Source organism: Podarcis melisellensis (genome assembly GCF_964234715.1).
Source record: "Podarcis melisellensis genome assembly, chromosome: 1".
NCBI classification, from domain to species: Eukaryota; Metazoa; Chordata; class Lepidosauria; order Squamata; family Lacertidae; genus Podarcis; species Podarcis melisellensis.
The window spans coordinates 14,404,133-14,476,221 of record NC_138528.1 but is presented as its reverse complement, the minus strand read 5'-3'; the positions used below and the strand labels follow the sequence as shown (position 1 = coordinate 14,476,221).

General features: G+C 45.7%; 1 protein-coding gene across 1 annotated transcript; it reads left to right on the top strand.

The window, feature by feature from the left end:
* The first annotated feature begins 15,622 nt into the window (after positions 1–15,622).
* Positions 15,623–41,559, top strand: TNFAIP2 (TNF alpha induced protein 2). The gene is made up of 12 exons (XM_081911431.1): positions 15,623–15,748; positions 21,044–21,416; positions 23,679–24,318; positions 27,026–27,140; positions 28,947–29,069; positions 29,874–29,974; positions 30,539–30,637; positions 32,302–32,422; positions 34,088–34,210; positions 35,627–35,782; positions 38,285–38,406; positions 40,927–41,559. The coding sequence occupies exons 2-12, from the start codon at positions 21,053–21,055 to the stop codon at positions 41,063–41,065; spliced, it is 2,103 nt and encodes a 700-aa protein (XP_081767557.1). The 5' UTR covers positions 15,623–15,748; positions 21,044–21,052; the 3' UTR covers positions 41,066–41,559.
* The last annotated feature ends 30,530 nt before the right edge of the window (positions 41,560–72,089 follow it).

The window sequence follows — 72,089 nt, the reverse complement described above, 5'->3', positions numbered from 1 at the left end:
GAGGGCGAAAGGAAAGTGTTTTTGGTGGGGGAGGGGGGACCCACTGGGAGAGGATGTGGGCTCCCTGAATCCAAAACCATCCTCTTCCTTCAAAATGCTTCCAAAATAGGGGACAAAGTACACTAGCCCTGCAGCAATTGTTTCCCTCCTGCCGGAATCAACATGATGGAAGGAATTCAAAAAATTCTGAACAGGAACGAAAAAAGGAAACCCGCTGTTGGAGCAAGCCAAACGTTGCATAGGTTCTTTTCCCATCCACTTTTGATTTGGTTTGTTAGGTTTTCTTTCCCAGTATGTGTCTTAATTCTGTAAACTGTGGAATATGCTGATCCCATCTTGTTTCTCATCGGCCCTCACCAGCTAAGTTCACTATTGGAGGAAGCGAGAATGAGGATTGTATATTTGCACCCATAACCCTTCTTCTCCCTGAACACTCTGAGCAGCTGACACAAACTCAGGAGGACAGGAAATGGGTATTACTGACTCCTCAGGAAAATTTGATTAGCCCTGGCAGCTACAGGGGAAGCCAACCCATTGACAAAGGGGAATGGAATAAACATAATTCTCCTTCTTGGCTGGCTGTGAGGGAACAAACATACAAAACAACTAGACTCCGGTTGTCAATTATATTCAGTGCTGTAAATGTCGGCTTTAAGAATGAGTTTAACTCAATGCAATACCTTGCATAAATATGGCTGTGCTTGGGGAAATGGCATTTTGTGTAATAAACTTCATTTGTGATAAGTACTAAACTCCACGTCAAGTGTCAGAACCTAAGAAGAGATTGCATATTTTTTTGTGATGGCTTTGTCTAAAGATATAATATTTGTATGGTCCATCTTGTCCAGCGTCCTGTGGTCAAACAGAGGCCCTTGGGAAACTGGCAAGCAGGATTCTTCCCTCTTGTGGCTTCCAGCAACTGGTTTTTAGACACATTACTTCCTCTGACCATGGAAGCATGACACAGCCATCAAGGCTAGCAGCCATTGAGAGCCTTATCCTCTATGAATTTGTCCAATCTTCTGTTAAAGCCTCCCAACTTTCTGAGTCTGCCCATGAGGTAAGCCTCTAGGCCTCCCAAAGTGACTCCCTGGTCTTGTTTCAAGGGCTTCTGCCAGCTGGCCTCTATCTCTCTGTCGCTCTGCTTTCCCCACCCTGCTCTCCATCATGTCAATGCCACCATCATGTCAATGTCTTAGGCCCAGCCCTGCAGTGGACTCTGTCTCCAGAGTGGCCTTCCTGTTGACGTAGGAAGAGAGGAAGCTGCCTTATCCTGGTCCATCTAGATCTGTAATGAATATCCGCAGTCACTGTGTGCTGCTCTCCATGGTTTCAGAGCAGCAACACTCCCAGCGCTACCTGGAGATGCCAGGATTTAACCCAGGGCCTGTCAGTTTGCATTTCTTAGTACAGAAAGTATTGATCTGATGTGTAGAGATCTTTTCTATTCTACTTAATTCAAGAGGGTTCTGGAAGCTTCTCTGTGTGAAAGAAACAAGCAGAAGGTTCATGATGTTTGGGTTATTCCTTCAGAGAAGCTGAGTACAGTTGGATTAAACTGGTTCCGTTATCTCTTCTGACTATAATAATAGGCCAGAAGGAGCCTCAGTTTCACATTTTCTGTTTGTATCTCTTTTCCGTCTGGTGTGGTGTTCTGTACAGTGGAACCTTGGGTTGCTAACATGATCCGTGCGGGAGGCACGTTCACAACCCGCAGTGTCCGCAACCCACAGCGCGTGTCTGCACACACGCAGGTCACGATTTGGCGATTCTGCACATGCGCAAAGCGCAATTTAGTGTTTCTGTGCATGCGCGAACACTGAAACCAGGAAGTAACCCATTCCAGTACTTCTGGGTTTGGCACGGTGCGCAACCCGAAAACACGTAACCTGAAGCATCTGTAACCCAAGGTACCACTGTATGTAGTGTTAAGGTTTAGTCTTATTGTAAGTTATTGTAAGTTTAAGTTAAGTCTGCTGCAACTGGACTTTATTAGGGACAGTGCCAATCCTGAATGTACTGGATTTGTGACCATTATGCTCATTTGCCTTCAGTAACAGTAAAGCTCTGCTGGATGAAATATAATTACCCCTGGTCTATTTGTGTGGGGGGGATCCTGCAATATGTTTAAGTTGTTACTCTGCTAACTATACATTAGAGTTGACACCTGGGTGACACCTGGCTTGAGAGCAGTACATGTGAAAAGGATCTAGGAGTCTTGGTTGACCACAAACTTGACATGAGCCAACAGTGTGACGCGGCAGCTAAAAAAGCCAATGCAATTCTGGGCAGCATCAATAGGAGTATAGCATCTAGATCAAGGGAAGTAATAGTGCCACTGTATTCTGCTCTGGTCAGACGTCACCTGGAGTACTGTGTCCAGTTCTGGGCACCACAGTTCAAGAAGGACACTGAAACAATGCCTTATGAGGAACGGCTAAGGGAGCTGGGCATGTTTAGCCTGGAGAAGAGGAGGTTAAGGGGTGATATGATAGCCATGTTCAAATATATAAAAGGATGTCACATAGAGGAGGGAGAAAGGTTGTTTTCTGCTGCTCCAGAGAAGTGGACACGGAGCAATGGATCCAAACTACAAGAAAGAAGATTCCACCTAAACATTAGGAAGAACTTCCTGACAGTAAGAGCTGTTGGACAGTGGAATTTGCTGCCAAGGAGTGTGGTGGAGTCTCCTTCAGAGGCTTGACAACCATATGTCAGCAGTGCTCTGATGGTGTTTCCTGCTTGGCAGGGGGTTGGACTCGATGGCCCTTGTGGTCTCTTCCAACTCTAGGATTCTATGATTCTATTCTATGATTCTATGAGTTCTGCTCTGAATCAATATTGAGTAGAATTCTGATGACAGGGCCTTCTTCGTGAAAGGCCACTTCACCCGACCACTGAGTCCTTCCTCCAGTGTTATATCCAGACCCAGACCCGGTCCAATATGACTGGCGCTTCAACTCCTTTAGATGGTCTGCCGTTTCAGGACCACGGCCAGGTTCATTTTCATTTCCGCAGGGCATGTGGTTTCCCACAGCACAAATGCAACACTCTGTATAGAACGAGTCCATTTACACAGGACTCCACAAACGTATGTTATGAAGGAGCCCTCCGCCTCCTGCTCATTGCTAAGTGACTCTCTCATCTTTGCCAACCATCTTTCATCGCTCCCTCACTGTCTTTCCCCCCTCCTCCTTTTCCATTGTGATTCTCAATTCTCTAAAGGCCCAATACCTTTCTGCCAGGAATACTTTCTCGTGGATCTGGCAGGATTCCCCAGCCAAAGCTGTGTAGCCCAAACAGGATTCTGTGACCTTTTTGAATCAGCACTTGGTTTTTCTCAGCTCTAAATTTAGGTTTCCCTTACCACCACCATCCTCAGAATGCAGGCCGGGCTTTGATAGTTATATAAACAGCAGCATTTCGCCGTACATGTGTTTTGAATGTTCAAAGGCAGCAGGGGAAGTTACAGAGTGAAGTATGTCGCAATATTAAAATTAGCATTCAGTATTTAACATTCAAATTTGTCTCCGGCACAGGGGCAGGTGACTTGGGAAAGTTGAAAGTGAAATGGACTTTGCTGCATAACTATTTCCAACAGGGTTTCAGGTAACATAGTGTCCTCAGTTGGGAGGGCAAATGCTTTCTAAACGGCAGCCAGAGAGCATAATTCTTCTTAACATTTTGAAAGTGTTTTAGAACTGTCGAACTGCATAATCTCAGTGACTATTACAACAGCCCTGCCAGCATTATATGGCCCTTCTGTAAAACCTACATTAAAATTAACATAACTAAACCCCCCCCCAAAAAAAAAAACAACAACCAGGACTGGTGCTGACAACATTGTTTTTATTTTATGCATATAAGCGTTCATGCACTTGAGTGATATGGCCAGGGAGTGTTCAGCTTCTACAGATACATAGATTACTAGCTTTCTAACTAGCTAGGAGAGCTAACAAACATTGTGTATGTCTCAGAAAAAACAACTGGATGACTTGTTTATAGAAAAGTGGAGCATCTTGGTGATGTAATAAGACTCAAGAAAATGTCCTACCATACTACTAAAGAGCAGTATCTGATATAGTTACACTTAAGTCTATATTTATTTATGCTTACACTTTGTTAGGTTTTCCTGCTACAAGATGACTTTTTATGCTGTGTTTGTTCTATATCTTGCATTTCTAAATATAGAAATAAATTTTAAAATGAGGAGAGAGGTTACTTGTTCCACTTGTGTTCATTGCCCACTTAGTTTTTTATTGGATTTGTTTTCAGTGCGAAACCCAGGCTGAAAGGGCGCTCAAAGGCCTACCAAGACGCCTACTTCTTAGCAAGTGGAAGACACTTACGCAGTGGTGTTATCACAGGGGCAAGAGTCCATTGCCTCTTCTCCTCAGAGATGCCACAGTGACTAACCAACCGTTGCCAATACATTCGGCACCACATTCCCCATCAGGTTGGGCAGAAGCAAGTGGTTGTGTGCCGCATTTGGGGGCGGGGGTGGAGTGCAGCTTGAAAGGTTTCCACAAAACACTCCAGGCATGTACAAATGCCCGAAGGGTGATTAAGATCACAGAACAGTGAGAGGATGGGGAAAGGACCAGGCTAAAGGCCTTATTTAGCACAGCATCCAGATTTCTACAATGACCAAACAAATAAATGCCTGCGGGAAGCCCTCAAGCAGAACTTGCAGCTGGCAATGGCACGCTTCCACCCCTGGCATTCTCTCAGAGTCAGGCTGCCTGCAGTCCTGGAAGCAGTATTTAGCCATCCCTAATAATAATAATAATAATAATAATAATAATAATAATAATAATTTATACCCCGCCCATCTCGCTGAGTTTCCCCAGCCACTCTGGGCAGCTTCCAATCAAGTTTTAAAAAGAATACAGCATTAAATATTAAAAACTTTCCTAAACAGGGCTGCCTTCAGATGTCTTTTAAAGAGAAGATAGCTGCTTATATCCTTCACATCTGAAGGGAGGGCGTTCCACAGGGTGGGCGCCACTACCAAGAAGGCCCTCTGTCTGGTTCCCTGTAACCTCACTTCTCTCAATGAGGTAACCGCCAGAAGACCCTCAGCGCTGGATCTCAGTGTCCGGGCTGAACGATGGAGTGGAGATGCTCCTTCAGGTATACAGGATCGAGGCCGTTTACAAGCCATTGGCATCTTCATCCCAAATGGAGTTGTCTCGCCACCTCTTGAAATTGTGTAAGTTGGTGGTCATTTTGTGGAAGCAAGTGCTATCATTTGACTATGCAGCAGAGGCCAGCCTGAGGGGGCAGATGGGGTTCTGCCCCACCAACCTCAGTTTGCCCACAGTCAGCTCTCTCTCTCTCTCTACACACACACACACCCCCCCCAAAGGCATGGCATTGCTGCCAGACTCATCCACTTTCATCTCAGTGTTCCCCTTGTAGAACTCAACCAATTGGAGGATGGGGACAAAACTTGAATTTAGTTGGTCTGTGGTCTAAGCCACTGGACCTAGGGCTTGCCAATCGGAAGGTCAGGGGTTCAAATCCCCGCAACGGGGTGAGCTCCTGTTGTATCCTCCCAGCTCCTGCCCACTTAGCAGTTCGAAAGCACACCAGTGCAAGTAGATAAATAGGTACCGCTCTGGCGGGAAGGTAAACGGCGTTTCTGTGTGCTGCTCTGGTTCGCCAGGAGCGGCTTAGTCATGCTGGCCACATGACCCAGAAGCTGTCTGTGGACAATTGCTGGCTCCCTCGGCCTATAGAGCGAGATGAGCGCAGCAACCTCGGAGCCATCCACGACTGGACCTAATGGTCAGGGGTACCTTTACCTTTACCTGTCATAGGGGATGCGGGTGGCGCTGTGGGTTAAACCACAGAGCCTAGGACTTGCCGATCAGAAGGTCGGCGGTTCGAATCCCCGCAACGGGGTGAGCTCCTTTTGCTCTGTCCCAGCTCCTGCCAACCTAGGTAGCAGTTTGAAAACATGTCAAAGTGCAAGTAGATAAATAGGTACCGCTCCGGCGGAAAGGTAAACGTCGTTTCTGTGCACTGCTCTGGTTCGCCAGAAGCAGCTTAGTCATGCTGGCCACATGACCCGGAAGCTGTATGTCGGCTCCCTCGGCCAATAAATTGAGATGAGCACTGCAACCCCAGAGTTGGCCACAATTGGACCTAATGGTCAGGGGTCCCTTTTCCTTTACCTGCCATAGGCTCTGGTTCCAACTGCAGTTGGGCTCCCTGCCTTCTGCTCCACCAGCTCAAGGGGCATCACTTAGCAATGACGATACAGGCAACTCCCCATTTGTACAGGGCTTGCATTCCGGGTCATTGCACACTTGCATGAAATTATGTGAAATTGGAAACCCATTGAAAAATCCTGCAAACACCCTGTCCTGCCCTTTTAGTGATGTTTCAGTGATGTCCTTATGAGTCACTTCAGTGTTTGGCACTGTGCTTGTGTGCGCAATTGTGCACATATCGGTTGCACCTAAAATGGGAGTTGTCTGTTATGAAGAAGTACTTCCTCCAATAATCACCTTCTTTGAATGATGCCGGGTTCTAGGATTATAACAAAGGAAGAGTCCTTCTCCCTGTTCATAATTTCATTCACCTCCCTGCAGTCACCCTTTCCCTGCCTTTCCCTCCTAAACTAAAAAGCAGTATGTGGCCTCGGTTGCTACAACCACATAAAATTATCTTCAAGCAACAAAATATATCTATACACCCAAAGTTCAAAGCGGACTACCATAAATACCATGTGCCTCCTATTGTAAGAACTTCCTTGTTTTGTACTGGAAACCTTGCACACTATTTGGTGACGTTTCGTTTGGCCTAATAAAAGCATTATTGCCGTAATACGCGTTTTGGAATTTTCCTTATTTGAGGGACAAGGGAAGGCTGAGAAATGTCTACCCATTTTCCTGTGATGGGCCTTTGCTCCCTTCCGGATGAAACCGGCATCTGCGTCCCAGATCATTATCAGGCCTCCCAAGGGGGAGGAGAAAAAGCATAAATCCTTTCCTTTGTTAGCAGATATCTACACACCCAAGGTACTCAAGCGCCAGCCCGCTCCACGGCAGCCAAGAAGCTTATTGTCAGATGGAAGGTGACATTTCCAGCACTGAAAGAAATTCTTTGTGCAAGTGTTTGCCGGGGGCTCTGCTGAGAGAGCCAACGCCATTAATCCAAGGCGTTGTGTTTTCCCCCCAGGCAAAATAGGCATACTTAAGCAGTAGCACTTGGTTCTAGATTATTGACTCACAGTGACGTAACTGTCTGTATACAGCAGAGGGGGAAGGTTAAGAGGGCTACATTGGCAGGCAGCAAAGGATCACATGCCAACATTTTCCCCCATGCGTATGCACACATGCAGTACTAGACCCTCCAAGTGTCCTTATTTTCCGGGGACAGTCCCGGATTTACAAAAGCCATCCTGGTTTCTGATTTGATCCCAGAATGTCCTGTCTCTACAGTGGTACCTCTGTGAAATATACTCGGAGTCGAGAGTGGATTTCATGCTCTTTATTCAGCTCATAGTGGTGAGGAGGAATGGAAGTTCCACCAGAATGTCTGCTTTATATACATTAGTTAGACAATGGGCCCCACATGATTGGCTAATTCCGGGATTCTCCTGTAGGCCAATCAGGTTGTGGATTCACTTCCACCTGGAGCTGGATTGGGTGGCTCCTGTGGACCAGTCAGACTGCTGCATTCTGAATCCTATTGTTCTAGGACCAATCAGACTGCTGCATTCTGAATCCTATTGTTCTAGGACCAATCAGACTGCTGCATTCTGAATACTATTGTTCTAGGACCAATCAGACTGCTGCATTCTGAATCCTATTGTTCTAGGACTAATCAGACTGCTGCATTTTGGATCCTATTCAATTCAGTACATAACACTCTGGTTGCGAACGGGATCCATTCCGGAGCCCTGTTCGCAACCTGAGAGGAATGCACCCCACGTCTGCGCACGCATGGGTTGCGATTCATCACTTCTGCACATGCGTGCGACGTCATTTTGTGTATCCGCACATGCGCAAGCGGCAAAACCCGGGAGTAACCCTTTCCGGTACTTCCGAGTCGCTGCAGGACACAACCTGAAAAGACATAACCAGAAGCTAACATAACAAGAGTTATGACTGCATTTTCATCAGAGAAATGTTGCAGGGCATGCAGAACACACCCCTAAACTCATCAGACTCAGAATTTCTCTTTAAGGATATTTATGTGTGTGTAACCATTAATAATATTCAGTGACTATAGATTCCATAATTTAAGATGTTATTATATGAAGCAGCATCCTTTGATTGCCCTGAACCCGCCATAAATTTTACTGAATGAGTCTGGTTCTGTTGAAGAATAGTGTCTCTCTCTCTTTTTACTGTTAATGATTTAATAGATGCCTGTTGTGTCTGTTGTCTTGTCCTGCATAACTAAAAGGGTGGCTGGGAGGAGGGGGCGGGACTCAACTTGTTTGGGGAATGGAAACCTATAGAAAGCTACTCTGAGATCCAGTTCCAAGGGCCTTCTGGCAGTTCCCTCATTGCAAGAAGTGAGGTTACAGGGAACCAGACAGAGGGCCTTCTCGGTAGTGGCACCCGCCCTGTGGAACGCCCTCCCTTCAGATGTGAAGGAAATAAGCAGCTATCTTCTCTTTAAAAGACATCTGAAGGCAGCCCTGTTTAGGGAAGTTTTGAATATTTAATGCTGTATTGTTTTAACACTTGATTGGAAGCCGCCCAGAGTGGCTGGGAAACTCAGCCAGATGGGCGGGGTATAAATAAATTATTATTATTATTATTATTATTATTATTATTATTATTATTATTATTATTATTACTCTGATACTTGTTCTTTTATGCTTTCTTCTAATCAGTCCTATTCCAGTGTTATTTTTCTAGAAAAGGAAGTGCTGGAACTCACCATGAACATCTCTCTTATAATGGCAACAGTGGCCACCTGAGAAGTGCTGGAACTGAGTTTCATCAAGTTGTGGTTGAAGAAAAGCTCTGAACGGTGCCCTTTTCACCAAGCTATGATTTAAAATAAGATATCTATCTAATCTGTCAGACGGGGTTAGGCACAAAGGCTTCCAACACAGCTTAAATTGTTTCATAAAAATGAAACCGTTTAAACAGATTAGATAAACATATCAAAGATGATGAAGGAGCATGATAAAAACAATAAAACGATAGTAAAACCAACCGTTTAAACAGCAGGAAAAACCTCAAACAAGCCATAAAACCAAAAGCAGTAAAACCAGCTAGATGGTTTTCCTTAGCATCCTAGCAGCCTCATACATCAGTTTCGAAAGATTCAATCCAGCTTCTTGATTCAAAATGGTGTCCCACTGTATCCAAACATGGATGAAAAACCTGCTCCTTGATGTCAGGAACCGTGATACAAAATTTATTTATAACATCTTAAGAGGTGTCCCAATTGACTAAGTGTACGCGGGTGGCACTGTGGGTTAAACCACAGAGCCTAGGACTTGCCGATCAGAAGGTTGGCGGTTCGAATCCCCGCGATGGGGTGAGCTCCCGTTGCTCCTGCCAACCTAGCAGTTCCAAAGCACGTCAAAGTGCAAGTAGATAATTAGGTACCGCTCTGGCAGGAAGGTTAACGGCGTTTCCATGCGCTGCTCTGGTTCACCAGAACTGGCTTAGTCATGCTGGTCACATGACCCAGAAGCTGTACGCTGCCGGCTCCCTCAGCCAATAAAGCGAGATGAGCGCCGCAACCCCAGAGTCGGCCATGATTGGACCTAATGGTCAGAGGTCCCTTTTCTTTTTTTACTTTATTTACAGATGTTGCTGAACCACATTGCCATCATCCTTGGCCTCTGTGGTTCAGCAATGTCTGGGGAGCCAAAGCTTCCCCACTCTTGATTTAAACTGGCTGGCAGCAGTTCCCAATGGTTTCAAGAGGAATCTTTCCCAGCCCTGTCTAGAGATACCAAGAATGTGTTCTACCACTAAGCTATGGCCCTTCCCTTTCTGCAGTTGGCTGGATACCCTCGCCCTTAAATTTGTGTTGAAGGCGGTGCCCATGTTTGTGGTTTAATCTCGTGCCCCTCCCCTCTGCCATGAGTGTTTGTGAAATGCAAGGATGTGGTATTTGCGGGCAATGCGCAGTGAAAGTATGCTATACGGATAAGACAACCTTTTATGGAAGCTGTCGGCAGAACAACAACTTTTACACCGAGGTTCAAGATGTGCCATGATTAGTCAAGTTATTCTGGAAGTTCTTTGCAGAAGACGTTCTTTGCAGATTGTGGTTACCTTAAAAAACAAAAGATTGCTAATTTCAGTGCTAGAAACAAAAATCACATTTGTTTAGAAGAGAATCGCTGAGTTGTTCTTTTTAAGTGTTTTTTGTTGTAGTTGTCTTGCTAGCTGCCCTGAACATTTTAGGAAAAGCAGGATATAAATGTTTTAAAATCAATCAGCACACAGTGCGATGTCCCTACAGACCACTTGAAAATGGCTGAGGGTCTTGGCAGGCCACTTCATGGCTTTTTTTCTGCTCGTTGTAACAATTATAAGGCACTGTGCTAAATGCTGTATGATTTTTAATTTATTTATTTCATAAACTTTATACACGGCTTGACTGTAAAAAAAAAAAAGTTTACGAAAAGGTAGAACAAAATTACAGAACAAAATTACAATACAGTGGTACCTTGGGTTACATATGCTTCAGGTTACATACGCTTCAGGTTACAGACTCCGCTAACCCAGAACTATTACCTCGGGTTAAGAACTTTGCTTCAGGATGAGAACAGAAATCTAGCAGCGGCGGCGCAGCGGCAGCAGGAGACCCCATTAGCTAAAGTGGTGCTTCAGGTTAAGAACAGTTTCAGGTTAAGAACAGACCTCCAGAATGAATTAAGTTCTTAACCCGAGGTACCACTATTAAAAACAGATTAAAATCCATATCCGCATTTCTAAGCATCTGGGTAGGCTTGCCTAAACAAGGATGTTTTCAGCAGGCACCAAAAAGAATACAGAGAAGGTGCCTGATTGATATCAATAGGCTGCGAGTTCGAAAGTGCAGGTGCTGCCACGTTAGACAATCAAGTTCTTGAGATTCCTGCATTGCATTGGGTTGGACTAGATGACCCTTGGGGGACCCTTCCAATTCTACAGTTCTACGGTTTGATTTATTATATGTTGCATTTGATTGCATTGCGGCATGAACTCCATAGACTGCAATACAAATGCAACGCAAGAAAAAAGAAGAAGTAATAGAAATACAATTAAAAACCAATAGGAATATTTTATTTATTTATTTGCATTTATATCCTGCCTTTCTTCCCATTTCTCCATATACGGTAAATCCTCACCACAACCCTGTGAGGTAGGCTAGGCTGAGAGTTCTTAGACTGGTCCAAAGTCACCAAGTCAGCTTCAGTTCCTGCCTTCTCGTAATAATGTTCCAGCAACTGCATCACTCTGGCTCTCACTATATACCAATCCAGGTCTCATACCACACAGGATGTACCTGTTGCGTGGCGAGTTCCCGCCTCCCCCCTCGGAAATAAAGACACGAGACACAAGAATTCGCGTTAATGGGTCAAATTAGGCCACAACTTTATTGATTACAGGAATTGAGCGGTATTGGCTTAGGCATTGGTCCTAACAACTAACCGGCTTCAGCCCTGTTGCTAGGAGTCCGGTGAGGGTTAACCACCAGTAGGGGGAGTCCTGCTGAGGCACGTCAACTAGGAGCTCCCCCCGGAGTTACCGCTTGGGGGCGTGCCATGGGCCCACACCTCCATAGGCTTAGGACAAGGCCACGCCCCCCCCTCCCCGGAATCCTTTAACGGACTACCCTTATGTTTGGGGGAAGATGATGGCGCTTCCTTCCCCCTTTATCTGCATAACAATAGAACAATACCCCTACCAACACCTAACCGCCAATACCGCGAAGTTGTGATGGTTTGCTACAAGGTAGGCGAAAACCAAGTGGCTGGTGCGGTGCCAATCTGCCAGTTGGGAAAATTCCTACCATCGTTCATTGGGCAGCGTAGCGGGCAGCTGCAGCTGGCTTAGGGTGACGGCTGAACTTACCTTCAGATGTGCACATGGCTTGAATTGCTAAGAGAGGGGTGCGCTGGGCTGAGCTGATGCCGGTCCAGAATTGCGAAGGCCCTCCTGATGCCTTAGTTATACAGCTTGGGGGAAATTATTTAGCCTACCGTAAAGCCATAGACTTGCAATGGCACATGTTTCGATGAACTACTTACCTCTTACCCCGAGGACTCCCCTGGTATCGCGGGGGCTGATGCCAGCCCCCGTGAGTGTGGGGAAGGGGCGTGAAGCCCACAACCCCACCTCCTCCCTAGCTCGGAAGTGAGCCAGTGTGGTGTAGTGGTTAAGAGTGGTAGACTCGTAATCTGGGGAACCGGGTTCGCGTCTCCGCTCCTCCACATGCAGCTGCTGGGTGACCTTGGGCCAGTCACACTTCTCTGAAGTCTCTCAGCCCCACTCACCTCACAGAGTGTTTGTTGTGAGGGAGGAAGGGAAAGGAGAATGTTAGCCGCTTTGAGACTCCTTTGGGTAGTGATAAAGCGGGATATCAAATCCAAACTCTTCTTTGTGTTAAACAAAGTTCTTTGATATTCAGTGTAATATTTGTCAGTTTGAGACTGAGGTCAGATTCAGCATTCAAGACTTCAGAATGCCTTGAGCTCCTTTGGGAGGGAGGCTGGTATGTAAATAGAATGAATGAATGAATGACTTGTGCCTGCCATTCACAGCTGCTGCTCCCCCCATTCCTCACACACCTGCCATGGACCACCTGCATGAAGCTTAAGGACCACAGGCAGCCCACGGACCACAGTTTGGGAACCCAATGCAGAGTACCTATTGTATTTATAATGACTTAAGTAGCAAAAACGAACAACCTTGCTCTGCTGTTGAGCTACAAATTGACCTTGTTCCTGCAGTGAGTCAACCTGCGGATACATTCCATCAAGCTGCTGTAGAAAGCAATGTGTCTCAGCAGCAATGAGTGGGAAAAACAGGAATGCGTGGGATCTAACAGGTGAGGTGTGCATATAGAAAAACTGGAATTAAAGACCCATTTGTGATACAGGATCCCAATCTGGAAGCACGCTAGATGAATTTGTAGAGAAGTCCTAAGAAGAAGAACCGTGGTGGATCATATCGAAGCATTCTCTTCTCACAGTCGTCCTCCAGAGTCCTATGAGAAACTAACAAGCAAAGCCCAAACCCTTTCCCCTTTACAGCTTTTTTTGAGCTTTGACCTCCCTGGACAAATGTATTTTCCACTTCTGCGTTCCATTGTTGTCTCTTCACTTCTCCATATTTACAGGAGTCAACAGTTCTAAAAAGGCATCTATAGTTTTAGCAAAACCAGGATGTTTTTAACTTACTCGTGGAAAACCCCAGACGGGAAAGAATAACCCTTCTTTGGAAAGTCCGAACAGCTAAACTAGTGTTGAAAATGCAGTTAACGAAATCGGTTGAATGAACTGACACTTTGAATGAATGACAACTTGGAAGGAAGCACACCCTGTAACAATAGCACATACATTACCAGACAACCTCATTTTGCCAAACCTGCTACGGGATTTATTTAAAGGACAGTGCTAAATGAGAAAGGGAAGGTGTGCCTATTTCAATGGTGGTTTTCATCTTCTTGTTAAAAAGAAGAAGTCACTTAGACTTTAAAAAAAGAAGTTCTGGAATATTAAAATGCACTTCCCCATACAGGGCTGAACATCTTCCATGTGAAGGACCATGGAGAGAAGGACAGGCTAACGGACCCTAGGCCACAACAAAGGCATGTCTCCCCCAACCCAAAATGACAGCTATATGCATCAAGGTGACAACGTGACAAGGGAGATGGTTCCTGGGTACAGTTTCATGGGTGCAAGCTCTCTCCACCCAATTAAAAAACTGCACAATTATAGGTGTTGCCTTTCAGGTTTTGCTGGGAACACCTAGACACCAGATATGGGCAGTGGTTGAAGGCAGGACCAGCAGGTGAGGCCTCACTGCTCCCAATACACCTGCGGGGCTGGGAGGAAGACACAGGACTGTTCTTTGAACTCCACCCTTCATGCTGTGCATTTTCAAAAAAAGAAAAAGGATCTCGGGTTTTTTGTTGTTAAGATGTCCTCCAGAACTCCTAGGCTCTACCAGCTAATCATCAAACTCTGGGCATCCTGTGGCATTACTCTGAAGTACCAATCACAAGAACAGGATTGCTAACTTGAATAAAATATTGGGGGGGGAGGCAGGTGAGCCCTGCCCTGTATAATCAATGACATGGCACCCACACACCATTTGAATAGCGGGAAGGTAAATGGCTTTTCCGTGTGCTGCACTGGTGCTGGCTCGCCAGAGCAGCTTCGTCACGCTGGCCACGTGACCCGGAAGTGTCTCCGGACAGCGCTGGCCCCCGGCCTCTTAGGTGAAATGGGCACACAACCCTAGAGTCGGACACGACTGGCCCGTATGGGCAGGGGTACCTTTACCTTTAAAGGTAAAGGCACCCCTGAGAGTTAGGTCCAGTTGTGGACGACTCTGGGGTTGCGGTGCTCATCTAGCTTTATTGGCCGAGGGAGCCGGCATACAGCTTCCGGGTCATGTGGCCAGCATGACTAAGCCATTTCTTGCAAACCAGAACAGCGCACGGAAACACCGTTTACCTTCCCACTGGAATGGTACCTATTTATCTACTTGCACTGGTGTGCTTTCGAACTGCTAGGTTGGCAGGAGCAGGGACCGAGCAACAGGAGCTCACCCTGTTGCAGGGATTCAAACCGCTGATCTTCTGACCGGCAAGCCCTAGGCTCTGTGGTTCATGAGAAGAGAAGACACCCTGGAAAGACCCTGATGCTGGGAAAGATGGAGGGCACAAGGAGAAGGAGACGACAGAGGATGAGATGGTTGGACAATGTTCTCGAAGCTACCAGCATGAGTTTGACCACACTGCGGGAAGCAGTGGAAGACAGGAGTGTCTGGCGTGCTCTGGTCCACGGGGTCACGAAGAGTCAGACACGACTAAACGACTAAACAACAACAACAAAGTTCCTGGGCGTAGCCAGGATTTATGTTAGGGGGTCGCGACAAAATCGAGCTACCTGCGAAGCCATTGGTCAGAGAGTTAAGTATTTTTATTCATTTACTTGATTTAGGGGGGCAGCTGCTCTCCCACCCACCACCCACCTTGGCTACGCCTTTCTATTATCTGCCCTGACTCTCCCAGCATTCAGCTTCACTGAGCGCAACCAGAAAGGGACCAAAGCTGTTCCCTGCCCGCTCTCTCCATCCTGCCACGCATGATTTTTTTTTATATAAACTTCCGTCGTGTCTCCTCTTCCTGGCTTTTTCTCCAAACAAATCCCTCGCTCTGAAAACCATTTGGCGCAGACCTCCTGCGTTGCCTACCCCAGGCTTTTTGCTGCCATTGAGGAGAGAACAAGTCCTGGTCATTTTCTTGCTCTGCCTTGACTTCTCTCCTTGCGCTCCTTCTGGAATTTCCTTGCGCATCTGTAACCACCTAACCTGATGCAAGTTAGACGGAATTTCCAAAGTCGCCCACGCGGGAGCGGGGGAAGGTGGCGGGCGTGGTAACTTCGCCTTTCCCCTCCTCTTCCTCCTCCTCCCTGCTTTATAACCCTGGGTGCTCTCTAGAAAATTAGAAACCGCGCTGCAGCCAGCCCAGGGAGAGGGACAGAGAGCGAGGAAGAGCAACCATCTCGTCATCCCCGATCCAAAGTCAACCAGAATCCGCTGTAAGTCCTTCTTGCCCCGCTCCCCAACTCCTGATCTCAGGGCTGGGTCCTTCTCTCCCTCCACGTGGCTGATCTCAGACCGCCTTAAGGGGGTCGCCAGTCCCTCTTCCCCTCGCTGGTCGACTTCTTGATCCGCCTGCCTTGCGCTCTGCTGGGAGCCCGGGAGCTTACTGTAAACCGAGCTCTCCGCGTGGTCTTGTGCAACAACAAACTCTCCAAGTGAGTCCAGCCAAGACTTGTTATTTTTCGCCCCTCTGGCTGATGCCCCCCGATGAACTGATGCCCTTCTAACTGCAGCCTTCACAGGCTCATCCAAAATTTGCCCCTGGAGCTCCCGGAAGAGGGAAGAGGGTGGCTGGTGGAAAGAGTGTTGTGTCACTTCGTTGCAGCAACAATGTGTGAAAATTAAGTTAAGCCGGGCAGGGCTGGGTTTGGCAAGGTCTGTGGTGGTTTGCTGTGGAAGCCTAACCGTGTCTACTCAGAAGTAGAGCTCACTGAATTCAGTGGGGCTTACTCCCAGGTAAGTGAGCTTAGACTTGCAACTGTAGGCAGTGATGGTCACAGCTTTGTTGCTGTTGTTGTTTAGTTGTTTAGTCGTGTCCAACTCTTCGTGACCCCATGGACCAGAGCACGCCAGGCACTCCTGTCTTCCACTGCCTCCCGCAGTTTGGTCAAACTCATGCTGGTAGCTTCCAGAACACTGTCCAACCATATCGTCCTCTGTTGTCCCCTTCTCATTATTCCCTCCATCTTTCCCAATATCAGGGTCTTTTCCAGGGAGTCTTCTCTTCTCATGAGGTGGCCAAAGTATTGGAGCCTCAGCTTCAGGATCTGTCCTTCCAGTGAGCACTCAGGGCTGATTTCCTTCAGAATGGAGAGGTTTGATCTTCTTCCAGTCCATGGGACTCTCAAGAGTCTCCTCCAGCACAGCTAGATGCTGCTTTGTATGTGTGACTTGGGCAGCTTGGGACGGAGGAGCTGTGACCCTCTTGATGTTGAACACCCATCAGCCCCAACCAGCATGGTCAGTGGGGGATGGTGGGAGTTGCAGTCCAGTTACATCAAGCAGGACACAGGTTTCCTACCCATGGTGTAACTATTACACCCTGTAAACCAGATGTTGATGCATCTGGATCTGGCATACAGCTCCTGATTATGGGACTCTGGTGGGACCTAAACTTTGAGATCCATTGACTAGCATTTTTGGGTTAGACTGTAACTCAAGTCAGCAGAGCATGAGACTCGTGATCTCAGGGTCAAAGGTCCCTCCATTGCAGGGGGGCTTGGGCGAGATGACCCTCGTGGTCCCTTGCAGCTCTACAATTCTGTGATTCTGTGATCCAAATTGGAACTCCTGCTCAACTCAGAATTGCACAGAATAGACAAGGGCACAGAGAGGTTTCCATGCAGTCTTTGAGCTTGTCTCACACTGTTGACGCTAGTTCACACTAATGTCAAATACTGTACCTCTTTCGCATGTGACACGGACAAGCACATGTGAGACTCTCGCATGCTCTGTGTGTGGATCTTGTGACTGCAATGTTGAATGTGGAATTCTGTAGTCTCACTGATCCTAAGCATTCTTACTCACAAGCAGACCTGGCCAATGTTTTATGTTTGCATTACTTTATTTAGTGTAAGCGAAGAGCAGTTTAAGCTTATCAGGAAAATGACTCAACAACAGGGAGTTTCTGCAATTGCACAGGCTTTAAAAAACATAATCTGCCTCAGCTCTTCCAAGCAAACCCGACGAAAAGACCTTGGGAGTCGTTGTTTTGCACTTGTTGAGAAGGAAAGGTTACTAAGAAAGAAAACGTTGCACCCTTTAAATCCAGTTTGCTCACAGGAGAAGAGTGTGGGCTGGCATGCTTCTCTCAATACATGGCCAGGTCTCAGGAGCCTCTGACGCATTGCTAAAATAAATGCAAAGCACCCAAAAGAAGACGCTGTTAATAGGTTTGGGTTTACTAACCCGACAACCTAACCAAAGTAATAAGAGTCAAGCACCGTATAGTGCCTTTCCTGTTCCTAAAAAGCTCTTATGTAAATGGTGCATTCATTTCATGACTTGGAAATCAAAAGTGCTTTATCACACTCATGTCCTGCTTGTGGATTTCCTACTGTCAACTGGCTAGCCACTGTGAGAGCAGGATGAGGGACTTCTATAGAAGCAATCATATGGGGGAGGGAATCTGGATGGCTGTCTGTCTGGGATTCAGTACAGTAGTTGCAAGGTTCCTTTTCTGAGCAGGGATTCTGTGGTTGCAAGAGTCTCACACTAAGCAAGGAGTTTGTCTACATGACCCCCTAGATTTGCAGTGTCCAACTGGGTGATTGTGTGTGCTCCTACTTTTTATACTCTTTACTGCGCAATCCCATACATATTATATGCTCAGAACCCTTTGAGTTCAATGCATCTCACTCCCAAGGAACTGCGAATAAAACTGTATTGCAGCCTGGATTATCTTAAATCTGCAATTGTACAGTGGTACCCCAGGTTACATACGCTTCAGGTTACAGACTCCGCTAACCCAGAAATAGTGCTTCAGGTTAATAACTTTGCTTCAGGATAAGAACAGAAATCTTGCTCTGGCGGCGTAGTGGCAGCAGGGGGCCCCATTAGCTAAAGTGGTGCTTCAGGTTAAGAACAGTTTCAGGTTAAGAACGGACCTCTGGAACGAATTAAGTACTTAACCCGAGGTACCACTGTATAAGCAAAAGGCATTGGGGGAAATTCATGGAATATCTGGAAAATATAAGTGAAGGTCAGATAACGCTAGTTGGGTTTAAAAGAGCTCTGTGAAAAGGCTGGAATATTGTCTAAAGAGAAAAAGAAGGAAAGAGAAAATAATGTCAATATAAGCTAGGATTTGTGTGAATTTACTAAATTAGGGTATGGATGATTTGAGGGGAAGCTGAAGGAAGTCTTATAGAAAGAAATTTGTGACAACAAGGTGTAAATTGCTGTATTTTTTGTTTGTTATGATTTAAAAACAATAAAAATTATGTATGAGAAAAGGCATTTCCTTTTCAGTTTAGGAAAGTAAATGCCGCCAGCTGTTTGCCTCAGAAAAGTTCCGTCTGTAATCAAATAAGTTGTCCCTAATCCAAAACAGATGACTCGCATGAGCAAAGGTTTTGGAATGGGAGCAATGGTGGGATTGAAACATGATTTAGGGGAAAACGGAAAACGAAACTGAAAGGAACAGCACTGGAAAAAGTATACTTTATACTGTTAACATATCATAGCAGGTGCCACGCTGGGCTCCTTTGGGAGGAAGAGCAATCGACACATGAGATAATGATAATAAATAAATTTAATTGTACACTTAGCATGTACAATTTAGGAAATCTACGGTGTGCCATTGGGAAACCTGATTTTATTCTGATTCAAATCAGATGTTCCCTTCCTTTTTTATAATGATGTGTTTGCAGACTTTAAATCAGTGTGGTGTAGTGGTTAAGAGCGGTAGATTCGTAATCTGGGGAACCGGGTTCGCATCTCCGCTCCTCCACATGCAGCTGCTGGGTGACCTTGGGCTAGTCACACTTCTCTGAAGTCTCTCAGCCCCACTCACCTCACAGAGTGTTTGTTGTGGGGGAGGAAGGGAAAGGAGAATGTTAGCTGCTTTGAGACTCCTTCGGGTAGTGATAAAGCGGGATATCAAATCCAAAGTCTTCTCTTCATCAAGGCAATGCAAAGATTTTTAAACTAACTCACCCTGTACATAAACTCTACAGTCATATTATTCTGTGATTCTACCAAGTAATAATAAATATCATGTGAAACTTTTTTTAAAAAACTTTTTTTAAAAAAAGGAATTCTGGAGTGCAGTTTAACAAAGGGAGAATTGCATGGTTTCCGCTATCCTTCTTGGGCAACATAAACTTGGAAAATTATACAGCCATTGTTTCCGAAATATAATTAGTGCTGCATCAAAGATGTATCCCTCCCTAGAGATGGCTGTCTAGCTTCCGTGTCACCACTAAAATAAACAAGAGAGTTTGCCTTTTTAAAAACACATTATTCCAGAAACCATGCCATGTGACCGTTCCAGTGGCAAGGCTGCTGTAACTCACATGTCCCTGAATCATTTCTTCTTCTTCTTCAAGTAATTGAACCCTTTTTCCACTTCACTGGAAAATCTCAAAAGAGTAAAAGAAAAACAAACTCAGCTGAAGTCAGTGACAAATGTTCCATTGGGACCAATGAAATCAGTTGGTGCTCACTGTGATTTTCCCATGAATTAGTGTGGGGGGGATTAAGGGCATCATCATTGCACAGATGGACTTTCCCTTCCTCTCTCCCCCCCCATGCAGCCCCCACTCTCAAACTGTTCCAGAGCATTTTTTTTTAAGGGGTCAAGGGAACTGCAGAGAAGGGGAAACCCATTCTGATAATAATGGTGTCCATTCCACTGGCAGACCCAAAAGTATTTTGCACAAAAAACTCAAGAGGAAAGGGTAGCCTTATCTCACACTTCACAGTCCTCTCTATCTGAAGGGCTGCCTGGTCCATGTGTGGTTTAAAGATAAAGAATCGTGGGGAGGGAGAGCAGATGGGCTTTGGAGTTTGGTACCAGACTGGGGACGTACACAGCTCAGTTGGCAGCACTCTTCTTCAATATGGTAAGATGTGTTCCTATTTGCATTATAGTGATTACTTCTAAATTTACATCTATATACAGTGGTACGTCTGGTTAAGAACTTAATTCGCGGTGGGTTAAACCCCGTCGCAGGGATTCAAACCACCAACCTTCTGATCGGCAAGCCCTAGGCTCTGTGGTTTAACCCACAGCGCCACCCGCGTCCCATCTGAAAACATAACAAACCATTAAACATTAAAAAATACCGTTCAGATGTCTGCTAGAGGTTGTATAGTGACTTATCTCCTTGGCTCGGGGGTTGCATAACTCCATACCCTCCAACATCTCTCCGATGAAAATAGGGACATTTTAAGGAAAAGCAGGACATTCCAGGATCAAATCAGAAACTTTGACGGCTTCTATAAATCCGGGACTGTCCCTGGAAAATAGGGACACTTGGAGGGTATGAGAACATCACTCAGATAAGTGAAATTGTATGTGTCACAAATGACACGGTGTCCACTAAAAGTGCTATTGTGCTGCTAAATATTTAAATAAGTATCAGCTTTTTTCACTGTTTTGTTAAACACAGGAGCTGGTCACTGAACTCTTCTTCCTCTGTCTAACCTTTGACCATTGGATGGTTTTCCTTTTCGGCTTCTTGAATGCAAATCCTGCAACCTGACAACTTCTTCATTTTGATTTGCAGACTTAGAAGATGATGGGAATGAAAATGTTCACCATATTCTCTAGCGGTCCTGTAAAAGCTGGGGATTCAAAATCTAAGGTCCAAAGTGAGGCTCCCAAGCCTTCAACGTCTTCCGAATCAGAATTTGACTCCACGTCAATCGAATCCTCGACAGAAGAAGCTCCGCCGAAGGACAAGGTGGAAACTGAAAGTCAAGGGTTGCCTTCGAAAGACAATGCCACATGCCATTGTACTCCTGAGCAAAATAACAAGAAGAAAAAGAAGAAGGGACTCATTAATGGTCTGAAGTACCTTGCACTTGGGGAAAACAGAATAAAACCCTTAAGAGCAGAGAAGGACCCTCCAAATGAAAAGGAAAGCAAACCAGTTACAGGTACAGTATGACCACCCCGAAGGACCACCTGCCCCCAACATAAATTTGTCCATCAATTAAGATTCTCTTCTGACCACATTTATTGGTCTCTTAGAGCAGGGGCTTCCAACATGGTCTCATGGGCGCAACGGTGCCCTTTTACATATGTTTCCAAATGTATAAAATACCGTATTTTTTGCTCTATAAGACTCACTTTTTCCCTCCTAAAAAGTAAGGGGAAATGTGTGTGCGTCTTATGGAGCGAATGCAGGCTGCGCAGCTATCCCAGAAGCCAGAACAGCAAGCAAAAAAAAGTTTTATAAAAATGTTTTCTCATATAATAAAGAGAATGCATTCAAAAGCATGTACTTATAAAAAAAGCATGTACTTATATACATAATTAAATATAAATTTTTCTGCAATTTTTTTTAAAAAAAACCTAATATTGATGCGGAAAGAGGATAGAACAGAGTTATGAATGAACACACGTGAACTTGGCATGGGCTGATCCCTCCATCCCTGGGTATCAAGAGTATTGATCCTTCCTGTGTCACTGATCTAAAAATGCAAGAGGAGAAAGCAATAGAGCCCGTGCATGGCAAAAAGAAAGCTAGAACATTAGGGGAAATCTGCCATCTCAACCCTTTGCTTGCTTTGCTCATTTTCTACTTGCAGGGAATCATAGACTCAAGGGGAGTGAGGACTCATTAGGACCCACAGCTCCAGGTGTTGAAGCTAGAGGCAGGAAGCAGTTTAGGGGTTTATGTGAACACCCCCTCCAAGATCTTGCAGCCTGCCACATTGAGCATTTTTAAGTGCTTTACATGAATAAGCAAGGAACCACAAATGCGCTCGCTGCTGGCGAACACCACTTTTGCTCTGGGAGAACACAAAGAGAGACTCTTCCCTTCTCCCAGACCTGGAGAAGAGTGAGGGCTCTCCATGATGCCAGGCTTTCAGAAGCATAAGAGAATGGCACTACCAATTCTGCTCTGAAGGCACTTGGAAAACTGTGAGACTCCTTGCTCTCCTGCATATATACCCAGGGCACTCCCACTGCTGGTTTGTGAAGCCACAAGCCGCCTCTGTCATGTAGTTTCCTGAGAAATAGTGTGTTTTGATGCATTCCCCCTAAAATCAGCTTCTATCCCATATGAAAACTTAAGGCATATGAAGCCATCCATGCCCTCTATCTGCCCACTGGTGTGGACAACTTATAAATACATCCAGCCATGCTGAACATTATAATGATAAGCAGAAGTGATTTTAAATACTGCTGCAGCATCGACTTCACTGTGTTTTAAGCTAGTGATGTGTACACATCCTTAGTGTATACCAGGGTATACCAAACTTGGGCGTCCAGCTGTTTTTGGACTACAACTCCCATCATCCCTAGCTAGCAGGACCAGTGGTCAGGGATGATAGGAACGGTAGTCCAAAAACATCTGGAGACCCCAGTTTGGAAAACTGGTGTACGCTAAGGCAGGAACTCAAACACCCACCCCAACTCGGGCATGACAGCCCCACGTTCACTGTCTTGAGCTCATTGTAATGTCTGAAGACTCCCTTGGCAGAGGAAGAGTCCTGGCAAGATCACATTCTCTCTGGCTACCAGTTACTGGAAACAATAACATAAATTGCTGGAAACAGGGACAAGACATCTATCGTTTCTACTCTCAAATTATGAGCTGTGCATACGTCTACAGCCTCGTACCTACGGGACCCCCTCTCCCGGTATGCCCCACGGAGAGCCTCAAGGTCCATAAATAGCAACACCCTAGTGGTCCCGGGCCCTAAGGAAGTTAGATTAGCTTCAACCAGAGCCAGGGCCTTTTCAACACTGGCTCTGGCCCGGTGGAACGCTCTGCCTCATCAGACCAGGGCCCTGCAGGATCTGATTTCTTTCCGCAGGGCCTGTAAGACAGAGTTGTTCCGCCTGGCCTTTGGCTTGGAGCCAATTTGATTCCCTCCCCCTCTTCCTTTTTCTTTTCTCCTCCTGTGATGAGGCTGCATTTTAATGTTTCAATATTTTAATGTATTTTAATTTTGTTTTTAAGTTGTATTCATTCAACTTGTTTTTATTATTGCTTGTTAGCCGCCCTGAGCCCAGCCTTGGCTGAGGAGGGTGGGGTATAAATTATTATTATTATTATTATTATTATTATTATTATTATTATTATTATTATTATTATTACTGCAGGATGTGAGTTAAATGCATGGACAAATGAAATTTGAATCTCAGTGTTATTGGGTACCAAGTTGTTCTTCCTTTTGTTTTGCCAGCTGACCAAATCAGAGAGCTGATTAAAGATCAAAGATTCTTTGACGCCAGCCAACATCTCCTGGCCATGGAGAGGGAATGCAGCACTGACTCTGGCAGCAAGCGCAAAGAGGACCGTGTCGACCATCAGAGTGAAATTGAAGATCTGTTTGGACTTTTGAAGCAAGAGGTCCTCAGGATCATACGTTCGTCCGTTAGCATCGCGCAGGCTGAGCCAGAACTCCTGAGGGATGCAGTGAGGACAGTAGCAGAACAGGTGGAGGAGGACAGGAGATGCACGTTGCAAGAAAAGGCATCTGGGAAAGCTGCGCATTGCCGGCCCAGAGGATGGAAAGACGAGTGGAGGAGTACAGTCCAGGAGTCCGTAACCGACAGAATGAAAGAGCCTCCGTTTGACAGCAACGAGGGCCTCTCGACAACCGCCCACAGCTTCCTGCACATGGGGAAGGCTATGAAAGATGACCTGATCACTGTGGTGAAATACATCAAGGGCCATTACCCGGAGGACTTTCAAGTGTGCAGCACCTATGCACAGTTCTACCACAAGTGCTTCTCAGCTCAGCTCGAGATGGTTGCTCAGTTCGAACTGGGCAGGAAGGACACTTACCTCCTCCTCACCTGGGTGCAGAATATCTATCCAAAGTAAGTAGTGGTTTTGCCCTGTGTCTGGGTAACGCTGCAGGTCTGGCCAGTCGAAAAGCAGAAAACGGTTCACTGGCTGAACCGTTTCCTCTTTCCCACATCTCCACATCTACCATCCAAATTCTGCATCAAACAAACACCACAGGCAGCTGGTTCATAAAGAGTCAGACCATTAGTGCATCTAACTGTCAGTTGCTCTCAGGGTTTCAGACAGAGATATTACTCAGGTCTACCTTTTGCATAGGCACACAGGTGGCGCTGTGGGTTAAACCACAGAGCCTAGGATTGCCAATCAGAAGGTCGGCAAGTTGAATCCCCGCGACGGGGTGAGCTCCCGTTGCTCAGTCCCTGCCCCTGCCAACCTAGCAGTTCGAAAGCACGTCAAAGTGCAAGTAGATAAATAGGTACCGCTCCGGCGGGAAGGTAAACGCCGTTTCCATGCGCTGCTCTGGTTTGCCAGAAGCGGCTTAGTCCTGCTGGCCACATGACCCGGAAGCTGTACGCCGGCTCCCTTGGCCAATAAAGCGAGATGAGCGCTGCAACCCCAGAGTCGGCCACGACTGGACCTAATGGTCAGGGGTCCCTTTACCTTTACCTTTTGCATGAGAAGAGTGTGCTCTACTGCCGAGCTATTCTGGACCGTCCCCTTTACACTCTGCACTCAAAATGAGTTGTGCTGTTGACTAGGCTGTGGCTTAGAGCATCTGCTTTGCATGCAAAAGCCTCTGCTTCAACCCCCAAGTTCTCCAGGCAGGGCTGGGAATGTGCCCTGTCAGAAATCCTGGAGATGCTCTGTCAGTCAGCATAGACAGAACTGAGCCAGATGTCCCAACGGTCCGACTCAGTAAAAGGCAGCTTCCTATGTTCCTCGAACCAATAAAAGAGATGGAAAGTTGCTTGCTTGTGCTCAGTTCACATCATTTAATGCTGAAGGAACACTGCAGAAAATGGAATTGAGGAATGAGATTCGAAAACATGTTTCGCATGTTTACTAGGGCTTTTCAGGCCGCCTTTTCCGCATGGCAGGCTTTTGTCCCACACCCTTAAAAAATGCTGGTTCTGAAGGTTAAGGAACTGCAGAAGCAGAATTTCAACAATCCAGGCATCCAATGAAATGTAGGCATGTTGGGGGGGGGGGGAGTGTACAATGCAAAAGAGGCTGAGCCAGGCCAAACAGGAACTGAGCAGAACAGCTTCCTCTGCATAGTCTGATCTAGTATATGAAAAAGTCTCCTTTCTTCCGTTGATCAGAATGGGGAGACACGGCTCAATTGACTGTGGCATGTTCTGCAGCTGCATATCTGGATTCTTTTGATGGAGATGAGAAAATATATACTGTATTTTTCCTTGTATAACACGCCACCGTGTATAACATGCCCCCTATTTTTTGGGACTCCAAATAAAGAAATCCCCCATATGCACTATCCGTGTATAAGACGACCCCCCTAATTTTAAACTTGAAAAAATAGGGGGGGGGGAATATTGTCTTATACACGGGGAAAATACGGTGTGTGTGTGTGTGTGTGTGTGTGACACCCATTTTGATTCTAATGGGAATCATTAAGCAACGGTTTGCAGCAGCATGGGGGTGTGGCTAAACATTTCAGATATTTCTGGTAACCCAATTGCCACCAGGTCAGGTTCGAAATTCTTGTGTAAATTCGCAAAGCCCTATACAGTGGTACCTCGGGTTAAGTACTTAATTTGTTCTGGAGGTCCGTTCTTAACCTGAAACTGTTCTTAACCTGAAGCACCACTTTAGCTAATGGGGCCTCCCGCTGCCGCCGCGCCACTGGAGCATGATTTCTGTTCTCATCCTTAAGCAAAGTTCTTAACCCGAGGTACTATTTCTGGGTTAGTGGAAGTATGTAACCTGAAGCGTATGTAACCCGAGGTACCACTGTATAACCTGGACTCAAAGTTCCTTACAGGCTGCCTGATTCCTTGTGTTCCACCTTGATCAATGGGGTCTTTTCCTGGGGCACTTTTGGGGATCTCACATGCCACTGAGATTAGGCTTCAGGGTGACAGGCCCTGTTTCCCACAGGCATCTGGTTGGCCACTGTGAGAACAGGATGCTGGACTAGATGGTCCCTTGGCCTGATCCAGAAGGCTCTTCTTATGTCCTTATGACTACAATGGTACCTCGGGTTAAAAACCTAATTTGTTCCAGAGGTCCATTCTTAACCTGAGGTACCACATTAGCTAATGGGGCCTCCTGCTGCCTCCACTGCGCGATTTCTGTTCTCACCCTGAAGCAAAGTTCTTAACCTGAGGTACTATTTCTGGGCTAGCGGAGTCTGTAAACTGAAGCGTCTGTAACCTGAAGCGTCTGTAACCCGAGGTACCACTGTACTTCACTTGAACTCCAATTCCCTTTCAGATTTCTTGTGCGTTGAAAAGCAGTTCCATTCTTAACGAGTCCTTTAAAATCCTTTCCCCACCACTGTTTCAGTGCCTCATACAAAGTACTGTGCTTAAGTCCCCAATAAAGAATTTGCTGGATCAACTGTTTGCTCAAGGCTGTGAACAAGTCAGAAATGTAAAAACACTGGCTATGCAACGTAGACCGGCTTCACATTGGAGCCAAGTATTCTGTGGCTATGCAGTCAAGTCTGCTTTCACATCTGTTGTTCTTTGGGAATCGGAATAATCAGCTGCCATGAACTGCAAGGGATGTGAATGTGATCTTCTTTTGTCATTTCAGTGAAATCAGAAACCACCCCATTTTAGTGAAAGACTTAGACCAAGCCCATCTCGGAAGCCTTTTGCCGCTCAGGCAGATCAAACAGTTTGAAGCAGCGTATCTGACTAACGAAGTGGTAAGAGGCCTGTTTGTTTTTTATTCGTAATCTGCCCAGGCACTGTTACGAAACAGTTTTTGTAGTCCACCCAATTTGTGTTTGAGCAAATAAGAGCGCCTTTTCACTTTCTGCTATGTTTATTGTGGCCCCTATTGTGTTGTAATAGGAGATCCCAAAGTAAGAGGGTGTGTCATGCAATACAGGAGTTGGCCAGGCCTCGTGCAAGGCAGTCACAATTGTCCGCTGATGTGAGCTCGAATCCAGCCATAGCTGGTGCTCAGGGTAGGCTCAGTCACAAAATAATGTGACTGCCTAGGACCCACGTTCCTACGGGACCGCCTCTCCTGGTATGCCCCACGGAGGACCTTAAGGTCCACAAATGACAACATTTTGGAGGTCCCAGGTTGCAAGGTGGTTAGATTGGTCTCAACTAGGGCCAGAGCCTTTTCAGTGCTGGCCCCGACTTGGTGGAATGCTCTGTCACAAGAAACTAGGGCCCTGCAGGACTTGGCATATTTCCGCAGGGCCTGCAAGACAGAGCTGTTCCACCTGGCCTTTGGTTTGGACTCAGTCTGACCCTTATGGTTCCCTCCCCTTGTGGTTTTTATCTATGGGCTACTTTTAAAATGAGGCTGCATTTTAAATTGCATTTTAACCTGTATTTTAAATTGGTGTTTCTTCCCCCTATTATGTTTTTACTGTAATTTTAATGGTGTTAGCTGCCCTGAGCCTGGCTCTGGCCGGGGAGGGCGGGGTATAAATAAAATTTATTATTATTATTATCATCATCATCTTGTATGTGAAATGAAAGTATGTGTTGGGGGGGGGAGAATTGTGAGATGGACCATTTTGCAAAATGCCTTGCAAACATTCTCCCAAGCACACAGGAGCTTAATTTGAAGCAAATCTCTCTCTCTCTCTTCTTTTTCCCAACTATCCATGTTCTATTTTTGTTAGTGGTTGTGGAAACAGGGATTCTTTTTTATTCTTCTTCTTTTTCTATGCCACTTTTTGTTCCAAAGCGGCTTACAAACAAAAGATTAAAATAACATAAATCATATGGAATACTTAACAAATCATCAGTAAAACAATCCCAAATCCCAAATGTAACACTATTAACAAAGCAACTAAAAAATAAGCTAAACATCACACCAAAAATCATATTATAGGATACACAAAGTACAACAGCATTCATATCTAGAAAACAATATTAACAACATTAACAAAATAGCAACAAAACAAACAAAGTGTTGAATTTGTACATGTGCCATGACCCATAAACTTTCATTCTATTCAGTGCATCAAAATACACCTGCATACAAATGCCACCTTTCTATGTGAGAATTTGTGGTTATTGTTGGAAGATTTTTTTTAAATGGGGTTTATAATCTGCCCTTCACCATATAACCTTCACCAGGCTAGGGAAACACACAATAAAACAGGAAATAACAACACTCTAAAATCAGTATTCAGAACATTAAATGATAATTATACAATCACAAACAGCATTCCATGTGAGCAGGCAAACAAAAGACAGGTGAAACAGCTCATAGCGGCAAATCTCATTCCCTCCCAAAGGGGACAGCTGAACAGGTGAAGAGGAGGACGGGGCTCCTGGCCCTTTAATAGTTGTGTAGTAGCTACTTGTGCTGAAATGTCCCTTTCTGTGCAACTAAAGGTTGCATCTGGCCAACTTAAAGTTGAATCCTGGACCTTAAGACCCTTCAGACACTTTTGACTGGCCCTGCGATTGGTGACAGAGTAACTGAAATGTGAACACTGCTGCTAATCTGTGTTTTGGTGTTTTCTTCTTTCCTTATAAAGGATGCTGCTAAACGCTCCCTGGCTAACTGTCTGCAACTGGAAGTCAAGAAGTGGGCAGAGGGAAGCGAGCCACCAAAACTAGCTGGTCACTATCACAGTGAACTTCATATAGATGCCATCCAGGTAATAAAATGTGTGTGTGTGTGTGTGTGTGTGTGTGTGTGTGTGTGTGAGAGAGAGAGAGAGAGAGAGAGAGAGAGAGAGAGAGAGAGAGAGAGGAAATACGCACACAGAGAAATACACAGTTACACCAGCAGCTGTTTTAAATAAATGCTTTCCTTCTGCCCCAAAAGCGGGTGACCCCATGACAGGCATAGCAAGGTCAAGCACAAAATCCCCAGTTCAGGGAGGGTGGGCGGGTGATCCGGTGCACCCAGCAAAAGAGAAAGCCCAAAGCTGGGTGCCCAATATTTAAAACCTTTGAGCCCAACCCACAAATTGGTAACATTGAAATCTCCCCAGAAACCCAAGTACCCAATCACAGCCTGTGGCCATCCAAACAGATCTGCCCAGCAACAGGGGGGGGGCTGCTAGACCCACCGCAACACGTGCTCTCTGTTAAGGAGAACAAGCTGTATACAAATTTAATAAATAAAGAAATGATCATAGAATCCGATCAACTGAACACATGTTGCTTGAAACCACAGGAGGGGAGGCTGCCACTGGTCCATCCATGCCTCTGTCTGTAGAGCATGTGGCTCTCAATCTCAGGTTCATGGGTTTGAGCCCCATGTTGGGCAAAAAGATTCCTGCATTGAAGGGGGTTGATCTAGATGACCCTCAAGGTCCCTTCCAACGCTGCAAATCTGTGGAATCTTTGGAATCCAGCCCATCACTGTTCTTATGTTCTTAACTATGGATTGCCGGATATTAAAATAAGAGCTGCAGTAGTGACTCTTGGAATTTTGTGTGTGTGTGTTTTTTTAGATTATCCACAACAAACAGAAAGAAGCTGAAGGCATTTCCGCAGAGCTTGGCAAGCAAATGTCAACGCTGGTTTTGGAAGAGCTCCTGGCCTTTCTGCAAAGGTAGGATAGCAAGGTCACGAAGGAATGCGTTTCAGATCATGTCCGCGCAGGCTCTGAATCAGATGCCAGCTTTCTCGATAATAATTTTTATTAGTTTTCGATTAGGTAAAGGTAAAGGGACCCCGACCATTAGGTCCAGTAGTGGCCAACTCTGGGGTTGCGGCACTCATCTCGCTTTATTGGCCGAGGGAGCCAGCGTACAGCTTCCGGGTCATGTGGCTAGCATGACTAAGCCGCTTCTGGCGAACCAGAGCAGCACACGGAAACGCCGTTTACCTTCCCGCCGGAGCAGTACCTATTTATCTACTTGCACTTTGACGTGCTTTCGAACTGCTAGGTTGGCAGGAGCAGGGACCGAGCAACAGGAGCTCACCCTGTCGTGGGGATTCGAACCGCTGACCTTCTGATCAGCAAGTCCTAGGCTCTGTGATTTAACCCACAGCACCACCCGTGTCCCTAGTTTTCGATTACCATAACCCAATAATAGCCTCATTATATCAATGCCAAATTATATACAGATGCCAACTTTCTAACCCTTACCTCATTCCTTCGCTGCCTCTCTAGCTACAAGAAGGCACTGGACGTTTTCATGAGGGAGAAGAAGAACAACCAATACTTTGAAGCAACAGTAGTTACAAACATGAACAGTTGTTTGGGTTTTCGGTAAGTAATGAATGGCAACGCTGTCGTTTTGCAATACGCATAGTGGGAGGGTCAGGTACATGGGAGCTGTGAGAACTGGGACTGATGGGAGTTGAAGTCCAAAACATCTGGTGGGCACCAGCTTGGCAAAGGCTGTCACAGAGGGTCAGCCAGTCTTAATTTAGGCCAGAATCCCATGTTTCCCCGTGGCCGGTACTGGGTGCCTCTGCAGACATATCAATGACTAGCATCTATAAAATGATTCATAATTCAGTTGTCCAACCCAGTTCCAGAAGACAGAAGCTTTGTTTATGTAATGAATATGGTCAAACAGATGAACTTCACCAATGGCACAGGTTCAGACTACATCCCTGCAGGGCAGGTTACAGTGTTTCAGTGGGGACCCAATTATATATATTTTTTAATTACTGTTTTAAATGCAAGTCAAATATGCAGCTCCCATGTACCATCTGAAAAAAAACACAACCTTCCTTTCATAAATAGGAAGGAACACTTTCCCTAATATGGTTTTCCACACCAGGCATTTTAAGGGTGCCCCTGAGCACATGCAGAGTGATTTTATGTTGTTACATAAGTTACAGGGAACCAGGCAGAGGGCCTTCTCGGTAGTGGCTCCCACCCTGTGGAACGCCCTCCCACAAGATGTCAAAGAGCAAAACAACTACCAGACTTTTAGAAGACATCTGAAGGCAGCCCTGTTTAGGGAAGCTTTTAATGTTTGATGGACTACTGTATTTTGTTGGAAGCTGCCCAGAGTAGTTGGGCAAACCCAGCCAGATGGGTGGGATATAAATAAATCATTGTTGTTGTTATTATTATTATTATTATTATTATTATTATTATTATTATTTGATGTTGTATATTGGCTAAGAGGGAAGCTCCACCTCTGCCATAAATCCATTAATTTAGTTTGCTAGACTTACATGACAAGATAAGGGGCCCTGTGGCACTTTACAGGCAAGCAAACATAATTTGTTAATGCTGGGGGGGGGGGTTGCACCATTGCTTAGGAATTTGATGGCACTGGGTTTATCTGCATTCTACCAGGATGGCTCAAGGGACGCAGATGGCGCTGTGGGTTAAACCACAGAGCCTAGGACTTGCTGATCAGAAGGTCGGCGGTTCGAATCCCTGCGACAGAGTGAGCTCCCATTGCTCGGTCCCTGCTCCTGCCAACCTAGCAGTTTGAAAGCACATCAAAGTGCAAGTAGCTAAATAGGTACCGCTCTGGTAGGAAGGTAAACGGCAGTTCCATGTGCTGCCCTGGTTTGCCAGAAACAGCTTAGTCATGCCGGCCACATGACCCGGAAGCTGTACGCCGGCTCCCTAGGCCAGTAAAGTGAGATGAGTGCCGCAACCCCAGAGTCGGCCATGACTCGACCTAATGGTCAGGGGTCCCTTTACCTTTATCTTTACCAGGATAACTCAGTTGGTAGAGCAGGGGACTCTTCATCTCAGGGTCGTGGGTTGAGCCCCGTGTTGGGCAAAAGATTCCTGCATTGCAGGGGGTTGGACTAGATGACCCTTGGTGTCCCTTCCGACTCTACAATTCTATCATTCTATGAGTTCATCAACTGAAGCTGCAAGAGCAGAGTTAAAGGCAGCAGGTGACATCATGAAACAATAGCAGGACAAACCACAGCTTCTTTCTTTCTTCCCTTCAGGTCCCACACTGAAAAAACATCAGGACAGGACTATATCCGAGTGAAAATTGTTAATGCCCTTAGGGACATTGAGACCACTGGCTGTGATGTGCTTGTTCAATGCGTGGTTCAGGAACTGCAGGTAACCCTACAGCTGCGTGATACACCTCTGGGTTTGCCCTGTGGATAGCTCAGTCAGCAGAGCATGAGACTCTTAACCTCAAGGTTGCGAGTTCGATCCCCACGTTGGGCTAAAGATTCCTACAAGGCAGGGGGTTGGACTAGATGACCCTGGTGGTCCCTTCCGACTCTACAATTCTGCGATTCTACTACAGTATATTGGAGGTGGCAGAACTGCCGCTCCTAGGACAACACCACTCAGCCAGTTAGAGGGTGTGCATAGAAAGAGGATTAAAAGAAATAACTCACCCCTCTGGAAACTTATACGGAGGGCAGTATAAAAAAATTACAAAACAAATTTTAACGAATAAAGCGTCCAAAAAGGGCTATAAGAACTTGGTTCTTGGTTTTCTCCTCCCTTCTGCCATTCAGGCATCAGGGCCGGGGCATCAACCGTTGCCCAATATTTTTTATTGTCTGAGGCAAGGGGCACTGAAATATACTCAGAGTCGAGTGTGGATTTCATGCTCTTTGTTCAGCTCATAGTAGCGAGGAATGGAAGTTCCCCCAAAACGTCTGCTTTATATACCTTATTTACACAATGGGCCCCACGTGATTGGCTAATTCCGGGATTCTCCTGTAGGCCAATCAGCTTGCGGATTCACTTCCACCTAGAGCTGGATTGGGTGGCTCCTGTGGACCAATCAGACTGCTGCATTCTGGATCCTATTGTTCTAGGACCAATCAGACTGCTGCATTCTGAATCCTATTGTTCTAGGACCAATCAGACTGCTGCATTTTGGATCCTGTTCAACTCAGTACATAACAGGCACGATGGCACCCACTCCTTATTCCCACTGTACCAGTGGCTGAATCTTACTTCAGCCCTGGCAGCACTTCAGAATAACATCCTCCACTCTACGGACAGGCAGCTTAATCTCTGTCCTCCAACAGAGAGGAGTAGCCCCAGGGCTTAGGAGGAATAGTCGGGAGACTGCTATTGTTTCCGTCCCCCAGCACCTGCCGCCTAAGGCGGCTGCTTCACTTTGCCTAATGATGGGGCCGGCACTGCCCACAAGCCTGGAGAAGGTCAGCCTGTTCTTGCCGTTCCTCTTCGCCACTGCAGCCGGCTTGCTCTGCTGCCTCTTGATCTGGTGAGGAAATGGGATGAGCAAGGAAACAACCGTACTGGATGGAAGTGAGAAGGAGCTTCCACTGCCTGCTTGCTCATTGTCTCTGTCTGGGAAGCAAGTTGTCGCAAGGAGAGGCAGAGGAGGAGGAGCTGGCAACAACAGACTGATAGGGGAATAAGACAGAGGGTGGGCCTCCACCCCAAATCTGGAGTCAGCACCACCAGGTGAAAAAGAGGAAGGGGTTCCTGGGCCTTTAATAGCACCTGCTAAAATTCCCTCTTCTGCACAACTGTGAACAGTGCAGGAGTCCTGTCCCCTCTTTGCATCTGGCCACCCTTGTAGTGATGGACCCAGCCTGGAAGGAGAAGGGTTAGTGAGAATTGTCTGAGGTTACTGGTTGCCCTCACTGGTCACCAATCTTAGTAATGTAGCATACCATATTTTGAAAGACTTTTCAGTTCCTTTTTCCTAATGTGCAAAAGTAGCAAATTGCAAATGTAGGAAATTCTGTTCCAAAACCTGAACTTTTGCTCTTGTGTTGAACTTTCCCCCAGCCTATTTTTAGAAAGTTTACCCAGAGAAAATGGGTTTCCTGCACTGATATTATTGATGAAATCATAGCAACCGCCATACATCATGTTTCTACGCTGAGAGCTCTCAAAGACCCTCTTCGCCAGGTAAGTTTTATGTTTTTTCAAAGACTAGGATTAATCAGTTCCTGTAGCCTAAGGCTGAAAATGGGCAGTACAGTGGTACCTTGGTTTAAGAACAGCTTAGTTTATGAACAACTTGGATTAAGAACGCTGCAAACCCAGAAGTAGGTGTTTTGGTTTGTGAACTTTGCCTTGGAAGCAGAACATGTTCCGCTTCCTGTTGAGTGTGTTCCATTTGTAAATTGAGTCCTCTGCTGCTATGAGAAAGCACGCCTTGGTTTGAGAACGCTTTGGTTTAAGAGTGGACTTCTGGAATGGATTAAGTTCGTAAACAAAGGTACCACTGTAGTTTATAAGAGAGTTTAAAAATGAGAAAGGCTTTGTTTTTGATGCTGTACGCACACATTTCCCATATGTATGAGTGTATGCACCGTGTAGCGTTGGAGATATTTAAAAAGGCTTCCTAGACTGGAGGTATCTCTCCCAGAAACCCAAAAGAAAAGGATGGAGGCTCTAGGTGAAAATATATTGAAATTCAGGGGAGAAGTGAAAGGCTGGGGAAAGGGTTTAAACCACCCTTTGTTGATGTTCTGCAGGGATCCAGCATTCACAGTTCTAGACCTTCTGCTGAGCATCTTAAGTTTGGCTCAAAGAAGAGACCTCCTCTGTTTCAATTCCTTGGCCTACCAAACCAGCTGCGCTCACTTATCATTCTCTACTGCTTGTTGTCCTTGACCTTTTTTTTCAGTTTCAGAAGCTCAAGGGCTTGACCAAACCACAAGAGTCCTTTTCCTTTGAAAGCTTGCTTTTCATTCCAAAAAGCCAATGTAAACTCACAAGGGAAGGGTCATGCATTCAAATTTCCTACTTTTGTCTTCTTAAAATAACCTACCCAGCTAATGAAGTTAATTATGAGAGCCAACAGTCAACGTGCAGCAGGAACTCTTGAGGGGAGGGGAAGTTTATGGTTCCCATCTGATAGTTCTTATGCTTTCTACATCGTTCGCGGTCATAACTCACTCAATGTTTATTTTTTCTGAAGTCTTTTTGGAACAAATTGTGGCCTATTAAGAGAGCCAGTAAGCTAACACGGTTACAGTTCAATAACACCCCCCCAAAAAAAAAGTTTTCTGCATTTCAGCTATATAATTTAGAGAGGAGATGTTTTGTTGCTGCTATCATTAAACAAATGAGAACAAAAATTCTTTGCAGTCCAGTACAGATCACTCAGGAGATCTTCCAGTAAACCCCAATCTGCCTTCTAGATTCCTGCTCTAGATAATTACAAAAACCAGTTTGTTTTCAGAATAACCAGTTAGGCAAGTTTGGAAAGTCTTTCTCTTGGTATTTTTAGAATTCAAGCTATATTGATTTGTGTGTGTGTCTTCTCTCTCCTTCGTCTGATCGCAAAGGACTAACTACTTGCTTCTTTTGCCGTAGGCTGTCATTGAGAAAATCCACTTCTTTCTGGTCCAAGAGTACATTTCAAGGCTTATGAAGAAGAAGGTTAGCTTGAGGACCCCAGAACTGCAAAAGAACTTGTCTGAGCTTGTCCAACAGCACGCCTCTATTCTGTGCACGTTTTGCTTAGATAATGTAAGTCTTGTTTTTCACCATGGGCTTTTCGGTCTCAACATGCAGCCCCTGACATTTAACAAGCTACTGCTGCATGCTGTTAGGGATGAGAGAGAAATGTGATTCAGTTTGCATTTAAAGATGAAGCTACCTAATTTTCACTTTCTGAAATGAAGCATAGCCATCCTTCGAATCCTACCCTTCTCCAGATGTTGCCATGCAGTTCTCCAGCCAAGCAATGTGTACAGAAATGCATGTACCCATGTCGTGTGTGCATAAGAATACACATCTTTGTGAAAATAATGTACAAAATTGCATTGCCTTGGGGAAGACTATTTGCAAAAATTCCTGTAAGCAAAATCGCTTACAAATCTATATATTAGGAGAAATTCACACCAGAGTGTCGGTGAATTTTTGTGAGGATATTTATATCATATATATATATATATATATATATATAATCACAAACTGATGGGCAGATGTGGAGAAGTGAAGATTAGAAAAAATCTAAATTGATAGTCACACATCACTAGGTGCTATGAAGCATTTTTTGTGCATAATGCTCAGCACATATGGTTGGGAATAAGCCTTGTTTGACATCCTCATTTCCAAATAAGGGCAGGTCCAAATCATACATTTAAAGCACATCCAACACATGCCTTCTCGAAAAGAATCCTGGGAACTGTCGTTCTCTGTACTCTTAACAAACTACAATTCCCAGGATTCTTTGGGGAAACCATTTAATTTAAATGTATGGTGTGGCTCATCCGGACACATGCACAGGCTGCAGCAAGAGAGTTGACAAACAAAAATGGCAGGAAAGGGGAGGCTAGCTGGACTTGAACCTGCAGTCCAAGTTTAAGGAGTCCAAGATCAGGGCAAGGAAAAGGTCAGAACTGCATGAAAGCCACACAGTTGTCCCAACAAGTTGGCATGCCCAACCACCAAGCTTTGAAGGTGAGCTTCCTCATGAGGCTCCTGGGCCCTGCGAGACTGTTGAGTGTGCAGACTGAACTGAGGTGGGTGCATCTGTTCTTAGCGACGGACGCACCACCAGGTCCTGGGCAACCAGGCTGTGCCCCCCACTTCTGACCCTGGTTCCTCTACTTCTAATGGTGGGCTGGTGCTCTCCCTCTGTTGCTGTGCTGGACCCAGGGGCTAACCGAGAGGCGAGGTCTGAGTTCAGTCCAAGGTCGATGGCGCGGTATGGAGGCTGTCCGTCAAAGCTGTAGCTGGGTCCAAGGCGGGGAGTCGGGTGGGAACTCAGGAACTCTGGCAGAAGAGCAGGACAGGGTGCAGGCAGGAACAGGCTACCAACAGTGTTGCTCCCACAACCTGGGACTGGGGCTGACTGGCTTTTATCTGCCCCGAGGCATAGGGCAGCCCCAGTCCACAGGTGTCTCGCCTCTCCTAGCCTGGAGGCGAGCACTCCTGCAGGAACATAGTTCCCGCCGCCTCTCTGCCCTGAGCCTCTGCAGCTCTGGAGAGGCTGGAGGGTTACCGAACCCAGAGGCAACCTCAGCTTCCTCTAGCGGGGCCGAGAGTGCAGCACCTGCAGGCAATGGGTCCTCTATCACCTCAGGGACCAGAGCAGACTCAGCTGGTGCCTGCACCTGAGGATCCAGCACAGGTGAGGACCCTTCAGGCTCAGGCCCCAGCCCCAGCTCAGCTGGTTCTGGAGGCGGGGAATCCTGTGCAGGCTGGGATTCCTCAGGTTCAGCCTCTGAGTCTGAATCCCAGGCCATCACAGTTGCTGTGCTCCAGTCTCCAGGGCTGAAGAAGGGAAATGGGTTGCCTGCTTCCCCAGCCAGGGCTGCCACATTCCGTCTCTTCCAGCCTCTGTGCCTCTGGTCCCCTCCTCAGGTCATTCTCCGATTCCTCCTCCTCCATCTCAGCCTTCTGCTTCATCCTTGAGCCCAGCAATGTCTCGGCACTCACAACTCTTGGCTTCCAGTGAACAAATTTTAGCAAAACATATCTTTGGCAAGATATATACCACATCACATCTGTATATTAGGCTGTTAAAATATTATTTAAGGTGTATAATCTGGTATCATGGTTATAACGGAGCCAGGTGTCTGTCTTCATAACCACATGTCTTCGGTGTGAAATGTAGACAAGTTAAGCTGGAGTGCCGTGGTCTAGAATTTCTGTGTACTTTTATAGGGCAGAGTATGGAGATGCAAGAAACATGAGCTGAAGAGGTGGGGACATTTTGAGGGTGCCAGATAGTCGACATCTGGCAAAAGTTGAAGTGTGTGTTTTGAAATGTTCTTTAAAAGAATAAATAAATAGCAACGTAGTTTTCAACCTGTTTGCCTTCATGGGACATGTTTCCAATATGGCTTGTCTGCCAAGAATCTCTTGAGCAGATTTCTTTGAATATGGTGGAGTCTCAGGGTCTCCATAGCAGTCTAGCTCTTTCCAGCCTTGTGATTCTATATTTTGAGTTTATGGATGGCCTAATTTTTATCTGGGGATCTGCATGTTGACTGACTCAATGTGGTCTTTTTAACTTGATAGGGGTCCACTGCCAAATGGCTGGGTTATGCTCTCCCAAGCCTGGCTGAAATCATCAAACTCCAAGGTACAGATACTGTCATGGTTGAAGTCGGAATGCTTGCCAGTAAATATCCAGATATCAGGTAAGAGGAGAAGAATGCATGACCTCACTTCTCGGGTTGCCAACACAGAGCCACCCTATGTAGGTCTCCTCAGACGTAATTGGGGCCTACATAAAATTGCAGCCATTCATTCAGTTTCTTGGACAGGTTCCTCACCAGTTTGCCTTCTGTAAAATGGGTATTTTATTGTGCTTTGTGAGGTCCAGTGTGCATGTTGGGTTGGGTTTGCGCCCCACGGCAGCCATTTTGTGGTGGTGCCCAAATGTACCCATGGGCCCCAAAAGGTTGACAACTCCTGGGTTACTTGGAAACTTTGAGCCAGTGTGGCAGCTGGTTGCTGACTTTGAGCCACCGCCTCAGCATCACCCCCATGAAATAAGACACCACAGATTTGGTAAATTTGAGTAATATAATCCAGCTAGGAAGTTTTTGCAGCAGGCAGACATAACGGCTGATATAATCACATGCCTGCCATCTTCACATGGTCTAGAGCAGGCATAGGCAAACTCGGCCCTCCAGATGTTTTGAGGCTACAATTCCCATCATCCCTGACCACTGGTCCTGTTAGCTAGGGATGATGGGAGCTGTAGTCCCAAAACATCTGGAGGTCTAGAGCAGTGAAAGCATGAGATTGCTCCCTCAACAAACGCTTCTCGCTTCTCTCGCTTCTCCCAGACGTAGCCTTGTGAGGCCTAAATTAGGCCATATGCTCACTATAGCACCTTTAAAGCACAATCATACCTTTTTTGTAATGTTTTTATTTATTTTTCATGATACAGGCGATACATTTTGAGAAAGCAATTGTTACAACAGTAAACAACAAATAACTTGCCCTGATAAAATTACAGATTTTTGTCATGCTGTGTAATAAAGTTTCGTTTGATTGGTCTAAGAGATCACGCCACATTTTCCCATGAGCGTTGGGTGGATTCCTGCCGCCATCTGAACAATTTACGTATTCAATAAACATTTGCCACATGTTATAAAAGGAAAAGGGGTTGTGTCTGCCCTTTGCCACTCTGGCCCGGCTTATTCATTTCTCAGTCAATGCGCTTTACAGAGCTCCTTTGACAGTTCGGGGTGCGCTCCGCGTGCCCACTGAGTCCCACGGCCCCAGGCTTCTCCCGCCTGCGGGTTTTTTAAGGGTCCTCCACTTCGCTGCAGCGGTGGACCCGATTTCTGTGGAGCTTCTCCCTCCGGTTAGAGGGAATCCGCCATTGCCGATAGGCGCCGCCTCCGGAAGCCTCTTTTTGACCATACTCTAATTTCTGTGTCCAGCCCAATGCCAGTTTTCCAACATCTAGCAGCAGTCATGGTTTCCCCCAAAGAATTCTGGGAGTTGTAGGTGCTGAGAGTTGCTAGGCGACACCTATTACCTTCACAGAGGTACAATTCCCAGTTTAACAATCCATCCCTCTTCCCAGGGAACTCTGGGAATTGCAGCTCTGTGGAACCCATGTCTATTTAAAGTGGTATCACAGGGCTTTAGCTGCAGGTTGGGAATCTGTTCCCACTTCAATGAAACAACACTTCCACACCTGGCATTTTGGTGGCGAATTGATACTCTAATTTAGAGTGCCAATCCCTCCCATCCCATGCATTAAAAGGGTGCTTGTCATACTGATTGCGGCTAGTCCTCATGAGTACAGGAGCACAGGAGGCAGAGTTACTGGCAAGAGAACTGCAATGTTGGCTGTAAACTCCCCAGACAGGAAATACCTGTTAAACAACAAGGTCCTTCCTCTTTTAGTCACATCCCGTCACTTGCTGCCTTTCCTGCTAGGAAAAACATGTAGAAACACTATTCAATACGTGTATCTTTGAATATTCTCATCTGCAGGGCAACCAAATTGATCAAGGGAGTAGATTAACTTCCCTATGAGGAAAAGTTGCAGAGTTCTGGTTTCCCCAGCCACTCTGGGCGGCTCCCAACAGAATATTAAAAACATGATGAAACAGCAAACATTAGAAACTTCCCAAAAGAGGGCTGCCTTCAGATATCTACTCAAAGTCAGATAGTTCTTTTTCCTTGACATCTGAAGAGGGGACGCCACTACCAAGAAGGCCCTCTGCCTGGTTCCCTGCAACTGCACTTCACGCAGTGAGGGAACTGCCAGAAGGCCCTCGGAGCTGGACCTCAGTGTCCGGGCCGAATGATGGGGGTGGAGATGCTCCTTCAGGTATACTGGACCAAGGCCGTTTAGGGCTTTAAAGGTCAGCACCAACACTTTGAATTGTGTTCAGAAACATACTGGGAGCCAATATAGGTCTTTCAGGACCAGTATTATATGGTCTCGGCGGCCTACTTGCAAACTTCCCACAGGTATCTTGGTCAGCCCCTGTGAGCAAAGGATGCTGAACTAGATCACCCATTGGCCTGATTCCTGCAGGCTCTTCTTAGGTTCTTAGATAAATCAGGGACAGTAGTCGAGTTCAGAGAGTTGGGAGTCCCAGATTTGCTCTCTTTCGTTGAATATTTCTACTGCCTCTGTGTTGCTATATCCTTTCAAATTCTGACGCTCCGTGTTTCCTCTTTGACAGCAAGGAGCACCTTTCCGCCATCTTGTACATCAAAGGAAACTTGTCCCGCAATGAAACCAGAAGCATCCTGAGTGTGCTGGACATCGGCGTAACAGCTACCTTGCCCCACAAACATTTGTTTTCAACAATCAGGGTGTGATGAGCTTGCCTGTTGCCTCTTGCTTGACTTAAACAGCTGTCATTCATGGCTCCAGCCTCCTTCCAGACTCAGCCACATAGTTCAAAAACCAACCCCAGGTCCTAGTTTTGGAAAAAGTGGTTTGATCTTTACGCCGCTACCAGAATGCCAGAACAAAATGGAAGTTGGCTGGCTCATCGCCTTAGAGGTCCACCAGATTCAAGGGCCGGCAAAGTCTCCAGCATTTCCTCTGGTGCCTCGGTTTTCCCCATCTCGAAAATGGGATGGAATCTCTGTCAGGCTACCTCACCTGGGTGGTGCTGGTGTGATGCCAAAGGGAAGCCTTCGTTTCCTGTTCCTTGTTAAAGCACTTGACGGAAAAGCACAGTAGCTGTTTGCACATGTTTCTTCCTTGAAGGGGAATAGAAAGAATCCTATGTAAAATGGATGGAGGAAAATGGAAAAGTCCTCAAAATGTAAATAGCACTTGGAATGTGGTCTTGGGTTTTTTTTTATTAAAACAAAGTGAAGTAGAAACTCCCAGAAGGTGCTTCTTCTGTGAAAAGCCCTTTTGGGCTCTAGGTAGATGACTGTGAAAACCACATGTAAAATTGCAATGTTTTGCTCGATAGCATGTATTGATAATGTACTAGCATCTTGAAGACAGTCTGTGTGATATCAGGATTGCTGTTGGTGTGGCTTAGGGATTAGGTGCTACACTTGGACCTGGGTTCAAGTTTCTGCTTCGGCCACAAACGATGGTTTTCAGGCAAGACACTCTGTCCCAGCCTCTCTCTTTTTTCTTTTTCTTTTTGTATTTCATTTCTCTTTTTTTAACCTTTTTGTAAACCACTTTGATGGCGTCAGTCTGTGGAGCAGTTTGTAAACAAGACAAACAGCCAGCCTCACAGGGTTATTGTGATAAAAATCAATGAAGTATTTTCATGTACGCTGCCTTGAGCTGCTTGGAACAAGCAGGATACAATTGTTAATAATAATAATATTAATAATAATATTGTTAATGTATCTATAAAAAGAGTGTAAATATGCCACTGTACAGATGTTGCTTCAGTGTTTGCTTGTCAGTCTCCTGGTCCATAGTGATTGTTTTACTATCCAGTGGTTGTCGGTTTTTTTAGTTAAAGCATCCCATGTTGTCATTGTATACCAAGTTGTACAAAATAAAGATGCACTTATAATATTTAGTAAAGGTGTCATTGATCTCTTCCCATCCTCCAGCTTTTAGGAGCATGATTTGAAAGCCAAGGGTTAGAATTTGCCCCCTAAAGAAAGTGGAAAGCAAGAACAGATACGAGTTAATGCCCAGAAGTAAGACAGAAGAGGGAAAAAAGTCTGGAAGCTAGAATTTGAAGACAGGGCAGGCCCTACTGTTGGGTAACATGGGACCAAAATATTTGGGATGCCATTAAATCATGGATTTTTACACTTTAGGGAGACTGGAGTATTTGCTACCCACCAACATCAAGGGGATTTCTTTCTCTTTAATGCTGCCCACCAGATCACAGTTCAAGCCTGGCCCAAAACCCAGGTCAGCACCTGTCTGTGCTGAATTATTATTATTATTATTATTATTATTATTATTATGAACAGAAGAGGAGCTTTCTTGGATCCGGCCAATGGCCTTTCTAGTCCCGCATCCTGTTGTCATCATGGCCAATCAGATGCCAATGGGAACCTGCAAAAAGTACTTGAGTGCAGGAGCACTTCTCCCACCTTTGATTCCCTATAACTGGCCATCAGAGACATCCTGCTTCTGACAGGTGTGTTGTCAGGCAATAGAGAACACCTGAGAAGTTGTCTAGCAATCCTTCCTGTCCTCTGCTCTTCCTGGCCTTTTCACATCCCTCTTGCAACAACTGCCTGTTGTGGCTCCAGTGAAAGAAATGTGTCAGGCGACAGAGTTGTTATATACTAAGTTGAATAGGATCCAAAATGCAGCAGTCAGATTGGTCCTAGAACAATGCAGCAGTATGATTAGTCCGCAGGAGCCACTCAATCCAGCTCCAGGTGGAAGTGAATCTGCAATCTGATTGGCCTACAGGAGAATCCTGGAATTAGCCAATCACGTGGGGCCCATTGTGTAAATAATGTATATAAAGCAGATATTTGGGGGGAACTTCCATTCCTCACTACTATGAGCTGAATAAAGAGCATGAAATCCACACTCGACTCCGAGTATATTTAAAGAGTGAAAAGCATAACTGTAGAAGGAGAACACATACTGCTGGGCCAGATAATATTTGTGTAACCGAGCCAGAGAGCTAACAAAGGCAAAGTGCCAGGGTCTATCATAGCAGCCGGCCTTAAGTGAGAAGAGAATGGACTTCCTGTAGAACGGCTGAGCTTTCAAAAGTGCTTCTCAGATGCCGAAAGCCATTTGGTGAGAAAGGATGGGGGTGGCTACTTTCCCCAAACATGAAAATATTGCTTCTGGAGCATCTTGAGAATACCTTGGACATGGCATGCAAACCCCAAATATGTGGATAAGCTGGATCAACTATGGAAAGTCACAATCAGGGTTTTTCAGGTCCAGACAAGGGCTGTTATGTCTAGGAGGGTCCCATGGAAGAGAACACCCCACTAGCAGCATCTTCTCCCACCGCTGCTGCTCATGGTTGGTGGATGAAGGAAGAATGGAAGGAAGGAAGGAAGGAAGGAAGGAAGGAAGGAAGGAAGGAAGGAAGGAAGGAAGGAAGGAAGGAAGGAAGGAAGAATGAATGGATGGTTGGTGGATGAAGTCACATGATCCAGCTTTAGGATATAATATAAACAAGAGTGGTGTGTACCTGTTTACTTGCGTGTGTGTGTGTGTGTGTGTGTGTGTGTGTGTGTGTGTGTGTGATATCTTTTAGCTGTTTCTGTGTTTTCTATAAACTACCTTGAGTCCCTGTCTGGGGGGAAAGCAGAATATGAGGAGAGAGAGAGAGAGAGAGAGAGAATGAGTTAGAGAGTTTACAGGGCACAGTGCACGGCTAATGTGCTATATGTAGGAATGGGCAAATCAGTTGCTCTCTGTTTCTCATTTTTCATGCCTTAAGTTCTCCATGTTGGCTATTTGCAGTTTAGTTGCATTGCAGAAAGCTTGCTGGGGAGACCATGCATTACAAGGAACTCAAAAATAACTTTATCAAGGTTTTAATAACAAAAACAAAAACTCCTTTTACATTAAATATCTCAACAAGCATGACCCAACCCATTCCCCAGGGTACTGAGAGAGCTAGGTGCTGCTCTTTATATACTATACCCAATTCCTGACACAGCTTAATTAACACAACTTAGCAGCACCTGCTATACTGTTTCACAGCTGTAAAACTGGGTCTCGTTATTTGCTCTGGCCATTAAAGACATACACATCTTGTGGAACAATAACGAACCTTCAAATTTAAAGAGACCATTCAACACTCCACATTTCCACATCAGTTAGTGATTCATTTATTTCTTCAGTTCTCATGAAAGTTAATCAGCATTTTAGTGAGAATTTCTCATAACAGACACATTTCTGAATGCATTTTTTCCTAATGTATCACACAAATTTCACTTCACAACTATATATGTTTTTATCCACACTTTAATATATGCATTTATTTGTGTGGGGTTTGACTTTTGTTTTTTACACATTACTTGGCTAGAAAACTGCATTGCAAAATTCAGAGAAGTGTGACTTTTGAAGAATGGCTGTGTTCTCATTCATTCATTGTTTCGGGAAATGTGAATTAGGTCAGTTTGCCTTTGAATACAAATTGAAATCCTTCCCTTACACATTCTTAGTTGGAGCTTTTGGGGCAGTAAGGACCTGTTTGGTTGGCTCTGTGGACAATTCCTTCTTGACCTCCATCCAAGTCCATGGTCTTATCCTCTGAAGATGAGGAATCGGACCCCATGATCATAAAAGGCGCACCATGTGGAATACCACTGAGCTAAAATAAAAATGAGAAAAACTGCAAGCAGATGGCCTGGCTACTTACAAAAATAAATTAGACCGAAAGGAGAGCTGTTTGCCTACAACTGAAGCATGATCTGGCCAGTCCTAAAACAGAGAAAACACAAGTTAGTTCCACTCCAACATCGTGCCTGGGACTCGGTGGGAAGCATATCGATGTCAGCAGAAAATTGGATGGTTAATCTGGCATTTAGCATGCTAAAAAGCAGAGACATCACCTTGCCAACAAAGGTTCATATAGTTAAAGCTATGGTTTTCCCAGTAGTGATGTATGGAAGTGAGAGCTGGACCATAAAGAAGGCTGATCGCCGAAAAATTAATGCTTTTGAATTATGGTGCTGGAGGAGACTTTTGAGAGTCCCATGGACTGCAAGAAGATCAAACCTATCCATTCTGAAGGAAATCAGCCCTGAGTGCTCACTGGAAGAACAGATCCTGAAGCCGAGGCTCCAATACTTTGGCCACCTCATGAGAAGAGAAGACTCCCTGGAAAAGACCCTGATGTTGGGAAAGATGGAGGGCACAAGGAGAAGGGGATGACAGAGGATGAGATGGTTGGACAGTGTTCTCGAAGCTACCAGCATGAGTTTGACCAAACTGCGGGAGGCAGTGGAAGACAGGAGTGCCTGGCGTGCTCTGGTCCATGGGGTCACGAAGAGTAGGACACGACTAAACGACTAAACAACAAGAACAAAGTACTTGGGGAGAAGTCTTAGCTAGTGTGAACAAACAGAGGAGTTGCCCTACAGAAACAGGCCTGTGTAAGCAAATACCATATCACAGGAAGTGCTGCCTTCTTCTTGTGTTTCTTGCAGATTTTAAAACCTGTCTTTGTTCAGCTGCCTGATGGAGGCTCATTTATTCATCCACTTAAACTAAAACAGCAAATTAACAATGGGGAATGCATGAATCATGTAGCCCCATTTCCTCCCATCAGATGCTGATCTTAGATTTTACCCCCTCCCCCACTCCCCGTGTAAATTTTCCCCAGAAGCTCAGGGTGACTTTGCACAGGACATTCCACTCCTCCACCCTGGGTCACTGAATAAAGATCCATTTGTATACTGTGTTAGTTTAAGGCAAATTGACTTGGCATTTAGCAGCAGAAAGAAATTGCTGCTCTCAGCTCTCAACAGATCTGGAACTTGGGGTTCAAGGATGTTGAGACTCCAGTCCCAACACAAGCCTTGCAGACAAAACCCACGCAAGGGAGTGCCCATTTGCTTACCCAGTCCTGGGACTCTGGCTGCTTGCCACACTGGGCCCACCCCACTCTTCAAAAGGAAGGGGCAGGGGGGCATGTTGCCTGTTGGATCAACATCTTAGCTTGTGCTTTTGCCCTGTCTCTATAACTCTTTAAGTACTTGCTGCACCTTGCAACCTGTAAATATGGGACCTCCTTTGGGCTGCTATATGTGTCCTAGAATTGAGCTCTGAAAAGAAGAAGAAGAGGAGTTTGGATTTGATATCCCTCTTTATCACTACCCTAAGGAGTCTCAAAGCGGCTAACATTCTCCCTTCTCTTCCTCCCCCACAACAAACACTCTGTGAGGTGAGTGGGGCTGAGAGACTTCAGAGAAGTGTGACTAGCCCAAGGTCTGCAGCCGCATGTGGAGAAGCAGAGACGCGAACCTGGTTCACCAGTCTACCACTTTTCAAAATAAATTTGAAAAAAGAGCAGGTGAAAGGAACCCGAAGTGCAGAGTGAAGCATCTGGGCCACAGAAATTCATTTGCGAGAAGAAGGGAGCTTTTACGAGCGAAAAGGCATTCTCTAAAATGGCACGTTATTCTTGCAAACCACAACACAAAATTCTTGCAGAAGCGTGGAAATTCCAAACTCGATGAAAAAAAGCAGCAGAGATACTAAACAGGGGAAAGAACAAATTGCATTCTAAAGAGGCAAGGCCTCTTTATTTACTCTTGGCAACAGTCAGTTTGCTTTGTTTATTCAGTAAGAATCACAAACCATTCTATGTATTCATCCGGCTCAACCAGTGTCATTTGGGAATTTGGGTTTTCCCCCGTTGGGTGGGCGGGCCAGGTTGTGTAAAGTTCGCCAATGCAACTTACATTAAGGGATTTTTCTTTCCCTTTCTTTCGGAGCGACTCTTACACCGCTCAGATGCTCAGGCATGACCCCAAATCCATCAGCCGCAAATTATAGCATGTCCAAATGAGGATTTCAACATTCCATCTACTTGAGTTTCCTGGGATCAGTTTCAGTTGATGCTGCCCAGGGATACAAACAGTGCCGGATTTACGTATAAGCTAAACAAGCTATAGCTTAGGGCCCCACTCTCTTGGGGAGCCCCAAAAAAATTAAAGAAAAAAACACCTGGATGTACATTTCCAAAATATAAGATAAAAAACAAATAAAACCTACAAACAGCAACAGTGTTTTGTGTTGTATAGGCTCCTATGATATAAGTAATGGGCCCCGCCTGCTAGCCTGCTCCCTAAAATATCACTGCTTTGCTCATTTCTATATAGAGAAAGCCTACATTCTGCATGGACTGGTTGCATTGCAACATGTGCAAATGGCTTTAGATACCTATTAGGTCCATAAATCACCATATAGCATATATTCAACACACAAAAACAGTGACAATTTGTTGTTGACAAGGGGCAGCTGGACATATATAAAGGACCCCATTACCTTCAGTAGCTTAGGGCCTTATCAAACCTAAATCCAGCCCTGGACCTGGAGAAGGTGCTTCTCAGTATGCAGCTGTCTGCATGCATTCTCAACCCTCGCCCTTCTTGACTGACACAGCACATAAAGGTATATGGCTTGGGAATATTCCTAGCTCTATCCTTGTGACTGTAGGCACAGATTTCCTCAGTGGCCAAGAGAAATTTTCTCCAGCTTCATAGCTGCTCCTGGACAGGAATAGCTTGACTGGACTACTGCAATGCATTCTACATTGGGCTACCCTTGAGGTCAGTTCAGACACTGCAATTAGTGTAGGGTTGCCATATGTCTGGGAATTCCCAGATACATCCTCTTTTGGGGATCCTACAGGGATCTTTTAACAACTCTCAGCACCCTTAAGAAACTACAGTTCCCAGGATTCTTTGAGGGAAGCTTAAAAATGGGAACACATTGCTTTCAATGATGGTACTCCAGTCTTGACCTGAACTGAAGCACTGTTTAACCCCCATAAAGGTAAAGAAAAACCCTTATGAGGAGAAATAGGAGGCTTCATATCTATGTGGGATAGCAGTTCTCAAGCACTTCAGTCTGTAACATGGGGATTTTACCTGCGTGCAAAGCCTGAAGGTCCAGAATGACAGCTGCAGAGATGCAAATGCTCTCTAGGGAAAAACCCATCTCTGCCAAGTGCGTGACTCAGAACTAGCTCTTGCCTCTATATTTTTGTCTGTGTGATTTGTAATTTGCAGCCTGCCTCACAGCTAAGAAAGGCAACAGCTTTCAAGAAACCATGTGATTTCCTAGAATGTTTTTATTGAATTTCGGGTGTGTTTCAAACGTTTAACCACCACCTAGTTTGGTTGTCCTGGGGGATTTTAACATCCACGCCGACACGATCTTACAAGGGGCCGCTCGGGACTTCGTGGAAAGTGTGGCCTCCACGGGGCTGTCCCTGAATAAGTCTGGCCCAACTCATAGCCACGGACATGCCTTAGACCTGGTGTTCACCTCTATGGATGTTGGTGATCTGACACTAAGTAAAAGCGAAACCAAAGAAGTGCCATGGTCAGATCACTTCCTGGTGCAACTGGACTTCTCCGTGACCCATCCCCTCTGCAGGGAGGCGGGACCGATTCGGATGGTCCGCCCCCGCCACTTAATGGATCCAAATGGTTTCCAGAGAGTGGTAGGGGATGCTTTATCCCATGTTGATGGCCTTTCAGCTGATTCCCTGGTGGCCCACTGGAATGCGGACTTAACCAGGGCTATTGACTGTTTGGCTCTGAAGCACCCTCTCCGATTGCATGGAGCCCGGACAGCCCCATGTTTTGCCATGGATCTGAGGGCAATGAAACAATCGCTGAGACGGCTAGAGCACCAGTGGCAGAGAACTCATTCTGAATCAGACCGGACACGGGTTAGAGCTCAATGTCGAGCCTCCCAAGTGGAGATAGCTAACCGCAGACTCCAACTAGGGTGCACTCCAAGCTCATCCGCACGTATCTTTTGCCCCACCCTTTCCAGGCATTTTGAAGTTCTGCGTCTAAGCGCTCTTTGCAGAAACACACACACTTTCCCCGGGAATACATTGATGCTGAATTAGAACAAATTTGGGTTTTCTGCAGATTTCCATTTGCTCCAATTCATTTTTTTGTTATTTTTTGCAGGGAATGTGCCAGGGCAAAAAACAAACAAACCAAAAGTGCTCAGGCACTGTGCCTGGAAACATGTCACAAAAGGAAGTCAGGATGAGTGCCCCCCCCTCTTGACCACCAAGTGTGTTGTTAAGTCATAGCGCTTCATTGGCATTTTAACTTTTTATTACCTAAAGGTTATCTGACGGCAATGCTAGAGCGGTATTTATTTATTTATACAATCAATAGGCCACCCCAGGGAGCCACACGGAGATGAAAACCAAACAAACAAAATCACAATAAAATAGCATCGCAACATCCAAAATCACTTTGAGACACAGGGAAAGAAGCCACACAAGAGCAGGATAAAGACGGCAAGCAGAAAATTCGAGCTGAAAGAGTTTTGCCTGCATCCTGTAGCACCACCTAGTGGGAAACGTGCCATTTCATTTTGCTGTGTAATCAACTTCATTGGGAGAAAGGTCACTTTGCAAGCTCACACAGGTAGCAGGTAAAGGTAAAGGGACTCCTGACCATTAGGTCCAGTCGCGGATGACTCTAGGGTTACAGCGCTCATCTTGCTTTACTGGCCGAGGGAGCCGGCGTACAGCTTCCGGGTCATGTGGCCAGCATGACTAAGCCGCTTCTGGCAAACCAGAGCAGCGCACGGAAACGCCGTTTACCTTCCCACCGGAGTGGTACCTATTTATCTACTTGCACTTTGAGGTGCTTTCGAACTGCTAGGTTGGCAGGAGCAGGGACCAAGCAACGGGAGCTCACCCCGTCATGGGGATTCGAACTGCCGACCTTCTGATCGGCAATCCCTAGGCTCAGTGGTTTAGACCACAGCACCACACACATGCTCAAAGGCACAGGAAAAAGAGGCGCTTTTAACTCTGGAGATAGCAGACCGCCCAACTGAAAAATCTTTCCTGCCCCGGCGTGTGCTTTTGACGCTGGAATTTGACACTGCAGAAAATGCGGGGCTATTGCAAAACAACAACAGATCTGCATCATTTGCCTCTCCAGAAACACACAAACACACACACAATCTATTGCATAGGTGATCACTAAGCTGGATCCTTATCTCCCCCACAACTGCCAAGTCAGGTCTGGCATGAGGGCAGGGCTGCCTGTCCCCCTGTCAATCACCTGACATCACAACTGCATCAAGTGACTCATTTTTTGCCTGCACAGCCGTTCCTGGAATTATGCAAACACCGAAGGCGGGCTGAGTGCCCAGGGTTTTTCTAGCAGTGCCTCCAAATTCCCTTTAGCCCAGCTGCAGGGGTGGGGGTCATGTTCAGGCCTGCCACCTAGATCTACCCTATCCCCCAGTCTTGTACTGTGGGTCAAGGGTCTGAAGATGCTAATGCAAGGTTTTCAGGGTGGCATTGAGGTATAGTCCTGGTGCTGGAACTTCTCAGAAGGTCTCCTCCTGGACCGAGATGCCCTCTGAATCCATAGCCTTTCCTTGCCAGAGATGCGGGAGTCTGAGCCTGTTAGCATTTGTACTGTATTTGTTCGAAAATGTTTTACAAAGAATAAATTGTACTATGGGGTGGGAAGAAGAATGTCATCTTCGTTGTCACCTCAAACAGCAAAATGGCTTCTGGGGGCCATACGTCTGTATACAATGGGGGTTCGCACATATGAATTGACATCGTTCCTGTCCCTGGAGCATGGTGAAATTCTCTTTGAGCCCACCAAACTGTTCGCTCGCTTTGCATATACAGTGGTACCTCGGGTTACAGATGCTTCAGGTTACAGACTCCACTAACCCAGAAATAGTACCTCAGGTTAAAAACTTTGCTTCAGGATGAGAACAGAAATCGCACACCGGTGGTGCAGCGGCCGCGGGAGGCCCCATTAGCTAAAGTGGTACCTCAGGTTAAGAACAGTTTCAGGTTAAGAATGGACCTCCAGAACGAATTAAGTTCTTAACCCGAGGTACCACTGTATGGCCTCCCTTCCGAGAACCAAAACTGAAACCAGCCAGCTCTGGAAAGCACAGATGTTACCCTTTGCTAATTTGGGGAAAATCGTACAGAGAGTTAAAGGGCATCATCCTTACGAAGCATCTTATAATCATCTCTTTAAAGAGCTGCAGATGTCTGTGAGAACCCCATGAAAGGCAACATCAGTCTTTCTTCTACTCGAACCATGACATAACCTCGGGGTCTTGTTCTTTTTTTAAGTAAATAAGCCAAGTGCTGTCAGGGCTGACCTTTTATTTGCACCACGAGGGATTATCTTTCACTGCTGTTCATGCCACTCCTTTCCCATGCTTTCAGTTTCAACTGTGCTCACACTGCAGCATGGCTGGGCAACGCGGAGCAAAATGTTTGGAAATGGCCCGATGTGCTGTATTTAGGAGGCAGGAGTTCATGCAGTGCCCTTGGTATAAGGCAGTTTGCTAGGTTTCTATAGCAGCATAAAGTTGAGAGCAGGATCTGCGGCTCCATTACGCAGGAACACAGGAAATTCCTTATACTGAATCAGAAGATTGATCCATCTGGCTCATTATCTGTGTCGTTGCTCAGCAGGGCAGCCTGTCTTTGAAACAGGTTCCAGGCACTTTGGCTTTATTTAAGTCCAGTAGCCAGGGATCCCTGCTTACTATAAGGACAGAATCATAAAACTGCAGAGTTGGAAGGGACCCCGAGGGCCATCTAGTCCTGCCCCCTGCAATGCAGAAATATCAGCTAAAGCATCCATGACATATGGCCATCCAACCTCTGCTTGAAAACCTCCAAGGAAGTAGAGTCCACCACCTCCTGAGGGAGACCATTCTACTGTCGAACAGTTCTTCCTGTCAGAAAGTTCTTCCTGATGTTTAGTCGGAATCTCCTTCCTTGTAACTTGAAGACATTAGTTCGAGTCCTACTGTCCAGAGCAGGAGATAACAAGCTTGCTCTCTCTTCCATGTGACAGCCCTTGAGATATTTGAAGATACTTATCATATCTCCTCTCAGTCTCCTCTTTTCCAGGCTAAACATACGCAGGCTTGGCTTCCAGACCCTTGTTCTTTTTTTTTGTTAATAATAATTTTTATTGAGTTTACATTTTACCATAATCACATTCCATTACATACATAACCAAAAAACAATGCTCAAACTGAGCTTCGACTTCCCCCCATCCCACTCTCTGGCTTTCATAAATAATCCCTTACATCTTAGCATTTCTATAACCACTTATTTACCTTCTTTCTTTCTTCATAAAATTCACCACATTAAATGTAAACCACCTCCCAATATTAACATTTCAAAATATTTCAACTCAAACCTACAAACGTTTTCAAATGTTGCTTCCAGACCCTTGTTCGTCTTGGTTGCCCTCCTCTGAACACAGTCCAATTTGTCAATATCCTTCTTGACTTGTGACACCCAGAACCGGGCATAGTATGGTGTGGTCCTCAGCCTACGGAAACCACTTTTGGTTCCTCCTCCCATACACTCCAAGAGGAAGCTCCCTCTTCAGGTATTTGCCCTTGACCCAGGAATTTGCTATATACATTTGGTTGTCTACCCGGCATTTCTTGAACAGTGGGTCCAACAGACAGTCCATTATTCAATTACTGGCTCAACAGGAAGTGATATGACCATGACAAGGGACTGGTGTCAATTTCAGATCATCCTCTTCCTGCTCAGTTGAGAATGCAAGGTCCAGGATGTATTGTGAAATAATTTATAATGAATTGGGGGGGGGAGGTTTAAAAGTACTTTAAAAAAAAAAAAAACCCACAGAGTCCATTTTGTTGGGGATAATTCAGATGGAAATTCCCAAGTGTCAAAAAGGGTTATTTATGTATGCCACTACTGCAGCCCGTGTTTTGTTAGCCCCAAAATGGAAAACAAGCAAGGTCCCAACCAAAGAAAAATGGCAACTTAAACTGATGGAATATATGCAGCTTGCATATTTAACATATAAAATAAGAGAACATGGAGAACATACGTTTAAAGAAGATTGGAAAATGTTTATTGAATATATGGGTGGACATGTGTAAATTTAAAAACGCTGGCAGCATTAAGATCAAGTTTTCGCTAAGATCAAGTGTAGTATCTGTTCTTATCAGTTTAATATCTGATATGTCCTCTGTTTGAGGACTATATATTAAATGGATTTTTAGAGCTGGGAGATGGAATAGGGGCTTGCTATCAACCTGGTATTGCAGTATCTCCAGGAACGGTGCACAAAAAACAAAAAAACAGTGTCGATAAGTTTTGATGGATGTAATAATGAAATACTGAATGGTTTAGCTTATGTAAAATATGCAGGGATTTATGGTATGTATACTGATCCACGGAAAGAGAAGAAGGGAAGTCACTGATTGAAGGTTGTTTAAATGAATATTCTAAAATGTAAAATAGAAAAACTTACTAAAATTATACCAGAGAGAGAGAGAGAGAGAGAGAGAGAGAGAAAGCAAGGTCCAGAGTGTGGTCAATGATGTGTTGAGACAGTCCAATAGTTTTCATGGTAGCCATGAAGTCCTGAGCTACCCCAAAGCCAGTCACCTTGGCATAGATGTTGAAGTCCCCCAAAAGCAGCAGTCTGGGAGTCATCCATATCTCCTCTGAGACCAGCTCTGTCAGCTGAGCCAGGGAGACTGCTGGGCAGCAAGACCGGTGGTAAACCAGCAGAATACTTAATGTGTCCCCATTGCCCAGTGCCAGGAACACTGCAGAACATAGTCCACAATGTCGAGAAGGCTACCCCTGCAAAATGAAAGCACCAACTTTTCCGTTTCTTTCCTTCATCCTTGTATGCCTTTGTATCCCCACTAGATGGCACTTGGTGCATTTTCTCTGGATGTTTTCGCCCTCCTGCAACTGACAGGATCCCTGTAAATACAACCAAATTTCATAGAATCATAGAACTGAGTTGGAAGGGACCCCAAGGGTCATCTGGTCCAGCCCCCCTGCAATACAGGAATCTCAACTAAAGCATCCATGAGAGGTGGCCACCCAGCCTCTGCTAAGAACCCTCCAAGGAAGGAGAGTCCACTTTAAATAGTCACAGCTTCCGGGGAACTCTAGTTTATTAAGGGTGCTGAGAGGTGTTTTAGGAGACCCCTGTTCCTCTCACAGAGCTACAATTCCCTGATTGGTTTTTCAATCAATCCCTCTTCCCAGGGAATTCTGGAAAATGTAGCTCTGCGAGGGGAAAAGGCATCTCCCAACAACTCGCAGCGACCGGAACAAGGTAGAGTTATCATTTATTTTATGGTAGTGGTAGGAAACTGTAGCCTGTGAGACAGAGGCTACTCTGTCTTCTCCTCATGCCGTGTCCCTCACCATTCTTTCTTCCTTGGAGGTGCAAAGTGCCAGGACCGTGGAACTGAAAAGCTGTAACGTTGTGCATAGCTGTCAACTTACAGATTTGAAAATAAGGGACCAGCAGCCAAAATAAGGGGTTTTCAGAGCACAGGTATGTTCAACTGAGCCCCTCCGAGCCAAAGGCAGAAAGCCCAGCCAGCAGTCAAATGAAGCCTCAAGCGGTGGTTCCCACAGTGCAGCAACCCGGCAAAGGGGATGCAGCAAGGAAAACCACCGTCACCTCTCCGCTGGGAAGCGCTGAGCAAAGGCGAGTCCCCAGGCAACGCGGCCGATTTGATCGGCACAAGGCATGCAAGCTCCACCCCCCAGTCGTTCTTAGACTCCTTATTGGGTGAGCAACGCAGCCAAGCAACACAGTTGGAGCCTCCCTCCTCTGGCAGGGAGGGAGGGAGAGAAGCTGCTTCCTTTGAAACCCAGGAAATTTAAGGGACATCATCAATAAGGGACAGCAGCAGGACACAGCGCTGGGATAAGGGACTTTCCCGCCAAATAATGTGATGTCTAACGTGTTTTTCATTCCAGGTCGAGAAGCCCAGCTGATGCAGCGTGGCTGTTCTGTTTCAGGCTGTAAACAGAGTGAAACCATCCAGAAGAACGAAAGCGACACTATAAATGGCTTCTTCTTCTTACTCTGTTGTGATGTTAACATAGGGGGTGGTGGGAAGGTTGGAGGGACATGTGATGTTATGTCTGATACCCATTCTTTTCATGCAGGATGTGTGCATGGGTCTTCCAGGTTGCTGATGTCTGACACGAAGATGGTCAGGTGTACCAGTGCTCAGGACAAAGCAAAAGCGGGAGGCGATATGGGTATATTGCAAAGGCACCCTATTGGTGATGATGACAGTGACAAGGCAAACCCAGAAAAGCCAGGATGCCAATGGATGGGTCTGACATGTGGGTTGAGACGTCACGAGGCAGGAAGCATAGATTCTTCCTGGGGTATGGTGATGCCTGCTTGGAAAGTTTCCTTCAACTGTGATGATGTGAAATATACTCAGGGTTGAGAGTGGGTTTCATGTTCTTTATTCAGCTCATAGTGGTGAGGAGGAATGGAAGTTCCCCCACAGTATCTGCTTTATATACATTATTTACACAATGGACTGCACGTGATTGGCTAATTCCGGGATTCTCCTCTAGACCAATCACGTTGTGGATTCAATTCCATCTGGAGCTGGATTGGGTAGCTCCTGCGGACCAGTCATACTGCTGCATTGTTCTAGGACCAACCAGACTGCTGCATTCTGAATCCTATTGTTCTTGGACCAATCAGACTGCTGCATTTTGGATCCTATTCAGCTCAGTACATAACATGATGCTTTTTGCTTAACTGGATTGAGAGATTATAGGAGGCATGGAAACCTCTGGCTTCTGCAGAGCTGGAATGACACCCACTCTGTGTGTCATTGCATACGGCCCCTGGAAAGTTCCCTGCAAAGGAATGCGGCCCTTGTGCTGGAAAACATGCCCTGCCCCAGTTTTATGATGTCCCCCGGCCCATTATCAGGGTAGATGAAGAGTGGGCTGCAATTTCTTTCCATAATAAACAAGCAGACAGTTAAATTGCTACTGAGATGCTCTCATAACTGCGAGGCCCAAAGAGATGAAGGCCCAGCTGCTGCCATTGCACTTCACAGCTGAGTTGATAAAAAGGCAGGACAAGGAGAAAGACATTTTTCTCCCTCCTCCCCCCCCCTCCAGCAGGACAAAGCTGGCAACAACTGTGACCATCAGCTGTGCCCAATTTCCTTCCACTTGGAAGAGGTGAACCTGTGAATGGAAGGAGGTGATCATCCGGCAACGGGATGCTGTGGCACAATAACAAGGCAACTTTGATTGCTGAGTGGGAGATTGTGGCTTGAAGGCTGCTGATATCCATCATCAGAAGCTGGCTGGTGCCTAGCGATGCACCTCATAGAAGCAGGCAGGAGTTGGTGGGTGGAAGCTGGTAGCGTTTGCGTTTGGAAGCCAGTGAATGCTGCAAAGCTGAAGCAAACTGATGTTTGTGGATTTCAGCTGGCTGAAGTTCAGAAGCCAGTCAACAGAAGCCGGTGGCTATATTTGTGGATTGAAGCCACAGACCCTCCTAGTGTCCCTGTTTTCCAAGGACGATCCCGGATTTACGGAAGCCGCCACAGTTTCTGATTTGATCCCACTTTTCCTTAGGATGTCCCCATTTTCATTGGGGAAATGTTGGAGCTATCTGACCCCCGAGACATGGAGATAAGTAACTATACAACCTTTAGAAGACATCTGAAGGCAGCCCTGTATAGGGAAGTTTTTTTAAATGTTGTATGTGTGAGGGCATGGAAGGCTTTGAGGTGACTGGTGTTTGCTGATGTGATACGTGAAAGACAAAACAGGGTGTGTGTGAAAGGAAACTGGTGAATATTCATGAATGGATAAAGTTAGCAGATGAAGTCACCAGGAAGAAGCCAAATGAGGTGTCTGAGCCAGATGATAGTTATCCCACTAATTGTCCCTGGTTTTTTTCCCCTTCCAGGTATGTCTGAAGCTGGAGAGGTGTTCTGAAGATGACTGATGAAAGCAATGAAGAGAACTGCAGGGCTTAAGCAAGCCCCTTTACATTTTTAGATAAATGTCCCACCCCCACGCCCCAAAAATGTCCTTTTTAATTTACAACATGGTATTCCTGGGCTTGTTGTCTTTGTCCATGGAGTTTTCTTGGCAGGGATACTGGAGTGGCTTTTCGGTTCCTGCTCCAGGTGGATCACATTTGGTCAAAACTCTCCACTATGACCTGTCCATCTTGGGTGGTCCTGCATGGCATAGCTTCTCTGAGTTATTCAAGCCCCTTCGCCACGGCAAGGCAGTGATCCATGAAGGTGTTGGAAGAGACTCTTGAGAGTCCCATGGACTGCAAGAAGATCAAACCTCTCCATTCTTAAGGAAATCAGCCCTGAGTGCTCACTGGAAGGACAGATCATGAAGCTAAGGTTCCAATACTTTGGCCACCTCATGAGAAGAGAAAACTCCCTGGAAAAGACCCTGATGTTGGGAAAGATTGAGGGCACAAGGAGAAGGGGACAACAGAGGACGAGATGGTTGGACAGTGTTCTCGAAGCTACCAGCATGAGTTTGACCAAACTGCGGGAGGCAGTGGAAGACAGGAGTGCCTGGCGTGCTCTGATCCATGGGGTCACGAAGAGTCAGACACGACTAAACAACAACAACAAATTCCTGGGCCCTTCTGTCTGAGATCCTTTCAACAGGCAATACTGAGCTGGCTGTGTTTCAGCTGAGAAAATATATATGCCCAAAAGCAATGTACACAAGTAATAGATCTACCATAACATTTTCAATTTTTCCATAGATGTTTGCTGGCATGTGCTTGTGTGAGTGAAAGGCACCAGGTTAGGGAGGACTGCTCTGCTCTGCTCTGCATGCTGTGAGTTACCTTGCTTTCCTTTCATCTTGCAAGAGATCCCAGTTGCACAACCCTGACCTTCATTCATTCCATTTCCAGGCTGCTTTTCATTTTAAAAATTCAAAAGGTTCAGCTCCAAGGGTCTTCTGGAAGTTCCCTCACTGCGAGAAGTGAGGTTACAGGGAACCAGGCAGAGGGCCTTCTTGGTAGTGGCGCCTGCTCTGTGGAACACCCTCTCATCAGATGTCAAGGAAATAAACAACTACAGTGGTACCTTGGGTTACAAAATTAATTCATTCCGGAGGTCCGTTCTTAACCCAAAACCATTCTTAACCTGAGGCACGCTTTCACTAATGGGGCCTCCCGCCACCGGTGCGCTGCTGGCGCACGATTTTTGTTCTCATCCTGGGGCAAAGTTCATAACCCAAGTTACTACTTCTGGGCATAGCTGTCAACTTTTCCCTTTTCTTGTGAGGAATCCTATTCAGAATAAGGGAATTTCCCTTTAAAAAGAGAAAATGTTGACATCTATGCTTCTGGGTTAGCGGAGTTTGTAACCTGAAGCAGTTGTAACCCAAGGTACAAAGGTATCTGACTTATAGAAGACACCTGAAGGCAGCCCTGTTTAGGGAAGCTATTAATGCCTGATGTTTTATTGTGTTTTTAATATTGTGTTATTATTATTATTATTATTATTATTATTATTATTATTATTATTTTAAAAGCAGTTTACAGTGGAGAGCTACGCTTCTCAGAGTGGTTTAACAGTCAGTCCCTCACCCACAAAATTGTAGGCCTGCCACAAAGGAAGTGGCGAAAGTAGCAGCGCAGAGCTGACAAAAAGTTGTGGGGCAGATCAAAATGGTGTCACCTTATTGGTGGTAGGGCAGAGTTGGCTAGAAATGGCCTGGCGGGGTCAGGCAGGCTGGATTAGACCAGAGGTTCTCCACTGACAAGGCAAAACAGTATTTCAGGCACACTGTGTGGGCAGTGAATAAAGAGCCACATCAGTCGTGCCAATGCCTATTTGCCAGAGCACTGGTGCATACACTGTGTGTGTGCAGAAGGCTCTCTTCTGCAAAGTCCTTTGGGGGATAAATCTTTTGTGACAAGCAGCCCTATGTAAATAAGTGTACAGTAGTATGTCAGCAAATCTGTTGAGGCAATAACGTTGTTGGCTGGGGTTTTTTACAAAAATAAAAATTCAGCAAACTCCTGACAACCGTTCCAAAGTTTTGCCACACAATATGACTGCTGCTATCATTAGGCATTAGCTTTGTTTTCTCTTGCTTTTCGGTTGCCCCAGTAAGCGTCTTGTGACTGCTAGATGGAAAATCCCATCCATGCATCTGTCTCCCTCTGAGCTTATCTGCCTGCAAACCCAACTCCCTGCTGTGCTGCCTCAAAGGGTGGCTGGGCTTCAGTTCACATATCTATTTCAGAAATTGAAAATTTGGTAGGTTCACCTTCTTCCCCCATACTTCCTTAACCCTGAAGCTTATGGGTTGAGTCTATGTATCTCAATAGCCAAAGAGGGTTTGGACTCATCTCTCAAGCCACTGGTGTCTATGGTTTTGTAAGGTATGGGCTCATACCAGAGGATCTGCCAGTCGGAGCCAGAAAACATATTCTCTGTGTCAGCTGAACAACTGAATGAACTGGTGGGTCTGAGCTTTGTCACTCCACAGTGCCCTCCTGACAGTGGCAAGGGGTGGGGGGAATCATTGGTCAACCAAGGAGGAACCAGGTGACTTGTGGAGCCAAAAGGGGTCTTTTTTTTCTTCTTTCTGTTAGCAGGTAAATCTTTATTTTAAGTTACAGTGTCTCCGGGTGACGAGTAGGGGGTGGGGGAGAGAAAAAGGAGCTGGAATGTAAACATGAGCTGGGAGCAGGGGCTCCCCTTGGAGAGCAAGGCCTGGGGTGGGTGTTTATTTCTTTAACATCTTATGGGAGGGCGTTCCACAGAGCAGGCGTCACTACCAAGAAGGCCCTCTGCCTGGTTCCCGGCAACCTCACTTCTCGCAGTGAGGGAACTGCCTGAAGGCCTTCGGCGCTGGACCTCAGTGTCGGGGCTGGACGATGGGGATGGATATGCTCCTTCAGGTATACAGGACCGAGGCCATTCAGGGCTTTAAAGGCCAGCACCAACACTTTGAATTGTGCTCGGAAAGGTACTGGGAGCCAATGTAGGCCTTTCAGGACCGGTTTTATATGGTCTTGGCAGCCACTCCCTGTCACCAGTGTAGCTGCTGCATTCTGGATTAGTTGTAGTTTCTGGGACACCTTGAAAGGTAGCCCCACGTAGAGTGCATTGCAGTAGTCCAAGTGGGAGCATGCACTACTCTGGTGAGACAGTCGGTGGGCAGTTAGGCTCTCAGCCTGCGTACCAGATGGGGCACACAGCTTGTGGAGACCTTACGTTTCTGGAAGTCCCGGAGGGTGAATTGGGCCGGCCTGAGATTGGGACCCCCACAAGGGCACAGTTTCCTTAAGGTCCTTGTCAAAATTATGGATAGAGTTGGACCTGTGTCCAGCTCCATGCGGCACGGGGCCCCCTCTATCTGTACCTCTACATGAATTTTCTCTGTGTTGTGGTGGGGCGACTGTGTGGTGAAACTGTGCGAGGCAGTGGTGTGGCAGGTAGCAGTGCTGCGGTGCTGTGTGTGGCGGTCAGCTCTGTGGGATCCCATCCTCGTCGCCAGTGAAATATGTCAAGAGTCAAGAGTGGATTTCATGCTCTTTATTCAGCTCATAGTGGTGAGGAGGAATGGAAGTTCCCCCAGAATGTCTGCTTTATATACCTTATTTACACAATGGGCCCCACATGATTGGCTAATTCCGGGATTCTCCTGTAGGAAAATCAGGTTGCGGATTCACTTCCACCTGGAGGTGGATTGGGTGGCTCCTGTGGACCAATCAGAATGCTGCATTCTGGATTCTATTGTTCTAGGACCAATCAGGCTGCTGCATTCTGAATCCTATTGTTCTAGGACCAATCAGACTTCTGCATTTTGGATCCTATTCAACTCAGTACATAACCCTAGCACTTGCCAATCAGAAGGTTGGCGGTTTGAATCCCCTTGATGGGGTGAGCTCCTGTTGCTCGGTACCTGCTCCTGCCAACCTAGCAGTTCAAAAGGACCTCAAAGTGCAAGTAGATAAATAGGTACCTCTCCGGAGGGAAGGTAAACGGCGTTTCCGTGCGCTGCTCTGGACCCCTCTCATGTGTTGAAACATATGCTGCATGAGTCCCAGCTGCAACTGACAAGGGTGATCAAATGGCGCCCACTTGCTCAGCTCACCCCAAGCCACGTGCTGCAGTTTGCAAACTTTTTCATGTACCTTTAGAAAAGAATCAAACAACATCTTTGCACCACGTGACAGCTTCCATGTGGATTTCTGCAACCCATGTGGCAAGTGTAGTTCAGGATCACAGAGTGAATAAGGGTCAGGGAAGATATTGCTATCCATGGCTACTAACCCTGATAACAACAACAACAACAACAACAACAACAACAACAACAACAACAACAACAACAACAACATTGGAAGGGACCACAAGTTATCTAGCCCCCCCCCCCGAAATGCGGGAATCTTTTGGCCAATGCGGGGCTTGAACCCATGAACCTGAGATTGAGAGCCTCATGGTCTACTGATTGAGCTATGACAGCTGGACTAATAATAATAATAATAATAATAATAATAATAATAATAATAATAATAATTATTATTTATATCCCGCCCTCCCCAGCCAAAGCCGGGCTCAGAGCGGCTAACAACAGTAAAAATAACACAGTTTACATAAAATCACAGTCAATTAATTGAAATACATTCTAAAATCAATTAATTCTAAAATCAATTCAGAGTCAAATTTATGGCAACCATTGAGCTAGAGTTCTATGAGGATTACAGAAGGAAGGGGTCAGACTGTGCCTTTGTGCCTTGGCCAAAGGTCTGGTGGAACAGCTCTGTCTTGCAGGCCCTGCGGAAAGATGTCAAGTCCCACAGAGCCCTAGTCTCTTGTGACAGAGAGTTCCACCAGATCAGAGTTCCACCAGATCAGAGCCGAAAAAGCCTTGGCTCTGGTTGAGGCCAGCCTAACCTCCCTGTGGCCCAGGACCTCCAATATGTTTTTATTTGAAGACCGTAAGTTCCTCTATGGGGCATACCAGGAGAGGCGGTCCTGTAGGTACAAGGGTCCTAGGCAGTATAGGGCTTTAAAGGTTAAAACCAGCACCTTAAACCTGATCCTGTACTCCACTGGGAGCCAGTGCAGCTGGTATAGCACCGGGTGAATGTGATCCCGCAGTGAGGACCCCGTAAGGAGTCTCACCGCGGCATTCTGCACCCGCTGGAGTTTCTGGGTCAGTCTCAAGGGCAGCCCCACATAGATGGCTATGCTCTGCCTCCACAGTCAGAGGTAGTGTGCAAGGGAATTCCAGACAGCAGTGGCTGAAGACAAGACAGTCAGGCTGTGCATCCACAGCAGTGGCCAGAGAAGGAATGACTTCTGGAAGGAGCGCAGAGAGAAGAAACGCCATGTTGCGTCTGCAGCAGCCCAACCGGACGCCTTCATTTGCCCCAGCTGCAACAAAACATGTCTCTCCCAGATCAGTCTCTACTGCCACAGTCCCGCCTACCTCACAGGGTTGTTGTGAGGATAAAATGGAAAGGAAATACCCATGTACACCAACTCCTGGGAGAAAAGGTGAGAAATAAATGTTGTGATAATGATTATAATTATAATAATACTCTCTCCTCATTAGGGGATAGGTAAAGGTAAAGGTACCCCTGCCCATACGGGCCAGTCTTGACAGACTCTAGGGTTGTGTGCTCATCTCACTCTAGAGGCCGGGAGCCAGCGCAGTCCGGAGACACTTCTGGGTCACGTGGCCAGTGTGACAAGCTGCATCTGGCGAGCCAGCGCAGCACACGGAACGCCATTTACCTTCCCGCTAGTAAGCAGTCCCTATTTATCTACTTGCACCCGAGAGTGCTTTCGAACTGCTAGGTTGGCAGGCGCTGGGACCGAGCAATGGAAGCGCACCCCGCCATGGGGATTCGAACCGCCGACCTTTCGATCGGCAAGTCCTAGGCACTGAGGCTTTAACCCACAGCGCCACCCGCGTCCCCATTAGGGGATGGGTCCTATTAAAAACTGCTTTGGACATTGCTACCGTTTGCAGGAAGTGTCAAATGGAATAACAACACACTTGGAAGACCTACGGTAATTAAATTTAGAATTCTGTTTTTATGATTCACCAAATATTGATACTTTTGCTGAAATAAGCTAATAAGATGTTTGTTTGTTTGTTTGTTTGTTTGGCCTGCCCATTTGCTAGAATACAATGCAGTCATTGTAGCACATGACAGAGGGAAGGGATTACCAACTCAGGGCTGATTTCATTCTGCCAGTGCCCGGCAGTAACAAAAGACTCTTTTTAACATTTGCTTCCTCCCAATATCCGCCGAAAAGACAAACCACTTTATGTCTAAGCCTGATTAAAACAAAAGCAAAAAAAAAAAAAAGGTAGCAAATACCGGAACTATAAACGTCATATGATTCCTCATCCTGTGAGCAATGATATCCAACAAACTTGTTCCCCATCAGTACAAGGATTTCTGGTGGAGAGAATCCCTGGAACCAATATGGGCCAAGTTTAGGGGGTGGAGAGAGAGGAAGTTCCATTGTACAAGCAGAAATCCTTGTGCTGATGGAACGAATTATTCAGATACTGCCTTGTATTTTTAAAATGTGGTTGCAGCACAGCATTCCTCTTTTGAGTTACACATTTACAAATCATGCACAGTGTTGTTTATGGTAATACAGTGGTACCTCTGGTTACTAACTTAATTTGTTCTGGAGGTCCGTTCTTAACCTGAAACCGTTCTTATCCTGAGGTACCACTTTAGCTAATGGGGCCTCTTGTTGCCGCTGCACCGCCAGCATGCAATTTCTGTTTCATCCTGAGGTAAAGTTCTTAACCCGAGGTACTATTTATGGGTTAGCAGAGTCTGTAACCCAAAGTGTTTGTAACCCGAGGTACCACTGTAAAACGGTAACAACTTATCCCTGTCAGTGAAAGCATAGCTACGCAGCCCTGGTCTCCTGAAGTTCTGGCTCTGCTTCTCAGAAGAAATATTTTGGCGAAAGATGGCAAAAAAAAACCTAATAAATGACAGAATAGGAATAGAAATTTGATTCAGCTTGTATATAAAGATGGACCTGCCAAATTCACCTTTTCCAAACCATTGTTTGAACTGAAACACAAATCTTCCTTTGACATTTCCACTCCTCTGAATTTTGCGATGCACTTCTCCAGGCAAGTAATGTGTAAAAAAAATACATACATGAGAGTAAAGTGTGCTTTAAAATGTGCACATGGTTTTTTTTAAAAAAAAAACAGCATCCCAAAATGCATTATATGTGGGGAAAATGCTATGCAAAAATGTGTATGTCAGGCAAGGCTGGCCCTACCATTACAACAATACAAACACAACACGTAGGCTAATAATTAGTACAAAATATATAATGGAATAATTATATCATTCAAATTATAGGAGTAAGCCAATCATCTCAAAAGTTTCAAAAGTAAAGTCTCTCAATAATCTTCTATTGAAACTTTTGAAAGACTGTTGAGAGACTGTCCTTAGACATCTGTTTTGAACACACGGCTTGACGGTCCTCGCTACCTCTCTTTTATTCTACATATAAACTTTGATAGGCTTACTCATATAATCTGAATGATATCATTAATCTATTACAGTTGTACCTTGTTTTGTGTCTGGGATCCGTTCCGGAGCCCTGGCCACTAGCCGAAAAGGACTCAGGGCAAAGTGCTGCCTCTGCGCACGCACACACAGCGGTTTGTGCTTCTGCGCATGCACGAAGCGCAATTTAGAGCTTCTGTGCATACGTGAGTGGCAAACCCGGAAGTAACCTGTTCTGGTACAGCCGGGTTTGCCGCAGCCGTTCACCGGAATGCACACTAGACGAGGTGGATGTTCACGGAGGTATTACTGTATATATTTTCTACTAATTATCAGTAGTTGTGATTGGTTCTTACTGCAACACAGGGGTTTGTTTTTGGCCCTACCATTAGACAGAGCGAGGCAGCTGCCTCAGGTGGCAGGTGCCGGGGGGGTGGCAGCAGTCTCCTCACCATTTCCCCTCAGCAGAGGCAGCTCCATTTGAGGAAATGGGGCAGTGCCCTACCAACCCCAGCCTGCCCTGAACCAGCTCCACCTGCCTACCTTCTTACACACAACCAGTCAGGGGACAGCTCTGCCTGCCATGGGCTCTGGCTTCATCTCCTACTGTCAGGCTTCCTGTCTTCTGCCATACCAATCCCAATAGGCACCAGTCACCACCATTCTCCCTCAGTCCCCTAAGCCAGACTGCTCTGCCATACCTGGCTTGCTGTCCTTAGGCCCGCCGAAAGACGCAGCCCCTTCAACAGTGTTGAAGTAAGGTTCAACTGCCTGTCAAGATCGGGGGGCGCCATTTTGTCCTTTGCCTCAGGCAACAAAGCAGCTAGGGCCGGCCCTGATATTGGGCAAAATGGCATACAAAAAGGTGTCTATCAGGAGAAATTCTCACAAAAATGCGGGCGATTTTTTATGAGGGCTTTGAAAAACAACAACCCACCAGCTGATATGGAAATATGGGGAACTGACCTTAACAGCTGAGGAATAGGAAGCTGAGAGGGAGGGAATTCCACAATTTAGGGGCTGCCACCAAGAAAGCCCTGTCGCTGACCACCATTTCCAGCACTTCTATGTCTGGTGGAACTACTAGGAGAGACCCCACCCCTTCCACAAATCTTTCCCCAAAATGAAAACATCCAAACAAAACTTATTTTCCATTATTGTGCCTCATTTTAGTCCCACACATGGAGCAAAGTACATACACATTGACAATCTGAATTGAGGCTTCGTGTAGTGTGAATGAATTAAATATTTTTGGCTGTGGCTGCATTTTTTCCCTTCTTCCTGGAAATGAATGAACTGTTTTTTCTGCTCATTTGGAAAAACCCAATTAACCTTAATAACAACTCTTTTTTTTAAAAAAAAAAAAGGCTTCCACTGACATCCATTGAGTTGGTAGCTCCTTCAACAGTCCCATTCACAGGAAAAGTTGCGCGCAATGAATTGGGTGTCAAATTTGTGAGCTGATAATATCCAAAACATTTTTAAAAAGAAAGGGAAAGGAGGGGAGGGAAATAACCTCTCTGGGCTGCTGGAGGCTTGTACCTTTTGTTCAATGAACACTTGAGTTATTTTTATGAACAGCTGACCTAGATTCTCCGCCTGAATTAAAACGTCCCCCTGCAGCTCAGTAAAGACAGAAATTCGCAAGTTGCCCAAAAGCTTTTAAGCATGGAACTAAAAATGAGCCTCAGCTTTGCAAGGGGAAAAGCAGTGCCCATTAGTCATAGAAGAGATTTTGAAATTATGCCCATGGAGCAAAAAACAAGTTACTTCAGTGTCTAAGGCTGGCACTGATATTAGGGAATGTGAGGTTGGTCACCTCAGGAATCTGGTGTTGAGGGCAAGTGCCCCATGGCTGTTCCTCCTGGGCTTCCTGCTGTCCACCTGAGCTATTGCACCAGAAGAAAACTTGCTTGCTTACTACTACGTAGGCCAGCTGGTTCATCTAACCATATAACACCAGTCCTGAAAAACCTACATTGGCTCCCAGTATGTTTCCGAGCACAATTCAAAGTGTTGGTGCTGACCTTTAAAGCCCTAAACAGCCTCAGCCCAGTATACCTAAAGGAGCGCATCCATCCCCATCGTTCAGTCCGGACACTAAGGTCCAGCTCCGAGGGCCTTCTGGTGGTTCCCTCGCTATGAGAAGTGAGGTTACAGGGAACCAGGCAGAGGGCCTTCTCGGTTGTGGTGCCCGCCCTGTGGAACGCCCTCCCGTCAGATGTCAAGGAAATAAACAACTATCTGACTTTTGGAAGACATCTGAAGGCAGCCCTGTTTAGGGAAGTTTTTAATGTTTTATGTTTTATTGTGTTTTCAATATTTTGTTGGAAGCCGCCCAGAGTCACTGGGGAAACCCAGCCAGATGGGCAGGGTATAAATATTATTATTATTATTATTATTATTATTATTATTATTATTATTATTAATCTAGTGGTCTTCTCCCAACACATCTCAGTGTCCATGGGGAGGGCCCTGACTGAGTGAGCTGGCAGAGAGGCAGCCAGCCCAGGTCACACCCTCCAGCAGATATAATGCATATGTTTCTCTGGTCCAGGCACCCGCAAACTCAGCCTTCCAGCTGTTTTGAGACTACAACTCCCATCATCCCTAGGTAATAGGACCAGTGGTCAGGGATGATGGGAATTGTAGTCGCTAAACAACTGGAGGGCCGAGTTTGGGGGTGCCTGGTTCATAGGAGCCAAATCCTAGGGACAAAGGGGGTCTTCGGCCCCCCCAATAAAATATTTAAACCCCAAGTTTATAGGTGTGTGTGCAATGTGTCATGTGATTGATTATGTGGGGCAGGGCTCTGGTCACATAAAACATGGTGGTGCTGGCACAGCTGCATTGCAGCACATGTTTCAATGACCAGGCCTAGATCTTACTAGTTTTATTTTTTATTTATTAAATTTGTCTTCGTGTGGCTGTTCACAATTTAAAATTGCAATACAAAGCCCACAAAATACATAGTAAAAATAAGAACAACAACCAACCAATAATCCCCAGTCTCACAACACATTTAAAAGGGCATCGAATGTCAATCAGCCAAAGGCTTGGTTGAAGAGGGATGTTTTCACCGGGCACCTAATGAAGGTGCCATCCAAACCTAACTGGGGAGAACTTTCCACAAATGGGGAGCCACTGCAGAAAAGGCCCTTTCAGATTCAGCAAGCTGGTAGCCTGATTGGATAACCCAATTGGTTCTAGTATTACACAAGAGGGAGGAAAATTTACATTTCTATCTGCTTTCCTTACAACATGCAAACTTTTATGAACCTTGATTCTCTCTCCCTTTACTCTCCTTTCTACATTAAAATGCCCAGTTGCATATGGGTTTGCCCCAAGGAAGGTGGTATTAAGGTAAAGGTGAAGGGACCCCTGACCATTAGGTCCAGTCGTGACCGACTCTGGGGTTGCAGCGCTCATCTCACTTTATTGGCCGAGGGAGCAGGCGAACAGCTTCTGGGTCATGTGGCCAGCATGACTAAGCTGCTTCTGGCGAACAAGAGCAGCACATGGAAATGCCTTTTACCTTCCCGCCGGAGCAGTACCTATTTATCTACTTGCACTTTGACGTGCTTTCGAACTGCTAGGTTGGCAGGAGCAGGGACCGAGCAACGGGAGCTCAGCCTGTCGCGGGAATTCGAACCGCCGACCTTCTGATTGGCAAGTCCTAGGCTCTGTGGTTTAACCCACAGCGCCACCCGCGTCCCTGAAGGTGGTATTAGGCTCTTCTAATAAATAAGTACATTTGCTATGCTATATGCTTCTGGTGGGTTGTTTTGTTTGCAGCTGAATTCTGCATTTTGTTCTACGCTGTTCAATTTTATTGAATAATTCTGTTTTGGACCATGTGTATTTCCACCCTGAGACCTTCGAGTTAAGGGTGCATGCTGTTCATAAACAGATAAATGAAACTAATTGGGAGTAATTTTTAAAACGGTCTTTTCTCAAAAGCCTTTCATTCTGTAAACATCTGGGCAACAAACTGCAAAGTAGGGCACACTCCTTTCTCTGGGAGAATTTGCCAGAGAGCTGTTTATTTTTAGAGACCTGTTTAATGCTATGGTTTATTTATACGGGTAAAAAAGAAATGCGGCGATTGCTTTATTCTCTTCGCGCCCCCTCCCCCTTCCCTTAAGTTTCACACTGAGATCAGGTGTTTGCCTCTTCGGAAATAAAATTAGACTTGAATCTAGAAGCTCAGAAACCCCAAAGACCTGATCTTTTGCAAGGCACTCCTGCAAAAGAAACAGTACCCGGCGAATTCTTGGCAGCCAGGAATCCAAAGACAGGAAGGAGAGGGAAGGAGGTGAAAGACCAAGAATCAGCTTATCAGAGAAGGACAAACACACACACCTACGCAAATTGCCTAGGGACACAACATGGGCAGGAGAATCTGCCCACTCATCATCTGGAGAGAGAGACATGGTGCTGAAAGGTAATTATGAAAGATTGCAGAGAACACACACCAGAGATGAAGGATCTTTTTCAGACCAGGGGCCGCATTCCCTTCCGAGTTTCCCTTCCAGCGGCTTCGTGCCGGTGGGCGGGGCCAGAGGCAAAATGAGTGTCGTAAGAAACGTAAATTTCTTTCTCGTAATATTCAATAAAACCGAAAGTTCAGATAAAACCAAAAGTTCAGAGATTGCATCCCCTTTGCCACTTAAGACTGAGCTAGGTAAAGGTAAAGGGTAAAGGGACCCCTGACCATTAGGTCCAGTCGTGGCCGACTCTGGGGTTGCGACGCTCATCTCGCTTTATTGACCGAGGGAGCCGGCATACAGCTTCCAGGTCATGTGGCCAGCAGGACTAAGCCACTTCTCGCAAACCAGAGCAGCACAAGGAAACACCGTTTACCTTTCCACCGGAGCGGTACCTATTTATCTACTTGGACTACTCGCCGACCTTCTGATTGGCAAGTCCTAGGCTCTGTAGTTTAACCCACAGCGCCACCCACGTCCCACGACTGAGCTATATGCTTCTAATAAATAAGATGTTTTAAATGTGTTGTAAAGTGCAATATACAAATGGGACACTAGATGGCAACTGTGAGCTAGGGCAATTTCAATGCATTTTTCAAAACTTTTTTTTAAAAAAAGAATTTTCACAGCCTTTTTTTATATGTGTGTAGATTCCACCTGAGCTCCTCTAAGTAATCATATTTGAGAGACTGATTTTAAGAGTTCAATCTTTAACTTTTTATATTAAAAACAACAACAACAACAGTATTGTTCGCCATAAGCGAACTGAAACTGAAAGGTTTTTTGGGGGGGTTGCAAAGGAAGGACTTTTTTAAAAGAAATATTTATTAAAGTTTTACAGAGACATAAGTACAAAAATACATGAAAAAATAAAAATAAAAATACAACATACAAAAGACAAAAGACAAAAAGAAAATAAGAAAAAATTAAAAACAAATCCGTTTTTTATAACTTTAAACTCATTTGCTTATTTCCTTGACCTCCTTTCACCTCCCCTTTTTGTATCCCATTTACATAATCAAATCAGCAAATCCTTACCCTCATTCATTTATCTTAACTCTATATCTTAACATATTATAACTCTATATTTCCATCCATTATCAATTCATTTTTGCATATTCTTAATAACTTAGTTGCTAATGCCACTTATTTTCAATCCAACATCATTTTAACATTCATTAATTTTACAGTGTTTCTGCAGATAGTCTTTAAATTTCTTCCAGTCTTCTTCCACCAACTCTTCTCCCAGGTCTCGGATTCTGCCAGTCATTTCCGCCAATTCCATATAGTCCACAAAGGAAGGACTTTTTCAAAGGACTGCCAGTTCCACGTTCTACATAGAGTGGCCACCAATATAGACAGGTTTACAATGAGGGATTAAACAAATTCATATGGGGGGGGTTGAGGTTTAACCACAAAGGCTACTGGCTCAGATTGTTGAGGATCGAAAGGGAGCATGCACCTGAATTAGAGGTAGGCAGAAGGTACATTTGGATCTACTGCTAGATCTCTGGCTGTTATGTAGTACATTGTCAGTAGGACTTGCAACAGATTCTGACTCCCAGCTGAGCCTGGTAAAGAGAGATCCTTACCAGTATCAGCCTCACGGGTCAAAGCTGGCAAGTGGGCAGGGCCGACGAAGCTGCCAGGGGCTGACATCATTATGATGTCACATAGATTGACAAGCAGGCTGTCCCGCCCACCCGTCAAAATCCCTGGCACACAGTTCCAAAGCGTCTTGCTGCTACTACGGGCAGCGAAGTGGGAGGAGAGATTTTTCTCTCCTTCCCACAGCAGTAGAAGGGTGGTTATTGTTTTTTAATGACTTTTGTCCAATTTTGTGGCTTTCACTAGTAAATTGGTATGTGTTACACCACCTTGAGTGGCTTATGGGTAGGTAATCTATGAAATGCAATAACTAAATTAAAAATACGCGCACGACAGCGAGTGTGAATACACAACTGATTACGATGCTGAGGCAACCCCTCCACCCTAGCACATTCTTAAATAAATCCTATTTTTAGATCTCCTTGTTCTGCAGGTTTGTCCACGCTCCATCTAATTGTACTCCAAGACAAAGTCCAGCATCTATTATGCATTTTCCAGCGACTTCTTGATAGCAGTGGATTGGTTACCATGGCAAATACAACCCTGTTTGCATATATAGAGGAAGAGAGAAGCGGAAATGGATAGATAATGCCATGCCTGAAACTACATAGAAAGCTTTTAAAGCATATATATATATATATATATATATATATATATATATATATATATATATTAATGTTCTGTAGAGCAGAAATCAGCGCTTCAGAACATCATACATAATTCACTGCATCTGGAAACCTACAAAAGAGGGTCAGAGCAACATAGTGAATTTGGTTGGTAAGGATGGGTCTAAATCCTGGGTAGGCAAACTAAGGCCCGGGGGCTGGATCCGGCCCGCGGATGGTCCGGGAATCAGTGTGTTTTTCCATGAGTAGAATGTGTCCTTTTATTTAAAATGCACCTCTGGCTTATTTGTGGGGCCTGCCTGGTGTTTTTACATGAGTAGAAAGTGTGCTTTTATTTAAAACGCATCTCTGGGTTATTTGTGGGGCATAGGAATTCGTTCATTTCCACACACACACCCCAAAAAAAGTCCAGCCCCCCACAGGATCTGAAGGACAGTGGACCGGCCCTCCTGAAAATGTTTGCTGACCCCTGGTCTAAATCCTCCCAGAGCCATGAAATTCACTGAGCAACTTTCAGCTAGTCACTTCTCTCAGCCTAACCCACCTCACAGGGTTTTTGTGAAGTTTTTAAAAAGAGCCTCAGGCCCAAATGGAGTTCCTTGGACGAAGATTGAGCCACAAAGATGACAACAGGAA

Bases quoted from the DNA above. Each gene is read 5' to 3' on its own strand.
- TNFAIP2 (XM_081911431.1), top strand. From the start codon at position 21,053: ATGATGGGAATGAAAATGTTCACCATATTCTCTAGCGGTCCTGTAAAA. The intron at 24,319-27,025 runs GTAAGTAGTGGT...TTGTCATTTCAG, and splicing joins GTGCAGAATATCTATCCAAA to TGAAATCAGAAACCACCCCA. The intron at 29,070-29,873 runs GTAATAAAATGT...GTGTTTTTTTAG, and splicing joins TTCATATAGATGCCATCCAG to ATTATCCACAACAAACAGAA.